Genomic DNA, 71,810 nt, shown 5'->3' on the forward strand with positions numbered 1-71,810 from the left:
GAGAGAGAGAGAGAGAGAGAGAGAGAGAGAGACAGAGACAGAGACAGAGACAGAGACACACAGAGAGAGAGAGAATGTACATTATGGTTGGTTTTAATGTCAACTTGCCACAAATTAGAATCATCTGAGTATGGAGGAGTCTCTCCTGAAAAATTGTCCTGATTGTCTTGTAGATGTTATCTCCTTGTTTAAATTACCTAGAGAACCTGTCGAAAATTGTTTGTGTGTGTGTATGTGTGTGTGCATGTGTGTGTTCATGATAAAGAAACTGTGACACTCTAAACTGCAATTTTATCTTTTTCTACAAAATTTGCATAATATTTTCAGGCTCCAGAGCCACCTCAAAATACATAGCATCAACAAGTACCACTTCATCCCTAAACCCACCTATCTCAGGCTACTTCAGCAGCTCCTCGAGACACAGACTACAACTGCATAGAACAAACCAAAAGGTGAGTGACCAGCCTTTCAGCTGGACAGCCCAGTATGTAGGCCCTAGGCAAAACCTGGGCCCTTTACCCCCGACACACCTCAGCTACAAGAGCAAGCGTCCTATAGGCAGTGTGCCCAAGCACCACCTATCAGGTACTGCAATCTACATGTCCCTACAAGCCTACTCATTCTCTGTGACCTCAGCAGCCCCCTGAGATACAGACTGTGACTGCACAGAACTGACCAGAGGTAAGTGAGCAGCAGCTCCCTGAGAAACAGACTGTGAGTACACAGAGTGAACCAAGAGCCACTCCCTAAAACAGGCAGTAACTGCACAGATTGTTCCAAGACACGAGACCCAGACACCTACTGCAAAAGTCAAACTAAGAGCAAAGACACTGCCTGCACCAACTGGACTAACAGATGGGTAGACACTAATGCAAGAATATATTAAACAATCTAAAGAGCAATGTGGCACCACCAGAGCCTTGTAGTCCTACAACAGAAAGACCTGAACCTCCCAACCCAGAAAAAGCAGAAGAAATAAATTTTGTGGGCAAAGAAAAAATTAAAGGCAAATAGGTCATAACACAAAATGTCCAAGAAATCTGGGGCACCATGAAAAGACCAAACCTAAAAACAATAGGGTTGGATAAAGGAGAAGAATAGCAGCTCAAAGGCAAAGAAAATATATTAAACAAAATCATAAAAGAAAACTTTACAATCTTAAGGAAGGAAACACTTATGAAAATACAAGAAACTTACAGAACACTAAATCAACTGTACCCAAAAGTTCCAGTTTAAAAAAATGGGGTACAGAGCTAAACAAAGAATTCTCAGCAGAAGAATCACAAATGACATAAAGACATTTAAGGAATTGCTCAACATCCTTAATCATCAGGGAAATGCAAATCAAATGGCTCTGAGATACCATCTTACACCTTCAGAATGACTAGGATCAAAAGTACTGAGAACAGCTTATGTTGGAGAAGATGTGGAGTCAGGGGATCACTCCTCCACTGCTTGTGGGAGTACAAACTTGTATAGTCACTTTAGAAACCAGTGTGACTTTTTCTCAGAAAACTGGAAATCAGTCTACTTTGAGGCCAATTGGTGTAGAAGGTACTTCTTTCTATGAGTTGCTTGTATTGGTTAATGAATAAAAAAAACTGTCTTGGCCTGATAGGCCAGAACTTAGGTAGGTGGAGAAGACAGAACTGAATTCTCGGAAGAAGAAAGCAGAGGGGAGAGACACCATGGAGCCACCAGAATCAGACGTGCTGAATATTTCCTGGTAAGCCACTGCCATGTGGCGACGCATAGATTAATAAAAATGGGCAAAATCAAGGTATAAGAGCTAGCCAATAAGATGTTAGAGCTAATAGGCCAAGCAGTGATTTAATGAACACAGATTTTGTGTGGTTATTTTGGGTGTAAGCTAGCCAGGTGGCCGGGAAAACAAATAGCATCTCTCCTACAACAGCCAATGATACCACTCCTGGTCATATATCTATAAGATACTCAATCATACCACAAGGACACTTGATCAACTATTTCATAGCAGTATTATTCATAATACTCAGAACCTGAAAATAATCTAGATGCCTACCAACCAAAGAATGGATAAAGAAAATGTTGAAGTATTACTCAGCTGTATAAAACAATGACATCTTGAAATTTACAGGAAAATTGATGGAACTAGAAAGAACTATCCCAAATGAGGTACCCCAGACTTAAAAAGATAAACACGGTTTATACTCAACAATAAATGGATATTAGATATAAAGCAAAGGATATTCAAACTACAATCCACGGATCCTGAGGAGGCAGGTAACAATGAAGACCCTAAGAGTGACACATGGATGGCTCAGGGAAGGAGAAGCAGATGAACTCTCCCTGGGTAAACAGGGGAAATGGGGTTGTAAAGAAGAGGTAATGGGAGATGACAACTTGAGGAAATAGACTGGCTGAGGAGGAAGAGGGACATTGTGGGAGTGAAATGGAGAGATCTAGATAGAGAGAGCCACTATGAGGTTGGGGAGAAACCTAGTGCCAGGAAATTCCCAAGAATCCGCAAGGATGACCACAGCTAAGACTCCTAGCAATAGTGGAGAGAGAACCCTAAGTGGTCTTCCCCTGTAATCAGATGGCTGAATACTCCAACTATCATCATTAAGCCTTCATCCTGTGATGTGGAATTCCCCTCTGTATGCTGTGATTAACATTAACTAATAAAGAAAGCTGGCTTGAGCCTATAACAGGACAGAACAAAGATAGACAGGGAACACTAAACTGAATGCTGGGAGAAAGAATGAGGCATCTCAGAGACACTATGTAGCCCCACCAGGAACAGACATGCCAGAACCACGCTGGTAGTCCACAACCATGTGGTGATACACAGATTAATAGAAATGGGTTAAATTAAGTTGTAAGAGTTAGCTAATAAGAATCTAGAGTTAATGGAACAAGCAGTGATTTAAATAATACAGTTTCTGTGTGATTATTTCAGTTGGGGTTGAGAATGTGGATGGAATATAAAATAAAATTTAAAAAAAATTAAAAAAGGAAAAAAATACATAATTTCTTAAAACTTGTTCAAACTGGGATGCAGTAACACACACCTTTAATCTCAACACACAGAAAGCAGAGGCAGGTAGATCTCTGTGAGTTTAAGACCAACCTGGTCTAAAGTAAGTTACAGGACAGCCAAGGCTACACTGAAAAACCCGTGTCAAAAAAAAAACTAAATAAATAAACAAATAAAACAACTGTGTAAGAAGAGGGTAATTATGCACACGAATGGAAACCTTGCCAGCTAGTTTGGGCTAGGAGATTCATGGATCATGGAGGAAAACCAACAACTGTCACTTTATTAAACCAGCGTTATCTCAAACTGCACTATAAATATTTGTCCTTATAAACAAAGAGAGGTGTCATCCTCACCCCTCATCAAGGAAGCTCCTCTTTGGAATGGATGTAGACCATTATTTAAACAAAACAACTCCCACACCTCAGGTTCAGGAGTAATTGTAGAAGAGGTCAGAAAGATTGTAAGAGTCAGAGGAAAGGGAGTTTGCTATGAGATTGTGACCTCTAGTTATGTCAGAAGTTGTAATCATAAAATTTCAGCATGATTGTCTAAACATGATGTGAACAAGGCAAACATCCATGGTAAAATGGGTGAGCAAAGCCCGAGAGGCTCATTGCTACACAGAGAACTACAGATAGCTCAGGAATGCTGATTTTGGGAGAAATAATCTTCCCCATGAAAGAGTACACTAATTGGCTATCCAATACAAACAGCCTGTCCTATAATATATATATATATATATATATACAAGTATTATGCAGGCTCTGTTTGTCATTGATTTTTTTGTAAATCTTTTTTTTTCTATTTTGTTCATTTCAGCTAGTGTTTGATTATCTCTTCCCATCTACTGTTTGGGTGAGTTGATTGTTGTCGATATTCAAAGGCCTTCAAGCACTTAATTGAGTTTTTCACTTGACATCTCTCCAAGTTTTGAGTAGGGACATAGTGCTCTAAAATTTGCCAGTTTTGACTACCTTATTTATGTTCCATAAATTTTTAGATACTGTGTTTTCATTTACATTCAATTATAGAATTTTTAAACTTCCTTCTCCATTTCTTCCTTGAGTCAATTATCATTCGGTAGTATGTTGATTGGTCTCTATGAGCTGGTATGCTTTTTGTAGAATCTACTGGTATTGATATTCAACCTTATCCCATTGGGGTAATATAAAAGACAAAACGTCATTTCAGTTTTTCTATTTTGAGTAAAGTTTTGCATCCTAATATACAATTGGGTTTATGGAAAGTTTCATGGACTGCTGAGAAGTAGATGTGTTGTTTATTACTGGTGTAAAATGTTCTGTAGATGTTTCTTTAGTCTATTTGTTTTATGTCATTTAACTTCAGGTTTTCTCTGTTCAGTTTTTGTCCCATAGACTTACTTATTGGGATATTTAAGTCATCCACTATCACTATTTGGTGGTTAATCTGTGGTTTTAAGAATAATAGTATTTCTTTTATGAAATCAGGTTTTCTTGTGTTCAATGTGTATATGTCTAGAATTGTATTAGCTTCTTGGATTTTTCCTTTAATGCATATGTATTGGTCCTTCTTATCTCTCTGACTGGTTTTGACTTGAAATCTTTTTCATCAGATGTTAGAATAGTCATGTCTGCATTTTTGTAGGAGGCATGTTGTCTTAGTTATTCATGTTCTGTCTTTGTGATATGACCAAAGAATCTAGACATAGGTCATTGACAGTGTTCCTTGGTGTGGATAGCTTGGTCCCTCCTTAGTTGAATAGGTGTTTGGAGATCTGTTGTTACTCAAATGTAAAAGGCTAAGCAGCAGGTCACTAGTGATTGGAATTCAGTCTTGAGGCAACTCCGTATAGATATGTAAATAAAATATAAGAAGTGATGTCTGTGGTAAGAGGAGCCATGGACATAAATTCAGACCCTGACTGCTGCAGGACCATGGCCCCAGACATGGCCTAGGCAGCAGCTCCACCCAAACTGTATGAAAACCTGGCATCTGGTCAGTCACCAGAGACCATGTTGATGTCCAAGGGTCATACTACTGCTGGGGACATACTGATCTGGATGACCATGTTGCCACTGTGGCCATGATGATGTTGGGGATAAAGCTGCTTCCATGTCTGGATCCCTGGTCCCATTACAGCTGGGATCTGTATTGATGATCATGTCTTAGGGACTTCAGGAAACTACTGCAGGGCTGAAAACAACTCGACACGCCGAGCTGACGGCTATTCAAGGAAAAAAAAGGACAAGAACTTGGGCCTTTACCCAGGCAGTTGTAAAATCTCTGTTTTTCGGTTATGGTGCTCTGCACGCCATCCAGAACAGTCGCCCTGGGAACCGCAGGAAGTAGCTCAACGGAGAAACAGGAAGTCCCGCCTCTTCCTCCCAGAGGGAAGACGGTGAGCCAGAGGAGTCAGTCAGAGGGCCGAGCAGGAGCGATTTCCCCGACAAACGACGTGGCGGGGGGTCTGGCGGCAGGGATGGTTTGGCGTCGGCGGGGGTGCGGGAGCAGCGGCCTGCGGGCCCGAGCGGGCGGCGCGGCGTCGGGTGTCCGCGGGCCGGCCGCGCCCCCGCCCCCTCCTCCGCCTCCGCCCCTCCCCGCCAGGGCCGACGCCGCCCCGCCGCACGCCGGGACCCAGGCCCTCGCCCGTCGGCGGCGCTCGTCCCGCTGCCCGGCGACCTCCGGCCGGTGCTGCAGCTGTCGGGGCCGCGGCGGCCTCGCGCCGTCTCGGGCTCCTTGGGCGCGGGTGTCCCCTCGGCTGGAGCGCTGACAGCCGTGCTCGGAGTCCGCCGCGCCGCCCTCGGCTCCGGGATTGGCCGTTCCCCGGTCCGTCCCGGAGGAACACGCTTCCCCGGCTGCCCAGCGTCTGCTCCGAGGGACGGGCTTCCCCGCAGAGGCTCCGCGCAGCCCGCTCCCGTGCACCCGGGTGCCTTGCCGAAGCCGCTGCCGCCTCTGCAGCCTCTGCCGCCGCTGCCACTCGCGCTTCTTCCGTTACGCCATGCCGGTGACCGGGAGCCCACGACGGAAAGGTAGGTTCCTGCTCTGCGCGACTGCCGGGGGACTCGGGCCCCTGCGGCGGTCGACCCCGGTCAGCTTGGCAGTGGGCAGTGCGCCTCGTCCCACTTAAACTCGGCACCCTCGGGACCACCGCCGGCTGTGCTTGCCTTCTGTCTTCAGTTCAGTCTGCTGGGCGATGGGAGCAGAGGCTGCTGACCCCTGTTGGTAGCGTTGGGTTTTGAGTGGAGCGTTTATATTGAAGAGTTCTGGAACAGGACCTCTTGGCGGAGTTGGCCTCTGTGAAGACACTGCTCCACACTCACACCCCCTCTCTTTCTCTGTATCCCTCTTCCTCTCCTCCTCCCCCCTCTCTCCGATTTTTTTTTTTTATGTAATGGGATGTAAAAGTCCAATGGTGACTTTTTAGCCTATGTTTGACAGGGCTGGTCACACACAGTATGTACCTAATTGGTGGGATCTTAGTCCATCTTGAAACAAAATACTGATTAGAAAGTATTCGAAGATCTCCTGTCTGTTGAACATACGCTATAACTCATAAAGCAGGACAACTTTGTATAGAAGTTACTCCAAATTCACTAACATCCATAAAATAACTTGAGCAAAATCAATGTTCACAGTCAAATGTTTGGTACTTGTTCCAGATAGGAGTATTCCTGTTGGCACAAGCCAGGCTCTGTGCTACAGCAGATGAGAACTGGTTACATTAAAAAACCCCACCAGGTAACTTCCACTACATTTGCAGGTCTGTTTTAGCACTTACAAGGTACATTTATTAAAATAGCCAAGTGTTAGCTTTCCAGAATCTAGAATAATGGCCGGCACAAACAGGAAGTGGAGACATTGCTTTGGGACCATACCCACTGGTTGTGCTCCACTACAACTTTTCTACAAACCTGAAAAACGCTTAAAAGGGTTTTTGTTTGTTTGTTTTTGTCTTTGGAGACAGGGTTTCTCTGTAGCTTTGGAGCCTGTCCTAGAACTAGCTCTTGTAGACCAGGCTGGCCTCAAACTCACAGAGATCCACCTATCTCTGTCTCCCGAGTGCTGGGATTAAAGGTGTGCGCCTCCACTGCACGGCCCAAATTAGGCTTTTCTTACTGGAAGAGAATGCTAGTAAAATAGAATGCTAATTTTTTTATTTCTCTCTTAAAAATAAACGCACCACACACATATACATACACATGGGGGGCGGGGGAGGTAGGTTTGCTAATTAGGTGGTGAAAAGAATCCTAGTTTGTAAATTCCCGAATGAGTTAAGCTGTGCAGATCCACCTGGCAATTGGACCCTCTTGGCAATAAGTGAGTGCTAGTGGGTGTTTCTGCACGGTGGCCTAACATTCTCCCTAGTTGTGGAGTTCATACAGGAAGCATTTCTTGTCTGCCTGCTTTGTCCCAGTCATTGTAGCAAGTAAACTGATGGTCGGGATAGCGGAGTACCAGGTAGTAACTGGCCGTGGCAGTACAGTCTCGTGTTGATCCTGTGTTCTCTGAGGGCGAGGCATTGCACTGCTGCTCATGGTTCTTGGGTGTCAGCTAGGAATGGGCTTTGACTGATGTAAGCAGAGGGGCATGTACTGGAAGAGTCATAGCAGGCTGGAGAAATGTGTTCCAGGAGAGAGACTGGGGGTCTGACTGAGGTCGTAGCTTGGCCACATCCTGTAAGTAGTCTGCTTAGAATTTTGCTACTGACTGGAGAAACTACCACCTTTGTGATGCACTCTTGAGTCCCCTCTGCGTCTCCATCATTGCGTCCTTTAAAGTTCTAAGTGGTAGGACATAAGATTGGCCAGACCACCTAGTTCCTAGGGAGTGGAGACAGTGTATTTTCTGTGTCACAGCATCTCATAAACAGCCCTGGATTCTTTTAAAATATGAAGGTAACTTCAAGAGCAAAAAGGTTTAATGTGACTATTACCAGTCAGCTTGTTGGACTCCTGTTAATTTACCCTCAAAAACTGGCTAAGCAAGGAGAAGTGGCATTTCAAGTGCTGGCTGGTGTTTACCACTTTGGTGTATACTTGAGCATCTGAACATTTTGAGTGAAGGCAATTGGAGGTGCTACTTGTTATTGTTGCAGGTCCCGTGTAGTCCTAGGTAGCAGGACCCTTAGCTCTCTCGACACAGTGTAGTCTTTGTGAGAGTGCAGGGAATCTAAATGCCTCTGCTCTTAGCAGCAACTGTCATTGCAATTTCTTTTCTTTCTCTCTTTTTTTTTTTTCTTTTTTCTTTTGATTTTCGAGACAGGGTTTCTCCATAGTTTATTTGGTTCCTGTCCTGGCAGTAGCTCTTGTAAACCAGGCTGGCCTTGAACTCACAGAGATCCACCTGCCTCTGCCTCCCGAGTGCTGGGATTAAAGGCGCGCGCCACCACCACCTGGCCTCTGTCATTGCAATTTTTGGGAGGGATAGTGTTTACCCCAGAAAATTGGAAGTGTCTGAAATACTAAGGACTTGGTACTAAGGAGTAATAAAGGTAATAAACAGAATTCCATGAAAATAACAATAATGTTTTGAGCTCTTAGTTGGTATAAACTTTTCATAATCTCATTTAGTCCCCAGCACATTCTCTGAAGCCGTGTCCTACATTTTATCCACTATGGTGCATTCAGTTTAGGGTAGGCACGCAGTTTGTGCAGCTCTGTGCAGTTCTTAAATGGTGGAGCTAGTTTCTAGCCAAGGCAGTGTGACTGTATAGCCACTCTTTGAGTCATAGGCCAGTCCACTGACTTCATGACACTTTAGCCAACACTTGTCCCATGGTTCAGTCCTTAGATGTCTGATTGTAGGCACTTTGCCCCCAGGCAGTGTATAGTCTTGTTATCAGACACTTCGTAATGTGCGGCAGAGCCCAGGAGGAGGGAGGAAGGCCATTGCAGGGCACAGGGTACCCTAAAAGAGGGCAGGGCATTCTGGGAGCTGTCAGGGTAGCTGAGCAGAGCCCTGGGAAGTACAGCAGTCAGAAGCAGGGCTCCAGGTGTCAAGCTCCTTCTCAGGTTCGCTTGTTCCACTTTCACACCTTAAAATTGCAGCTGTCTGTATGTGTGCGCATCAGCAAATAGGAGCTCGCTGTTCATGGGACGCAGTTCTAATTTATGTAGCTGGAAATAGTCATGTACAGCTTAATAAAAGATTTACATATTGAAGGTGAAACTATAAAACATTTAGAAGGTAATTCGGGGCAATAGTTATATGTATGATTTGAGATTTTTGAGTCAATCACAAAAGATACAAGTCATAAGAGAAAAAATGAGTTTTATTGTCATTATTAGTTTGGATAATGGTATATGAAAAAGACCCAGAAATGATCAGGCAGATTAACAAAATTGAACGTGTCAGTACATATTATTGGTAAAAGTTTAATGCTATTTGAAGAGCAAGCAGCAAAAGTCAGAATAATAGGAAACAGGTTAGGGAGAGAGCAGGTAAAGTGATAGCTGCTAAAGCCTGATGAACAAGTGAGAAGTCAGGGCAAGTAAGCACTCTCAGCTCTTGTGGAGGGACACAGCCAGCCTGGGATACACAGCACAGAAGCAGAAACTGGAGACTGCCTCGACAAGGTGGAAGGCGGAAACTGACTTCTGTATCGGCGAAAATGAATGCAGACAGAAATTGTAATAATACATACAGCTTTAATTGATAAATAGACTTATAGAACCAGAGGTTCCAGCGGAGAACAGGAAAGCAGAAGGGGCGGCCGGGAGTGCGCCCGCAATCTTTATAAGTAAAAAATATCCTCGGGGGGACCCCACCCTACAGACTTCCTCTACAAGTACGCACCCATTCTCTCCCCTTCTCTATTACACACACGCAAACACACACACACACACACACACACTTAGAAAAGAATCTTCAAGTATATATTTTATACACCCTCACCAAAGAGATAAGTATAAAGATGCTCCCGTTGATCAGTAGCTAGAAGAACTAATTGGTGTGTAATTTATGCACTGCTTATACCCGCTGTGTGGGTCTTGGACTGTGGTGGAGGGGTGGCGAATGTGCAGGTGGCCATAAGGGTCCGGCCTCTCAGCAAGCGGTGAGTCTGGCAGGGGCGGGGGGGGGGGGGGGCGCCTGAGGCGTCAAGTGAACTGAGAGGAGAGCGAGAAGGCGCCTTTCTCTAGGTGGACTGGCCTGGAGAAAAATCAGACTCACAGTGCCCTGAGGGCTCAGGGTCCAGAAGCCATGAAGGCCTGGAGGGACAGGGCTTCAAGTCGAGCTTTCCCGTCAAGCTAGTAGATAGCGGTTCCTGTGTGCCTCCCTCCAGAGGTCGCTGCCCTGTCTACACGTCCCTGGCATCTTGCCAACAAGAGTTTCTTGGGACCCTGGCTCCGGTCTTGGTGCACTTAGTAGGGCCTTTCTCGTGCATCATGACGTGAGGAGGTGCAAAGAGGTGGGCAGTCTCCACTCCTCATGGTGACCCAGGAGGACCCGAGAGGACTGAAAGGTGTGTTCATATACATATATACATGGGATTCCTCTGTGGGGACTTAGGAAAAAGGATTGTCGGGATATGGGAGGGAAATTGAGGCCCAGAGAGAGAATGTGATTTCAATCTGTGCTCAACAGCTGACGTGATTTAAGAACAGAACTGTGACATGGGAAGGGGAAGTTGCTCCTTAGTGCCAGTTCCTTGTGCCTGCGCCTCATTCCACACCTCTCAACCCTTGAGGCAACCATTGTGGAACTGAACATTTCATCCTCTCCCACTCGGGAAGTCAAAGAAGGCTTTGCACAAGGGTTGATGTCTGAACTGTTCTGAAAGATCTTTGAGTTTTCTGACAGGAGGGGAAAGTGCAGAGCTCTCTAAAGTAAGAGCAGGAAGAGAAAGTAAATTTAGGCTGTTAGGGTGTAGATGGGAGCCTTGGACACGTGCGTGGATAGACGCAGGGTGTGATGGGCGAGAAAATTGGCAGAGTGTGGTTCTATACCAGATGACATATCTTGAGATTTATTGTAGAAAAAAATCTTCAATGTCCAGTACACAGAGGTCAAGAAAGGCTTTGTCTCCTATGACAGAAATAGTATCATGGGGTGTTAGTTTTGTCCTTGTAGAGGTCATTTGCTTTGAAAAGTTTTGACAGAATGAGAACCATGAGATAGGAGGAAGACATAAGAAGATATACCCATGCCAGTGTTGTTGGCAAATGCCTTTAATTCCAGCACTCAGGAGGCAGAGGCAGGTGAACCACTCTGTGTTGAAGGCCAGCTCGGTCTATCAGCCTAAGTTCCAGGACAGCCAGGACAATTGGTTTTTAAACATCTGGGTTTGCATAACTACACGCGGTGACTTAGGGTTGGAGGCTTCCAGGGAGCAGCTATCCAGGAGGAGGTAACTGCTGGTAGATTTCATTCTTTCTAAACTAATTTTTAGGGTTCTTAGGATAGCAGTATTGACCACTCTTAACTTTTTAGTTCCTTGGAAACCAGGAGTTTCAAATAGCATGGATTAGATTAAGAAAAGGATGTTGAAACCCTTTGTTACTTGCAGTCGTTGCCGAGAATAACACATCTCATCCAACAAAAATGAAAAACAATCAGGGAACTTATTTACTTTCAGCTCCAGTGAAGAGGCTTGAGAGTAAGTGGTAGATTAGATCATCAAGCCTCCTGGTCTCCAGGTGTGAGCTGATTTTTAGCAGGCTGCAGATCCACAGTCACTGATTCAGGAGTAGTTTTGTAAACAATTAGTGTGATCTCAGCTAAGACGTTTAGACTAGACCATTCTCCAATTCCCACAGAATTCTGCAGAGATGGTGGTGGTACCCACTGCTTATTGACGCTGTTTTGCATACGGAGAGTCTGCTGACTGTGTCATCTGTCCCAACTTACAGGTAAGTTATCATGACTGACAACTGTGCTTGAGAAGGAACCATCTAGCCCAAGCTTACATTATTTTTCTCCAAATGAGAACATGGTCTTGCTTAAGTTCTAGAAGCAGGATTTGATTCACTAAACCAACCACACTGCTCCTTCCCAAGATGCTCAAAATTGTTCCTGTGTTCTATAGGACTTGAGAAAATGCTGGATGAAATAACACAGAAGTGATTTTGGAGTCCTCCCCTTGACCCATATGTTTCCCATAATCAGAAATTCTGTTTGTTGGTTAGAGATGCTGCCATTGCCTGTCCAGAGTCATTCGCCACTGGAGAAAACACCTGCCCCACTGAGCTCTGCCCCACTGCCCTCTACTTTCACTTGGTACCTTAATTTGTTTCACTTTTTGGTTTTTGTTTTTGATCTATAAAATAGACTAAAATGATAATCACGTCAATCTTCTTTTCTCTTTTTTTTCTGAGACAGGGTTTTTCTTTGTAGCCCTGGCTGTCCTGAAACTCCCTTTGTAGACCAGGCTGGTGGCAAACTCAAAAAGATCTGCCTACCTCTGCCCCCTGAGTGCTGCGGTTAAAAGTGTATCCCACACCACCTGTCTCCATGTCAATCTTTTTATAATACATTTTATTAGCATGTCTTAGTTGTACAAAATAATGGGCTTTATTATGACATTTGCACATATGTAGATAATGAACTTTGATCATATCACCTGTTACCATTTCATGTCTAATCAGGTGTTAATCATATTTTTAGTGATCGTTTTTGTTCTTCTGGCCTCTTCTCGTTTGTTCCTTTTTTGAGTTTTAAAAAAAAAATAAATACAAATGTGTAGCTTGGTTAAATTCCCCTCTAGAACAGTGGTTTTCAAATTACAGCACACATAAAATCCCTGCCCCCCAGAAGCTGGTTATCATCTGCTCTACTCCTCTAAACATTTGAATTAACTCAGCCTTCTTGTATTCTTCTTAATTCTGATGTAGGCAGCCTGTAGACTTACTTCTATTCAAAGTCTTTGATGCTAAAGATGGATTCTGCTGATGGGCTCTGGCAGCTAGTAATAGTGACTGCTTTGCCTTGCTTAGGGCTTTTCCTTAGTAGGACTGGTTTGAACCGTTTGAAGCCAGCTTCTTTTTGTTGTTGTTGTTGTTTTTGATTTTTGTTTGTTTTCTGAGACAGAGTTTCTCTGTGTAGCCCTGGCTGTCCTGGAACACTCTCTGGCTGGTCTTGAACTCAGGAATCTACCTGCCTCTGCCTCCTGAGTGCTAGGATTAAAGGTGTGTGCCACCCAGCTGAAGCCAGCTTCTTCCTTGAGATTGATGTCCTTTCTGCCCTCTTAAAATTTAATGCCAACATGTCTGTAGGTGAGCAGAGGAGGTAGGAAAATTTCACCTACTTGTGGACTGATGATCCTGGGAGTTGGGAATATCTCTGTACATGGGGGGTGTGTGACTGGGTGATAAAGCACTTGCCTAGATGTATAAGACAATGGGCTTGATCACCTCCACCAGAAAAGAATACCTCTCTCGTGTACTGTCTTCTGTATAGTGGACAAGAAAGTACAGTAAAGCCTTAAGGGGAAAGAAACAACAGAAATTTAAGTTCAACTAACAAAGATGCTACTTAGCTAGTTACTTTTCGTTTGTTTTGTCTTGTTTTTTGTTTTTTCAAGACAGGGTTTCTCTGTATTGCCCTGGCTGTCCTGGAACTACCTCTGTAGCCCAGGCTGGCCCTCAACTCACAGAGATCCACCTGCTTCTGCCTCTGAAGTGCCGGGATTAAAGCATGTGTCACCACTGCCCAGCTAGAGTTAAGTTTTATCTAGGACTTTATTCCAGATACACCAAGTGCCTTCAGTTGATGAGCCATCTTGTCCTAGCCAGAGGTTTTTGTTATGAAAAGAGTGGGCTTCAGATGCATGGATCACCATAATAAGCCATTAAAAAAGCCTATTAAAATGAGTAAGTTTAAATCCCCAGCACCGCAAGACGAAGTTTATAGTGAATGTAAAGGTGGGCTAGTTGCTAGCAGTGTTACCACGTACGGACAGTGTAGGAGGATTTCTTAGTACCTTGGCTTTCTCCAACTTCAGAAGTACGCCCAACATTTCAGCAGAGAGGACTGCAGTGTTCTCATCAGTACTTTGTACAGTGGTTCAGAGACGGTGAGAAATTGTGTCTTGCACTGGACCAAAGATATTTTCCAAGCCTTATTTTAAAGCTATAGTTAAGGATCAGACAGATCTGGACTTAAATCTCAGTTACTGGTCCTGGCTGGGTGGCCTTGGATGAGTTATGCAATTTCTCTAGGCTTTAAAATTCTGTCAGAATGAAGACATGCTATGAAGTGGTATCAGGAGAGTAGGGTGGGTAGGGAAATTACAGTGTCCATACACAATATGGTGCTTTATACATTATCACCGAAATAAATGGTGGTGACAGTTAGTGCTTCCGGAGTCAAAGTGTCTGATCAGGAAAGTGTGCCCTCAAGGGAGTCTTCACGTGCTTTTGGCTATTTATGGAGACAGGCATTGCACTTCCTGGAACAGGGACAGGAGTGAGAAAACTAATTTCTTTTTGTCTTTTCTGTTTTTGTTTCTGATGTGTGTGTGTGTGTGTGTGTGTGTGTGTGTGTGTGTGTGTTAAGTGGGCAGCAGATGTTTGTAATTCTAGCATTTAGGAAGAAGAGACAGGAGGATCAGAAGCTCAGTCATTTTTGGCTAGAGAGTAGATTTAAGCAGCCTGGGCTACCTAAGATTCTGTCTCAGAAAAGAAAACAAAAAGTATTTCTTCTCATTGGAATTCTGTTCTCATTTCTTAGCGAGGCCAAAGAAGGGGGAAGAATTATTGTGGAAGTTGAGGACAAAGTGGCAAAAATCAGGAATTTGAAGGTAAGTCTGAAATTGTGTTTGTTTTCTTAGGTACGAATCTATGATTAAAGGTGACTCTGGGGTGAATATGTTTAATATATTAGAGAGCAGGAGATGTAAGGATTGTGGGGAAAGCTTAGACCAATCATAAAGTAAATAAACAACAAAAGAATTATGCTTAGAGTCCAGAAAATGTGGCGTTGTAGTCCATGCTGTTAAATAGAATAGTGCAGCTGTTTTGGAAACTGATAAGAGCTGCTTTGAAACCAAATCCAGACTATGTAACTCATGCTGGGGGCAATTTGTATGCCTATGTAACTCACCTGGCCACCAATTAAACTTTATCCTGAGCCCCTCAACTGATAATACTTTATCCAGGTCATTATTGGGAATTTTAGTATTTGTCTGATAATGCAGGGTTTGTGTTGGCCATAATATGGTCCAGATGTCAGACATCAGCCTGCAGATCCCAGAAGGGAGTTGGTCACTAGCCCGAGTCTTGTTCAGATTTCTTTTTCCACAACCCTGCTTAAATTTGGAGCTCAACTGGGCAGACACGGGGAACGTCCTTCCCTGCTCCTCACCCTGCCCTCCAGAGTCAAATTCCTCCATCCTTCCTGATGCAGAAGATGAGCTGGTTCTTCTTTTGTGGTCCTTGAGCAGTGGAAAGAAACCAGGGAGGTGATCACGTGATCGATGCTGTAGTTAGCTTGTGATGCAATGCCAGCCTTTCCAAGAGCTGAGGAAGCTGAGGCAGAGTGAAGGTCATCTAAATCCCAGCCCTCAGAGCTCTGGTCACCCCCCCCTTACTTCCCTGCTGTGATTTGTTTCCTCTTGTCAGCAGCTCCTGTTAAAGGAGGGGTCCTGTGAAAGTTTAAGCAGGAGCTCCTGGAGAACAAAGGGCCTTCCATCCCTTGCCTTCCCTCTTACTGCCCTTGCTAGTTTGTTGTAAGATCTCACACTCTTGGGTCTAGAGAATAAAGTATGTCCAAGAGGAAAATTTAAAAGCAAATTAAAAAAATATTATTTTATGTGTATGGGTGTTGTGCCTGCATATATGTCTATGTACCACATAGGTACCTAGTGGCCTAAGGGGCCAGAAGAGGGTATCAGATCCCCCAGGCCTGGAGATACAGATGGTTAAGACCCACCATGTGGGTGCTGGGAATCAAGCCCAGATCCTCTGGATGGGCTGCCAGTGCTCTTAACCTCCGAGCCACCTCTCAAGCACCCAAGGACAGATTCCAGTTTGCCCTCTACACACTTCCTTAGCTGTTGGCTTCCCTAAGGTCAGTTGTTTATGAACAAGCTATTCATTATGACATCCATGTTCTTCTGTAGATTTTGAATGGCTAATGTCAGAGCTACCTTCCCCTTTTCTAACTTTCTTCTTGTCTAAAATGTGTTTTGGGTATATTTTCCCCTTACCCTTGATATGGGCACTCTTAGTGCTGCTTCCTCCTCAAGGAGCACCCTCTGTGGCCATGCTTTCCCACTTGGAGCTGACAGAAGACAATGGAGCAGCCAGCACGCAAAACTGTGCGTGCTTACCGACTGGTGATTTTGTAGCATCCTGGCCATTTTATACCAGCGAACTAGGAACTCAGGGTGTGCACCAGGTATCCATTCTTTAGTTTCTTGTCTCTGGAGAGGATGAAAATGCAAAAGGCATTTTATCATAGGAAGATCATTAACTCCTGAGTGCCACAGTTTAAATACCAAGACTAGGCATGTCTGTGAAGAATGCCAGCCATTCTACCCAGTACCCAGGGCTCAGCATAGTTCCACGTTTTGGCCCTACCCTGTGTTCAGCAGCTATATTATTCCTGGTTATTCCATTTAATACTATTTCCAAGTCACTGAAGGTAGATTCCTGAAGGATCCCAGCGAAAGCTCCAAGGTGATGAAATCTGCAGCACCCAGAGGCTGTGCTACTCATGCTGTCAGTCTCCTCTATAGAAATGCCTAGGGAAGAGCGAGTGATGAAGATGTCCTTTAAAAGAGCCTGTTTCTCCTGCACTGTCCTGTAGTTCATGTGTTTGTGCGCAGACACAGGCTTGTGTCATGGGCATATTTAGTTCCTGGGTCTTTCTTTGTTCCTAGTGAGATGGAGATAGATGTTACCTCTCTTCTTTTGTGGCTGTCGTAAACATTATAGTGATAGTCCAGGTCTCTGTAATCATCAGAGAGCATAATTAAGGGCCACTGTCCAGATTCCAATGATATGACAGGAAAGACACTGGATGCTGTGTTTAATTTTAGGTGAACAGTCGACCAGAGAGTTCTGGAGACACCCGGGAGAAGGTTGTAGCGTTTGGTTTTGATTACTGCTATTGGTCAGTCAACCCGGAGGACCCTCAATATGCATCTCAGGAAGTGGTAATGTCATTTTCCCTCCATTCTCCTTTTTACAAATGTTTGCTGTAAATTTACTTTTCAAGGTCATTGTGACAGTTGCAAACTTAAAGTACTCTAACTGCTACTTTTAACTTTGAAAACTCTCAAATGAAAACTGGTTTTCGAGAGGAAAACCCTCAAATACATTGTGGAATGTTTAAAGTTATTTTAATGATAGCATTAGTTTTTATAACTGGATACTTAGGTAAATTAGCATGGAATCTGGGTGATGAGTGTATTTTATGATATGCTGGTTAGAAACTAATGTTTTAATCTGAGAAATGGTAATACGTGGCATCAGTTTCTTTTCTTTCTTTCTTTCTTTCTTTCTTTCTTTCTTTCTTTCTTTCTTTCTTCTTTTTTAATGTGGCAAAGAGGTGGAAAAAGACTGCTTGGTGAAGGTGTGGGAACTTGACTAGTGTCCGTTTCAAATCTGGGCCTCAGAGTCTAGGAGTGGGGCTTAGTGCAGGTAGTCTTCTACTATTGGAATAGGTCAGTGTCTTAGGGGTTTTTATTGCTGTAAAGAGATACCATGACCATGACAACTCCTAAAATAAAGACACGTAATTGAGGTGGCTTGCTTACAGTTTCAAAGGTTCAGTTCATTACCAGGATGGAGAGCATGGTGACATGCAGGCAGATAGATGTGATCCTGGAGCTGAGAGTTCTACATCTAGACTTAGAGGCAACAGGAAGTTGACTGACTGTCACACTGAGTGAAGCTTGAGGAAAAGACTTCAAAGCTGGCCCACATAGTGACACACTTCTAATAGTGCTACTGCCTTTTGGGGCCATGTTCTTTCAAACCACCACAGTTAGTAAGGCTCACCTCAAACATGGCATACTTGTGTCTGTGTATATATGACTTAGATGTTAACAAAGTGTCACCATTCATAGATAGCTGTTAGCAAGATGTCACTATCTATAGACTGTAAAGTATCACTATTAATAGATAATGGTTAGTAAGATTTTAGCATTCAGAGATACCTGTGAACAAGGTGTCACCATTCATAGACAGATGTTAACAAGATGTCACTGTTTATTGGTGGATGTAAACAAGAATGTCACCTAGGACCTGAGCAGTGTTGGCGTACACTTTTAATCCCAAGTGCTGGCACTTGGGAGGCAGAGGTAGTCAGATCTCTGAATTGGAGCCCAGTATGGCTTATATAGCAAGTTCCAGGCCACTTACTCAGTTGAGACCCTGTCTCAAAAAACAAACAAACAAAACAGATGTTAATGTTAGTAATTCACAGGTAAATGTGTGATGATGACTAATTTCAGTTGTCAGATTGATGAGCTGTAGAATCACCTGGCAGACTGGCGTTGGCAGGCCTGTAGGGATTATCTTGGATAACGGTCAGGTAGGAAGAGCCTGTCCCTGAGAATGGTACCATTCTGTGGGCAGGAATCCTGGGCTCTATAGGAGAGAAGGTAAGGTGAGCACCAGTGTTCATAGTGTCCCACCTCCAGACTGGATGCTGTGTGACCAGCCACTTTCAGCATCTGCCATCTTTCATTCCCTGCCATGATAGATTGTACCCTGAACTGTGAGCCAAATAAACTTTCCCCCATTCTGTTGTTTTTATTAAGGTATTTAATCATAGCAACAAGAAAAGTAAGAGCGGGATCTGGGGATGGTAGTGCACACCTTTAATCCCAGCATTCAGGAGGCAAAGCCAAGGATCTATGAGTTTGAGGCCAGCATGGTCTGCATGGAGAGTTCCAGGGCAGCGAGGGCTATAAGTGACCCTGTCTCAAAGAAGAGAGAAAGAACACATCTGTCTTTATTCCATGATCCTTTATCCTATAACCCTGGTGTTACTAGCTTCCTATTATTTGTAATTTTTTAAAATTACACTTATTTGCCAGGCAGTGGTGGAGTACACCTTTAAGCCCAGTACTCAGGAGACAGAGACAGGAGAATCTCTTTGAGTTTGAGACCAGTCTAGTCTACAAAGCCAGCTCCAGGACAGGCTCCAAGGCTACAGAGAAACCCCATCTCTAAAAACTAAATAAGTAAATTATGCCACACACATATAAGGAGGCCAGAGAACAATTTTTAGGAGTCTTTACTCTCCTTTCACCTTGTGGCCCCAGGGATCAAACTCAGGTCTTTAGGCTTGGTGGCAAAAGACATTTCCTACTGAGCCAACTCCACAGCCCTAACTTTCCATTCTTAAGGAAGATCTTCGTTGATAAAAATTGTATTTATACCCTATTAAAAATATTTGGATGTTCAGCCAAAACTTTTCATCAAAATTGATCTGTTCTCCCTGGTGTGAATCTGCACTAATGCTAATCTGTTTATACTCTGAAATTAGACCCACATTTGAAATAGGCACAGATACTAATTTACTGTCTTACTTTGAACAAGCTACTTAAAATCTCTATGGCCTATTCTTATTAGTTATGTGTGTGTATTATTACCATTGTGGTAGTGAATATCTCAGAATTACCATATGATGAATTATTTGTTAAAGTACTTATGTTCATTGCCCACCTAGTAAGTTGATATGTGAGTTTTTATGTGCTTTCGCTCAGATCCTGGCACAGTGAGCAACCATTCTCTTACAGCACATGAGAAGCAAATACGCGCTTTTTCTTTTTCCTTTATTTTTATTGAGCTATACATTTTTCTCCCCTCTCTTCCTTTCCTCTCCCCTTCTACTCTCTCCTGTGAGCCCCAAACTCCCAGCTTACTCAGGAGATCTTGTTTTTTTCACCTTCCTATGTAGTAGATCCATGTATGTTCTCTATTTAGGGTTCTCTTTGTTGTCTAGTTTCTCTGGGTCTGTGTCCTGTAGGCTGGTTTTTCTTTGCTTTATGTCTAAAAGCCACTTATGAGTGAGTACATGCTATATTTGTCTTTCTGGGTCTGGGTTACCTCACTCAATATGGTGTTATCTAGATCCATCCATTAGTGCACACTTTTTCTAACCCTTCTTTGAAGCTGTGTATTTCTCCTGGGACCAGCATGTTCTGCTTGGGAAACTCACCTAACTTCCTCCTGGTGATGAGCAGCTGTTGGGGCAGGAGTTCTCTGCTCACACACATTTGAAGTCAGGAACGGTACTTATAATGCAGTGGTCTAACTGTTTTTCAGTTTATATACATTTAAATAATCTCAACTTTTAGTAAAAATTGCCTTTTTAGAATTGCAAGCATATCTACAGAGATGACAGGAGAAAGAATTTGTTTTCATCTTGGTTTTGTTTGCTCTTGCTTGATTGGTCCTCCTTTCTCAAACATTTCCCCTTAAGCATCACATTTGATGTGTCTATTTTAGAGGAGACAGATAATCACAGTGTGGTAAGTACTATGCTTTTTTACTTGTGCATTGTGTGTGATGTACATGTCTGTATGCATATATGTGTGCATGTTTGTGTGCACAGGAAGGTATGCTTATTTGCTGGCGTGTGTGTCTGTATGTGTGTTGGAAGTATATGTAGGCTTGAAGTTGACCTTCCTCAGCTGTTCTCCACTGTTTTATTGAGGTAAGGTCTCTCTGAACCCAGGATTCACCAAGTCTAGCTAATCTACCTACCTAGTTTATTGTAGGGACTCTCCCACTTCTGCTTCCCAGATGCTGGGATTACAAGGGGTAACTACACTCTCCCAGCCTTTCTTCTCTCTTTTTCTTCTTCCTTCTTTTTCCTCCTCCTCCTTCTTTCTTCTCCCTTCTTCTCTCTTCCTTCTTCTTTTTCATCATCTTCTTCTTCCTCCTCCTCCCCCTCCTCTTCTCTTTCTTTCTTTCTTTCTTTCTTTCTTTCTTTCTTTCTTTCTTTCTTTCTTTCTTTTTTTGAGTGTGTGTATGTGTGGTTTTTTTTGAGACAGGGTTTCTCTTTGTAGCCATGGCTGTATTGGTACTTGTTCGGTAGACCAGGCTGGCCTCAAACTCAGAGATCTGCCTGCCTTTGTCTCCTAAGTGGTGAAATTAAAGGTGTGCATTACCACCACTGGCTCCCACTTTTTTTTTTAGTTAGAGGTGCTGGGGGTACAGATTGTGGTCCTCACACTTGCATGGCCATCACTCTGTCCATTGAGCAGTTTTCCTCAGTCCAACAATGTGGAAAATAACACACATTTTACCCAAGCTTTTCATGGAATTTCAAGGGAGATATATACCAGGTGTGGTAGCGAATGTAATATTATGTACCCATATTAATCCCAGCATTTGGAAGGCAGAGGTGGATGGATCTCTTGTGAGTTTAAAGTCAGCCTGGTCTACATAGTCGTTTCCAGGACAGCTAGAGCCTATCTCAAAACAAAACAAAAAACAAAGAGAGGGGTGGGTAAATTGTTATTCTCAATGATGGGAAGAAAGTATAAAAATTTTTGTTCATATTATAGAAGATGGGGCAGAAGGAGTGTAGGAGCTGGAGAAAGGAGCTGAAGGGTGTGGGACACTGGCATCCAGGCGTGACAGGGCTGTTGTACTCTTAATCTCATAGCAGGTGTGATTACTTACACAAGAGCTGGACTACATTGAGCCTGCCAGAATTGTGTTGTGGGAGGGACTCACGGGGCCCCCATGCTTACTTGAGAATTTATAAGCAGTTATCAGTGGTCAGGGAGGGAGAGACATTGTCTTCAGTGGTATCGCCACTGATAAACTGCACGGTCCACTAAATCATTGAAAATAAGCAAAAAAGGGACAGACACATGAAATTAGAAGGGGAGCTAGTTAGGAAGAGGGAGTATAAGGGAGTTAGGGTGAGAGGAAAAAGGCAAGAAAGATAAACAGGGGAGAATGTAATTGAAATATATTATGTACCCATATGAAAATTTCATAATGAAACAAATTATATATAGGTAATATATGCTAATGAAAACATTTTAAAATCTGATTAACAATATGATTGCTTAGTTTGTAATAAGATAGAACCTAAGTCTGTAGATTCTCTTCCAAAAAATGAGAGAGACATTCTTTCCTAAGATTTGAAAGTAACACACACACACACACACATACACACATTTAACCTCAGCTCTTTGGATTTCAAGAGGATCAGATTTCTCAGAGCATCATGTGAGTCACTAATTTAACTTGGGAGTTCCCTCTTGGGTTTCATTCTGTCCTTCAGCCAGGAGTCTGTAGGCCATGTAGATGCCTGTAATAGCTATGAGTGCAGTCCGATGCAAACTTGTCAACTTAATTCAAATGTGTGAGGTGTGTGTGTGTGTGTGTGTGTGTGTGAGTGTGCGACTGTTTGACTGTTTTTTTTTGTAAGTCAATTGCACAGTTTAGTATGTAAACTTTGTAGATGTCAGTATTGTGCCAACAATGTCAAGAAGTATTCAATGTATTCCATCTAGTCCAAGGTGTATGAATCATCTGGCTAAGGCTGGCCTCAGTATATCATGTACGAGATTCATGGGGGACCCTTGGTTCAGTTGTCTAAATGTCAATAGAAACCTCTCTTGTTTCTGCAGAAAGACATAGAAGACAGATAGTATTTTTCAACTATGAAGCAGAGAGTATGGGGTATTTATATTCCCTCTCCCTCAAAGACTGAATGCAATAAAAGCCTGAATTCCAATAGTGACAGTTTGTCCAGGCATCACTCATAGTCTGGACTTTTATTTTATTTCATTTTTGAGCAGGGTCTCACTATATAGCCCTTGCTAGTCTGGAACTCTGGATATGTTAGACTAGCCTGCTCTTGAACTCACTGATATACACTTGCCTCTGCTTCCCCAGAGCTGGGATTAAAGACATGGGCCACTGCACCCATGGATTTTCAAGCTGTAAAAGGCAGAACCCTGGGGTGATGTGAGATTCCCCTCTGTATGTTGTGAATATCATTGGTTAATAAAGAAGCTTCTTTAGATCTATTGCAGTGCAGAATAGGGCAAGGTGGGAATTCTAAGCAGATAGTGGAGGAGAGCAGACAAATCAGGAAGATGCCATGTAGCCACCCAAGGAGAAAGATGCCTGTGGGAACCCGCCAGAACCTTGCCACTAGGCCATGACCTCGTGGTAATGCATGGATTAATAAAAATGGGTTAATTTAAGATGTAAGAGCTTGCTAGAAATACGCTTGAGCTATTGGCCAAGCAGTGTTGTAATAATACAATTTCTGTGTGATCATTTCATGCCTGGCTGACCGGGAAATGAACAAGATGCCTCAGGCTACACTGGGGAGTTCAGGCAGATGTAGAATTGAGCCCTAAAATTATCTTAGTTTATACACGGTCTCCTAAGTAACTGTCCCTCAGGGATGGAAGAAGCAAGCAGAAAAATGTGCTCATTTGCCTTACACATTTCTTAGAAATAGTAGATTATTCCTTTGTCTCTCATTTCATTGTTCAGCTCTTATTTCTGAAGCTCAGCATTTAGGTATAAGACAGGTGCTTCTTAGGGATACTCACTGAGTTTACACAGGAGGAAGATTAATACAGCTTCTATGTAGCTGGGAGAAGCAGCGACTCTGTTGAGATGGAATTTGACAAGAATAGAAACCCTTAATTACTCTCTATTATTCCTCTCATGTTAAATTGGTCATCTTGTTTGTGGTGATGTTAAACACAGACATGTCATGGTTTCAGGCTGGTATGATTTTTCCTTCTGTCCACATCCATTTTAAGAAAGTAAACAACTTCTTCCTTCTCTTCAAGGATCTGGAAACATTCCATGAAGTTTAGTGATTCGGTTTCAGGGTTTGGAAAAGTCAGAGTTAATTCTGGAAATGTTTTCATAACCAACTTTCTTCTATAGGGAGAAAATAGGACTTTTGTTTTGTAGAGACAGAGTCCCATGTAGCTCACACTGGCCTTAAACTTGCTGTGTGGACAAGCCTTCTGCCCCTACCTTTCAAGTGCTAGGATTATAGGCTTGTACCATCTTGCCTGGGTTCTTAAAATGCTGTTGTTGTTTTGAGATAGTCTCTCACTGTGTAGACCAGGCTGGCCTCAAACTTGTTCCTGCCCCTGCCACCCTCATGCTAGGATTACAAACCTATTGAGGGCCACCCTGTTCTAGGTAGACTGGGTATTTTAAGTTCTGTTATATCATTTCTTCTCCATGGCAGTCCTGGAAAGTGTGGAACCTAGATTTAAACCCAGGTCTGCTGCCTCAAAGTCTTGACTTTTATACTAGATTCTCCTAAGTGCTGTATGAACTTGCCCCATCTCCTCACTCTATGATGCCCTCTGATATTTGAAGTGTGAAATGAAGTATCTGACATTTAGAAGATACTGGACTGTTAAGTCTTACAGTAGTGTAGAAAGAACCAACGGTCATGAATGAAGGACATGTTATTTTCAGGCCTGCTTAGTGACTCCTCTCTTTCTGAGAAGTGGAGAACACCACCTGATTTTAGTTCTGTAACCAGAGCAAGTGTTTGTCTATGGATGCAATCAGGATGTTTTATCCTAAATTACCTGAGTACTTCAGTGGACTTGAGTATTCTGTGATATAGAGACAATAGTTTGTACTTTATAACAGTGAATGAGAATGCTACTTACTCCTTTGTGACCCAGGGGCTAGGTGTTGAAGTGTAGCTGGAATGCTCCCACAGGCGACTAGGATCTGTGTCACAATGTAGTCATTGTGCTACTTTCTTTTCTTTCTTTGAGTTTTGCAACAGGGTCTGAGTGTGTGGCCAAGGCTGGTCTGGAACTCATTATATAACCCTGATAAACCTTCAGCTTGCTATCTTCCTGTCTCAGCCTCCCGGGTGCTGAGATTCCAGGCCTGCACTAGCTCATTGTGCTTTCTTCCTAGTATAACCCAGCACTCCTGGCTCTTGTCTTTCCAAGTAGGTTCTCTTTCATCTGTCTTGTACCCTAGGGTGTCCAGTTTCAAATCAGAGGGGGAACGAACGCAAGTCCTCCAGAATGAATCCAGAAGACTTTTAATATATATGATGCTTTTGTTTTGGTTTGGAGACAGAATTCTCCTGTGTGGCCTAGGCTGGCCTCTTACTGAGATCTCCCCACCTCAGCCTCCATTTGTTCCAGAAATAGGTGTTAAACTAGAGTTAGTTTTGTATAGTTTGGGATGGACTTGAAGTCTGAGAGCTGAAGCGGAAGAAGTGACTTGAGGCCAGCGTGTTGAGGAATTGTGACTAGCGTGCAGCCGCTCCTTCTGCAAAGGCTTTAAGGCTGGGGGAGGGGACTATGGCTTTAGTCAGGAAGTTGTACTGTAAGTGGGATATCTGAGGCAGATACCCCACAGGTCATCACAACAATTAATCTCTTAAACCAAACCTAAAAATGAGATGAGCTTCAACTGGCCTTGCTAAAGTACAAAACCAGTTCGCTTGTGTCTCCAGTGTTAACATTGGCCTCGTGAGACCCTTTAGACTAAACAAGATTAAAAACAGTAAAATATGCTCCGAGCAGCATAATTGGCGGAAAACTTTTTCCACATAGACGCAATCATCTAGGCTTGTTTTCCTTCCCCGGTGTATGTGTATGTGTGGTGTGCAGACATGTATGGAGGTTCACGGTCATGTGTGTGTGGTTGTGGTGTCTCTTTCTGTGTGTGCACACTGGCCCAGGGTTGATTTCCAGTGTTTTCCTTAGTCACTCTCTGCCTTACATACTGAGGCAGTCTCTCCCACTGAACTTGGATTCAACTTTTTGCCTAGTCTAGCTGAGGATTCCCTTTCTTCCCTTTCTACGTGCTAGCATTACAGGTGGTCTACCACACCCCCCCAGCTTTTTTTGTTCTGAGAACCCAAACTCTAGTTTTCACATTGGCCTTGTCTGGTGAATACCACTCAGCCATATTTCCAGCTTCCTTCTATACAAGTATTTGCAGCTCAAACGATATGAAACAGCTTGGTCCTACTTGACTATGTCTTGGTGCTGCTGGACCAAACCCATTGAAAACAATGCTGAGGAGCTCTTTTGAGTACACTGGAAACAGTGCTGTATGCAAGACTAACGAGCATCAAACATGTGGAAAGGAATTCAGGATTTAAAGGAAAACTACTGAACAACCATAATGTAATTTTATTCTGCATATATTTTGTGAGCATACCGGATTCAGTCCATTGTTATACATTCATTTATGTGCACTGTGTTGCTTGTAGATGCCATGTCGGAGCCTCAGCCTTAAATGAGCATCCTCTGTCTAGTACTTCAGGGGCTTGCCTAGGGTTTTCTCGTGATGGTGAACCCAGAGAATCTCTATAGCCATGGATCCAACTCCCAGGACCACTGTTTTACATGCTATTCTCATGAGAGCAGTGGTGGAGGGACAGTTCCATTTGAGAACAAAGGAAAGAAGGGACAAAGAGTCTAAAGGCTAGGAAGGCAATGCTTATTTGGCTTGGTTTTGTTTTTCCTTTCTCCCCAGCTGTGATGTTATTATGCCTAAATAAATACTGTGTTGGGGAAAGTTTTGGAAGCACTAAGACTATGTATGACTCAGACTCTCTCTGTCACCCTGGCCTTTGCTCACAACTCTCATCTGGCTCAACTCAATATTATGAACATGTTTCTTCAGAAGATAACTGTGTGGTCAAAAGGAACATTATCACCTTGTGTGCTGTAACTCCATTTAATATATATATGTATATATATGTGCACGCACACACACGTACACATGTTACTTTAGCATTTTAAGATGCACTCGCAAAATAATATGTGGCCTTTTCAGACATTCTTAGCATTACCTATCTCTCCTTTCTCCCTCTTCCTCTATGTTACCAACATACTTTTAATATTGTCTGGGTGGTTGAGATACGTGCTGAGAAATGGTGTTTTATAAAGTTTGATCTGTGCAACAACATAGATGAACCTTGAATAGTAAGTGGAGAAAAATACCTTTTTTCTTTTTTCATCCATGTTGTTACACATAACAAAATTTTCTTTGTTTCTAAAGTTTCCTTGTGTAAAAAAAAAATTTCCTTGTGTGGAGTTAATGGTTTGTCTATTAATTATGTTCTACTCACCTCCCACCCCATTTCCCCTAATTTGTAGGAAGACTATAGGTTAAAATACATTTAGACCTTTCTCTGTAATTAGATGAAGCCATAATTTACTGTGGTCCATGTTTGCTGTATTTTACCAATAGGTTATTATCTTTATTGCATTTTGGGTCATCCACAATTTCAGTTTTTATTTTTTTGTGATTGAAGGGTTATCGGTGATTTCTTCATTTCTGTACTGTCTAATTGTCTTATATTATTGATAGTTTTCTGGCTGAACGTGATTGCCTTGTCATCTAAAGAATGCAGCGCGCTTAGTGGAAGAAAATAAGCGTGTTTACCTTGCACTAACATTTGAGTCCTTTTTCTTCATGTATTTGATTTTCCAAATTCCATTAAGTTAATCCCTCACAGTGTAACACAGTTGTTTATACAGTTTAGACATATTTCTGTTACACAACCTACTTGATTTTCAAGGCTCCATTCTGTTTTTTCCTGAGTCATTTTCTGCAGCATGAATAATAAATACCAAGAGACAGATATTGGGGTTCCACCTGAAGACTAGAAAAGCAAAAGCAGCCAAGCCACTAGAGAGCTCTTACCTCTTTGAAATCTTCAGACTGAAAGAGAACCAGTCCTCGTCTGCCTTATATTCCTCTCTAGTGCTGGGATTAAAGACGTGCACCACCACTATGCAGCCTCTATGGCTGACTAGTGTAACTGCTGGATTAAAGATGTGTGCCACCACTGCCTGGTCTGTATGGCTGACTAGTGTGGCTGCTGGATTAAAGGTGTGTGCCACCACTGCCTGGTCTGTATGGCTGACTAGTGTGGCTGCTGGATTAAAGGTGTGTGCCACCACTGCCTGGTCTGTATGGCTGACTAGTGTGGCTGCTGGATTAAAGGTGTGTGCCACCACTGCCTGGTCTGTATGGCTGACTAGTGTGGCTGCTTTTCACTGACCTTCGGGCAAGCTTTATTTATTAAAATACAAATAACAGTTCATCACTGAGAGAAGTCAGGGCAGGAACTCAAGCAAGGCAGAAACCTGGAGTCAGGAGCTGATGCAGGTCATGGAGGAGTGCTGGCTGCTTGCTGGCTGCTTACTGGATTGCTCCTCATGGCTTGCCCAGTTTGCATTCTTGTAGCACCCAAGATCACCAGCCCAAGGATGCCACCACCCATGCCAATTAATAGTTTAGAAAATACACTATAGACTTGCCTGCAGGCAGCTCTTATGGAGGCATTGTTTTCAGTTGAGAGTCCCTCTTTTCAAATGACTCCAGCTTGTGTTAAGATGACACAAAGCTATCCAGGAACTATATGGTTTTGTTGTTGTTGTTTTTGTTTTTAGGATAGGCTTTCTCTGTGTAACAGCCTTTGCTGTCCAGACTGGCCTCAACCTCGCCGAGATCTGCCTGAGTGCTGGGATTAAAGACGTGCACTAACACTGCTGGGTCCATATGCACTTTTTACAATTACTTTTGCTATGAGTCCACTTGGTTAGAGAACATAATAGCTAACAGAATAAAAACCCATACAAACCAAAGCAACTTATCAGTGACAAATCCCTCTAGGAATATGTAGGCCGCCCCTATGCTTGGATGAACCATTGTTAGGAAATTGTCAGCAGTGTTGTTGATTCTGGTTGGATTTGAGAAAGGGATGTCTGAGCCGGGCCTGGTGACACACACCTTTAGTCCCAGCACTCTGAAGGCAGAGGCAGGCAGGTTCTCTGAGTTTGAGACCAGCCTGATCTACAGAGTGAGTTCCAGGACAGCCAGGACTGTTACACAGAGAAACCCTATTTAGAACAACAAAATAAAAAGGAAAAAGAGAAAGGAAGAAAGAAAGGAAGAAAGGAAGAAAGGAAGAAAGGAAGAAAGAAAGAAAGAAAGAGGGGGGAGCGGGGGAGGGAGGAAGGGAGAGAGAGAGGGAGGGAGAGAGAGGGAGAGGAAAAAAGAACAAGGTCTATAGTGCTGTGCATTATATATGTTCCATTACTTGAATTCTTAAAAAATAAAGGAAGTCACCTATCTATTCTTAATTGGTGTCTGCGGCAGACTGTAGTTCAGTGATTTATCTTAACTCTTAGACTATGATGTCATATTGTGAGGCACAATTAATAAAAACTCAGAGAAATTGGGGTTCAACCTGAAGACCCAAAAAGCAAAACAGCCAGCTACTGGCTCTTACTTTGACCTCCATCCAAAAATGGCGATCCTGCCTCCAGGAATCTCAGAATGAGACTGTGTCTGAGAGCTGTCTCCTCCCACTTTATAATCCTCCCTAGGGCCGGGATTAAGAGCATGCACCACTGGGATTAAAGACATGCACCACCCAGTTTCTATTGCAACTAGTGTGGCTACTGAGATTAAAGGTGTGTGTAAGGCTGAACAGTGAGGCTGTTTTACTCTCTAATCTTCTGGCAAACATTTATTTATTAAAATACAAATGAAATGCCACTATAGTATTGCTGCCTGGGGGACCAGCCTCCAAGCAGCACAGGGTTCAAAGGGCAATTCACAACATTAGACTTTTCTGTCTGAGGGTGTTAAGGAAAAAGACACTCACTCAATCTCTTGATGCTTTCCTTCTTTATTCTTCTGTATTTTTTAAGGCCCATGTAGCAGCAGAAAGGTCCAGCCTCTTCTGATAGACTGAACTGGAATGGACTGGGCTTGGACTGGACCCCAAACAGCCATACAAAGACGTATTTATTGATTGTTATACAGTATTTCCTCATACCAAGGTCCCTAATCTAAATTTGCACATCTTACTGAAGACCATCACATGCCTCCATGATTCTAGTCATTCACTATGCATTGTGTGCAATACACAATAATACAAGAGCCTCAAGTGTACCTGAGGTGTCTTGTGACCAAAGTCATAGGATGGCCACAGGACCCTTTGGCAAAACATTCACTGTTTTCTACAAGGATTCTTCAAGATGAAGGTACTTCTGAAATACGGCTGTTCAATCCAATATATCTACCCCATACAGTGACTGTGTTAAATTTCTTACAGAGTACAGGTAAAAACGCTTTGTTTCAGCTAATGATGCACACCGAGACCCGTGACTATGTCTTTTGGCATTAGAGTCTTTCAGCTCTAAGATTAAAGGATTTTGAGCCAGCCTGGTTCCTGGGACTCAACTGTTTCTCTTAATCATTAACTTGAGCTATGATCTAGGCAGCTCCTTAAGTGACCCCTTACATAGACCCCTGTTGTGTGACGTTTCCTTGTAGTTACTTTTATTTATCACAACTCTGTATTTTTAATATTATTATATAATATATTGTATAATGTAACATTATTATTATCAATTAAACAGTATCTGTTAGAGAGAAGTCATTTTTTATTATAGTCTACAGGTAAAAAATGTCCAGTGAGCAGGATGTTTCCATGAGATAAACACATTACATTACAGGCAGTAGGGCATCTCCCCATACCCGATTCACACCAGAGAAAGATAGCAACAGCAACATGTAAAGGCACAAGAGAATCAAAAGACATCCTGGAGTCTGTAGTCTCAGGGCCTTGCCTCACCCACCAGAGAGTCTCCTACTGATGGGCTGACACCTCGAACCCCAATTGTCACCCGCTGCTCCCCTGACATGGCTTATGTCTCATTGTGTTAACATGGGTGGAGTGGAACATGTCTTATCTCGCTGTTTTCCTCTTTCTAAGGTTGTGGCTTTTCCAGGATCTTCTGATGAGCTAAGCCTACCAGCTCTTGAGGAGTGGGTACTGTATCTTTTTGTTGGTTTTTCTAGATAGGGTTTCTCTGTAGCTTTGGAGCCTGTCCTGGAACTAGCGCTTGTAGACCAGGCTGGCTTTGAACTCACAGGGATCTGCCTACCTCTCTCTCCCAAGTGCTGGGATTAAAGGTGTGTGCCAACACCGCCCAGCTGTGGTACTGTGTCTTAGTCTCCATCATTCTTGACTGGAGCCCTGATCCTGTTGATATTCTTCTATCATCAGCTATAGTGCTTTCTTCAGTGGTACTTTCAGAGAACACATAGGCATTTGGATAAGGACATGAACGAAGTAACAATCTTTGGTTTTTTTCTCTCTCTTTATTCTGCTCAGCTGAGCATAAACTGTGGGTAGTAACGATTACCTAAATTATTCTATTATTAATAAAAACTCCCGAGTCAGATATGGGGTTAGAACCAGATTGATCAGGGGCAGAGAAGTAACTAGTGACCTCCTTTCTGTCTCCTTCCTTAATCCAAAGAACACACATCTTTCTAAGCATCTCTCTACTACTTCCCATGTCTCTCTATATATCCTCAGTCCTCCAAAACCTCTATGGCTAATTTTGGTCAGCTATTAGCTAGCTCTGGCCTCGAATACAAGGTAAACCTTATTGCCACAGCAGAGTGGTAGTATGAACAATTCTGCAACAGGGCAGAAATAAAGTTTAGATTTAGATGTGGCCCTTCGCTGTTTCCACCTCTGTTCTCACCTCCTGCCCCAGGAAGCTGGAGTGTGTGGAGGATATTTCAAATAGTGAATGAATGGTAGTCAATTCATCTAATCTAATGCAGCAAAATATATTGCTTCTTCAGACTCAAGGAATGTCACCTGGCCAGACTTTAGGAGGCAAGCAAGACCTCTCCCAATTTTTAACTTTGTTAACATAGTTTGTGTGACTAGAGAGAGCTACAAGAGAGACCATGGGAAGGATCTCTCTTGAACAGAGCTCAAGTCTTCACAGCACCCTGGGTTCTTTTGGCCTTTTGCCTAGACCATGGACACATTAAAAAGCAAACAGAAGTAATAACGGCCAAGAAGCCTAAGTGGAGCTGCTGGAATACGAGACGATGTAGTCTTGACTTAGCTCCTGTCTTTACCTGGTTGCCCCCAGTTTCGCCTGTGACAGCAGTCTGTGTGATAGACATCTTACAGCTGGAGAAACTGGAGTTTACAAAATGCAAGGAACTTGCCTAGGATCACCAACTTTGAAGCACAAGACTAGGTGCACACCACAATCTGGAACCATACTAGATGTTTCACAGAATTGAAAGGGAAGTCGATAAAATAATCAGGAAAGCACTGGGGCCCCCGCGGCAGCAGGAATCGCAGGCAGTGCCACACAGAGTAGGCTGGCACGAGCGCCATAGTTGACACTTCCGCCGCTGTGCTGGGCACTCCTGGAGAACTTGTCATCTGCTGTTCTGCTTTTGTGTCTTTCTTCGGGAAGTCAAATGGGACTGTCTACCTGCTTGGCAGCCTCCTTGTGTGTGTCATTGTTCCAGCTGCCAGCAAGTGAAAGGGCTCCGAGGTGGAAAACTGGGTTCTGCTTCCCACCACGACCAGCATCGGTGGTCAAGAGTGTTAGGATGCTGCCTGGCAGAGTTCAGTTGAAATTTCAGGAAACCTAGAAACTTAAAGTGCAGTTGCCACATGAGGATTACTGGTGGTTTCTGAATTAGTCACAAAATCTGACCACAGATGAAGCGATTGTCCAGCAGAACCTACCAGCTATCAGGAGCAGTCAGAGGAGCGACTGTCAGGGACAGCTCTCTCTAACTTCTAGCTGGTCCTGTGGGGTCTTCAGACCATGAGTCACCTTCTTGAGCAGTGTTTCACTGTAACCACCTCATTAGCCTTAGTGAACATTTCTCTGTGTATCAGGAGGAGCAGGTTTTTGCCTTTTTATCTTTGTCCTGCCTTAGGCTCTTTTGTGTTAGACTACAGAACACTGGGGCTGAGATACTGCTCAGCCATTTGAGATACTTACTGCTCTTTTAGATGACCTAAGTTTGGTTTCTAGTGCCTGTACCAAGTAGTCATAACTGCCTGTAGCTTATGTTCCATGGACTCTGATGCTCTCTTCTGGTTTCACCAGGCACTCACACACGTGTGCACATACTCCACATACTACATGCACCTACATGCAGGTAATGAAAATAAATCCTTTTTAAAAGGACTAGCCCTGGGCAGTGGTCTACAAATCAAGTTCCAAGACAGCCAGAGCTACACAGTGAAACCCTGTCTTGGGGAAAAAAAGAAAACAAAAAGGACTAGGAAACGTATTTTAAAACAAACAAAAAATGAGGCTAGTACTCAGTAGGTACCTAAAAATATTTGAGCAATTTGAATTTTCCCTTAAAATCTTTTCTTGTGAAGCTGAAGTGATTCTTACGAATGACCAGTTCAGGTGTGAGCTGCCATGTGGGTACTGGAAATTGAACCTGAGGTCCAGTGCTCTTAACTGCTGAACTATCTCTCTAGCCCCAATATTTTAATTTTATTTTTTTTTTTTAGGTTTAATGTATTTTTTCAATGTGCTGTGGGAAGATGGATCAATAAGCTTTCTACTTTTGTTGTTACAGGTGTTCCAGGACTTGGGTACTGAAGTACTGTCTGGAGCTGCCCAAGGTTACAACATATGCCTCTTTGCCTATGGGCAGACGGGCTCTGGGAAGACATATACCATGCTGGGGACTCCAGTAAGTGTTAGCACTGGAGTGAACTATCTTCCTAATGTCACAACAAACCTGTATCTTACATTGTCCTTACCACTGTGATATGGAGCATGACCTCCATAATCAATATTAAAGGGATTAAAGGCATGCGTGTGACCCTCTCCTATACTTAACAATGGCATTTTACTAGTTTACCTGAACAGTAAAGTTTGTATAATTAGTCTCTCTTTGTGAAACTTTGAAAAACTAGACTTTCATGATTCCCTTTGACAATGAGTCCTTGTTGATCCCACTGGATATATGTATTCCAGGTTCATCACATAAAGCTTCACAATTTGACTGGGGTTAAACCTGGACTGCATTTTAGTGCTATACAGGGATAAGAATGCCGTGTTCAGCTTTCAAAGCTATGTGTATTAGAAGAAAGCAAGAGATGTAGCTTTGCTGGGGGCTTTTTAAAAATGTAGAGTATAATGCAAGTTGTTTTTAATCACAGAAAATTGAGGGGATAATGCCAGGTATGGTGGCACATGCCTTTAATCCCTTTAATCTTTGAAGGTAGTAGAGGCAAGGCAAATCTTTGATTCCAGGCCATCCAGGGATACACACTGAGACTCTGTCTCAAAACAGACAACAGCAATAAAAATAAAATTAAGGGGATAGCATTCCTTAAGAATACCCTTAGTCAGGACCACGGGGGGTGCACCCACCCACTGTGACAGTGGAACTGATCTATTGGGAGCTCACCAAGGCCAGCTAGACTGGGACTGAATAAGCATGGGATGAAACCGGATTTTCTGAACGTGGCGGACAATGAAGGCTGATGAGAAGCCAAGGACGAGGGCACTAGGTTTCGATCCTAATATGTGAACTGGCTTTGTGGGAGCCTAGCCTGTTTGGATGCTCACCTTCCTGGTCCTGGATAGAAGTGGGAGGACCTTGAACTTCCAGCAGGGCAGGGAATCTAGACTGCTCTTCATTCTCAAGAGGGAGGGGGAAATGGAGTGTTGGGAGGGAAAGAGGAGTGGGGAGAGGGGGAGGGGAGTGAGGGAAGGGGTAATGTGTGCAAGGAGGGGGAGGGAAATGGGATTTTTTTTTTTTGCAACAACTAAAAAAAAAAAAAAGAATACCCTTTCTAGCCAGGCAGTGGTGGTGCAAGCCTTTAATCCCAGCACTCTGAAGGTGGAGACAAGTGGATCTCTGTGAATTTGAGGCTAGCCTGGTTTACAAGAGCTAGTTCCAGGACAGGCTCCAGAAACCCTGTCTCGAAAAAACAAAACAAAACAAACAAACAAACCTAGAAGATATAGAAGTATGCTAGTGAGATGACCTGAGCACTGGTTGACAAATAACATTGTATAGAAACAATCTGAAAAAATAGCCCACTTCTCTGGGTACAGCTCACTGTTCCCTTTGTCTGTGGTTAGTGTGGTTTCAGACATTTGAAATTAATAAAAAAAAATCCTACTAGGTCAAAAGGGATAAAACCTTAAGCCTCTGGTTATGAGATAGAGGAAATACCTACTTCTTTCGATTTTTGCAGTTTTGCAGAGGGTGTTTGTGTGTGCTTCTGTATCTAGGGATCTAGACACAGTAGGGATCTAGAAGAGACCACATTAGTGGTGGAAAATGATAAAGTTCATTGCAGGAAAGCACATGTCTAAGTTTGCCAGCTTCTCCTATCTATTTATGGTAATAATCTGCCTCTCATCTGTGTCTCTTGATAGTGCCAGCCTCAAGTTTTATACGTCCTTCTATCGTGGCTAGCTAGCACTAAGCCCACACACCCCTCCTCTGTGTTTGGGGGGGTCCAGGATCCCGGGTGTTTGGGGGTAAGAGGAGGGCAGGGGCATTGCCCAGAGTTAACAGTAATGTTTTTCTTTTTCTGTCATCCAGGCTTCTGTTGGGCTGACCCCACGGATATGTGAGGTATAGACTCTCTCTGATGATGTACTTTCAGAGTAAGTTTCCTATGTCAGCTCCCTTCAGGGAAATCTGACCCTCTGATTTTGTGCAGGCTCTCTTCATCAGGGAAGATGGCTGTGCCTCACTGCCTTCTTCCTGCAGCATAAAAGTAAGGTAAGAACTCAAGCTCCAGACCCCTAAATGTCCTAGTTCCTTGGTCTGTTTGTAAAGCTCCTAGCAGTGAGACCAGGACCTGTCCTTGATGCTTAGATGGCTTTTGGGAATCTGTTTCCCATGCTGGATTTCTTCAACCAGCCATGATGCAGATGGAGGAGCTCAGTCCTGCCTCAACTTGATGTGCCCTGCTTTGTTCAAGCCCATGGGGGCCTGCACTTTTCTGAATGGAGGCAGATGAGGAGTGGATGGGGAAGGGGGGATGGGAGGAGGAAGGGACTTGATGCACAGGACAGAAGGAGAGGAGGGAGGGAAAACTGTAATTGATATGTAAAATAAATGGAAAAAATGTTAATTAAGTTTTAAAAAATTAACTAAAAAAATGCTATCTTAGTTCCTTTCTTGTTGCTATGATAAAACACCAAGACCAAAGCGACTGATAGAAGAAAGAGTTTATTTGGACTTAGGGTTCCACAAGGTTAGGATATATAATGGTGGGTACAGCAAGGTGACAAAAAGCAGGAACAGGAAGCTGAGAGCTCAAATCTTAAACCATAATCATGAAGCTGAGAGAACTAGTGGGGACTGTCAGGAGGATTTTAATCTCGAAGCCTGCCCCAGTGACACACTTCTTCCAGTAAGGCTGTTCTGCTCACTGTCTCAGTTACTTTTCAATTGCTGCAAGAGGACACTAGGACCGAGGCAACTGGAGGGTCCCTATTGCGAACAGCACTGAAATCTGTGGAGTCCTAAAGGTAAGGAAGATGTCTGTTCCAGCAGAGGATTCTGATTTTGTGTCGACCCCTAAATAAATAACCGTCTATTTGTTAGTTCTGAGCTAGTGTGGGATTTCTTTTAAGTGTCCTTCCACATAACTGAGACCCTTTTCACATAAATTTTTGATTTTATACTCAGTTTATGTGGTAAAAGATTCATTCTGAGATAATATCTTCTCTCTACATTAAAATTCCTGTAGTGGAATGTTAGGGGGATAACATGACCAAAATGCAGGCAAGACTCAGATCTACATGATCCACATGTGCCTTCTGTAATTTCTCTTCAATCAAAGCCAATTCTCTCTTCCAGTTGACAATACCCTGGGTCTGTTTAAGTCATTGTCACCAGCTAAGGTTTTGTTTAAATTAATCAGGTCGTCAGGTTTTATTCCAATAGTGTGCCATAGAAGGAAAATGTCCCCTAGCAATCTTTGGAAGTCATTAAGAGTCTGCCAACAGTCTTTCCTAATTTGCACCTTCGGGGTTTTATTTTTTATAAACCTATTTTATAAGCTAAATAATTTAAGTTTATTATATTGCATTTAAATTAAAGATATTACACATAATACTGCTTCAAGGGACGTGGACATACAACTGAGATCAAAAGAGACTTCTTATAATAAAGTGTGATAAGGCAATAAGATAGTTACGTTAGGTGGCAAAATAGATATAGTAAATACACAACTTTAAATAAGCAGCTGAGAGATGCCTCACTGAGCTACTATTTGAGCGTCGGGATTGTGTGGTCACTAGGATGAGACTGCAAATACAGTGGGCTAGCTGAGTGCTTGGTGTACAACGAGATTCCATAAATTCATAGTAACATTCTTACGAAGAATGTCTGAAATCATTAGGAGTTGGCTAGATTTCTGCACCCTCTGCCGGCCGGCCTTTTGGGGGGAAGGAGCACTTGATGAGTGCTCTCTGTCTCTTGTTGGAGCTCCTCACTGACTCTTCCCAGAGCCTGAGCCCTTTGATCTCTGTCTGCTTATCCCAGCTGAAGCACCACTTTCCAACTCTTGACTGTCTCTTAGATCACATCCTGAGCGATCCCAACAAAGGATGCCTTGTGAGGTCAGGTTGTAGTCCGACCCTTGCTAAATTGCTGTTGTCTTTTACTAGCCTCGTCTCTGGTTCTCCTTTTTTCATCGCAAAGTTAAAAAGCCATACTAAACCAAGTTTCAGGCTCTACTCCGGGTGGGTTCTCACACAGAACCCAATACTAGCAGCTGGTGCCCCTAGTCCAAAATCTCCTCAAAAGCCTGGCCCATAGTCTCTAGCACAAACAGCAGTAGGTAAGAAATTAGGGTAAACCTGAACTCCCAAACTATGCAGCAAACACCTGATGTTTTCAGAATACCCATCCTCTCTCCATAGCCCCGCCTTCTTGGATCTTCTCCTGGGTCACACCCCAACACATAATCATCTGCCATGCCTCTCCCCCTTAGAACCCCTTGGTTGTGTCTTTGTGGAAGTGGAAGGTTGTAGGGCATCAATTGGTGTCTGTCATTGTGATGCGATAGGTAACAAACAAGGCCTGCCTGGTCGCCAGGGTAATGGCGCTTTCACAGTTCCAAAGGCAGAAGCCTCAGTCTCGTCTTCCGACCCAGGGAGAGTGGTCGTGTTTCAGGGACGTGGAGGCGGAGGCGCTGAGTTTGGGATTCCAGAGTTGACGTGGCTTAGGTCGAGCGGTATTCCTGAGTTGACTTGGCTTAGGTCGAGCGGGGGGGAGCCCGGCTTTGCCGGTGCCACCCACCTGCAGGTGAGTCTGGTGGGCAGGCCTCGCTGGGAGCCCCGCATAGGCCCACAGTGCACCGCTGGCCAGGGGACACTGGAGCTCAGCCGGCCGCCCCGCCCCTCGCAGCTCCGCCTCTGTCACCTGCCCATCCTAGGTGGCAGCCCAGTTGCTGCAGCCCTATGAGGCCCAGGAGCATTTAGACACCCTGGTGGCCAGCAGGGTCCTTTCTCCTTGGGAGAGGCTCAGAGGTGGGCGAGCCGGCCAGTCCTGCGTGTTTCTAGGTGGGGTGTGTGACAAAGCCTGGCTTTAAGTCTAGAGACTCCTTTATAAATATGCTAATCACCCTCAGTGGAAAACCACACACTATATGCCTGAATCTCAACATCATATACCTTATGGAATGTACAGATATGTGTCAATAAAAATAAGAACTTAAGTTTCCTATGGGTGTCTCTAAACATAATTATTTAACAGTTTCTGTTCATTTTTCTTTAGAAAACCACTTCTCATTGATAAAACACAGATATAGAAAGGCACACTATAAAACATATAGTTACTGTAACAGATATAACTTGGTTGTCCATTCTAGAAGCCCTTCTTTATGCTTTCCTTTTAGTTTTATTATCCTTTTGGGAATCTTGCCCTTTTCACTTGCTACGTCTTCCATCTTTTGCTTACAACGGTGTGTAGAGAGACATGGGTCCTGCGGCTGTGGAGTTGGACACTCCGCAGGAGTGCACATGGCTTATGTGGTTCAGTGTGTTCCTCTGTCCTCTGCGTTTCCTGCAGATGTAGCAGGATGGGTGGCCTGAGTTTCCATGCTTTGACAAGACTCTAGAAGGTGGTTATCTTCTTTCTTTGGGAAGTTCATAATGTCTGGACTTTACTTTATCAGCTATTGACTGATCGGTATCTAGATACCTTGATCAGGGCCTGAAAATGTTAGAATAGTTGTTTTTTTTTTTCTGAATAATTTTATGGGAAGGTAGTGCACACTTGTGTGTGCGTTCATGTTTGTGTGTGTGTGTGTATGTGCGTGCGTGTGTGCGTGCAGGCTAGAGGTCACCCCTGGGTGCCCTTAGGAATCCTCCACCCTTGCCCTTTTGAGACAGGGTCTCCCTGGGACCTGTGCTGGTCAGATAAGTGAGGATGGCTGTCCAGGGAGTCTCGAGGTCTTGCCTTCACATTTTTGGTTCTAGGATTCCAAGTGTGCTGCCAGACCTGGCAGTCTGTGAGCCATTCCCTCATCAGTGTGCTCGACACACTGATTAGTTAACAAACGCCAATTGGCTCTGCCCTTTGCTTGGTTTGTTGCACACCCGTGGCTACCATCTGTTTCCTCTTGAACGGACACTGCTGAAGCCAGATTTGGTGGTGGTCGTTGATTTTGACTGTTGCTACGTTAACCTGGGGGTTGACAGGAAACTTGATTGTGCAGGGACTTTTCTGTTGTTGGGGGGCGCTGTTTGTTCTGCTCAGGTTGCCCACAGGTCTTTGCTGTTCCTCTACTTGCTTTGCTCTTATCTGGGGATCTAAGAAGCACACACATGTTCCTTCTTCCCTGCCTATTGCCATCTTCTGAGTCCATCAGTTGGTTGTTTGCTTATTCCCAAGAGCGGCATGTAAAATTTAAAGACAGAATAATCATCTGATAAGTTATATTCTAGTATGAATTTCTTTAGAAGATTTATACAGATCTCTATGAAAGATTACTGATGGTGTTCATTTCCTTTATTAAAATTAATCTTCAATGGTTGGGGTGTGGATTAGCGGTTGAGTGTCTACACAGCATGCGCAGGCCCTGAATCCTCAGCATAGGGGCTTTGGGGGTGTAGCTTTTCTGAGCACAGCCTTTTCTTTATGGGTTTAATTTTCTGTTCACTGATTTCTGCTCTGGACTTTGTCTCCTGCTCTCTGCTTGTGTTGCCTTTTGTTTTCTAATTCTGCTCAGAACAAGCGGATACTGATTTCAGTCATTTACTACTGTAAATGTCTATACTCCACATTGAATAGTGACTCTCCACTGACACCACATGGTTTGTCAGGGAAACTACATGAAAGAACGGGCTTCGGGAACACATGAGAAGGGAAATTTTGATGAGTCTTGGGGTTTTATCGAAAATCAGAAAAGGATCAATGTGGGAGAAGGAAAACTTAAGATTTTTGTTTATCAATGAAAAAACATAGGGTATTAAAAGGCAGCCCTTAAGACATCCTTGACAATGATGTCCTTGCATTTAAAGATTGTGTTCTTGCATTTTATTATTCAAACTGATCCTAGTGATGGTGCGTGCAATAAGGCACCTGAGCAGGACAGGGTGTGGCACACAGCTGGCTGCACCCAGAATCCAGTGACAGTCCCTTCTCTCACACAGATGATATGGGTACTAATGTCTAGCTGCACCCATCTGCTTTACTTACTCCCCAGCAGCCTGTATCTGTTTTTACTGATTGTTGCGCTTTCTTTCTATTTCTCTTGCAGAGATGCTGAGGCTATTTTATGACATAGGGAATGCAGTTTTACATGAATTGTCGGGCTTTAATGCCGAGCAAGAGATGAAAGATCGTTTGGAAGCTGTGAGTAACTTTGTCCAGATCCAGATTAACAAGACCTCCGTTGTGTGTTCTTCTGAGGAGAATAACTTAAGCTAGAGGGATGTGAGCAGCCTCCCTCGTGCAGTAGAAGTGATGTTTAAGAAAACCACTGCCACTCTGTAAATGATCCTGTTAGTCCGAGAGCTGTGGGGAAAGAAACCAAGTGTAGATGAGCCGGGAAAGATGGGTCTCTGCTATCTACTTAGACAGTTTAGTATCAAACTGTCTTAAGAAGTTATTGTTAACCAGCGGTTGTGGCGCACGCCTTTAAACCCAGCACTCGAAAGGCAGAGGCAAGTGGATCTCTGTGAGTTCGAGGCCGGCCTGGTCTACTAGAGCTAGTTCCAGGACAGGAGCCAAAAGCTATGGAGGAAACCTTGTCTCGAAAATCCAAAAAAAAAAAGAAAAAAAAAGAGAGAGGGGGGGGAGATACAAAAAAGTTATTGTTAACATCTTCCTTCTCCCCTTCCTCCTCCCTATCCTCCCCTTCCTCCTCCCTATCCTCCCTTTCCTCCTCCTTAGGGACATAACTCTTGTTCCACAGGAAAAGTGTAAAGAGTAAATTGGACTGGAGCACTATATTTGTTTATAAACCTCTGTTTATTTCTGTAAATTTGTCTGCCTTTCTTATAGTTTGCATTGTATTTTCCAACCCTTGAGGATTCAAAAGATGTCCATGAACTTTTTCAAAGACAAGTGGCAAGCCAAAGAGTTGAGGGCTTTTGTTTTGTTTAAGTAATTTTTGATAAATTATTTTAATTTAATTTAATTTGTTTGAGACAGGGTCTCGTGTATTCCAGGCTGGTCTCCAACTTGCTCTGTAGCTAGCCAAAGAATGACCTTGGACTCCTGATCTCTCAGCCTCTGCCTTCTGAGTGTTGGGTATCGCTGTAGAGAACGAACAGGAACCGTCAGGTATTGGGGGCGTGTGCAGTTTACCCTGATGTTGCTGTGCCCCTGTGGCTCACAGTGGTTGTAAGTCAGCCTCGACTCCCCCTGCCCCCTGTATTATATTGTCAGAAGTGTTCCTTCTGAGAGGAGTTTTTCAAGTTCTGAGCCACAGCCCTTGAGGGCACTTGTTACCTCCCAGTGCCCTGCTTAGCCTTGCCTTTCAGGGACATTGCTGTCCCTTGACTGCACTGGGGATGTGGCTCAGGAGAAGAGCACCTATGCAGTGTGGATAAGGCCCTAGGTTTAGCCCCTCCTACAGCAGGGCCACGAAAAGGAGGGGAATCTAATAGGGTTGTTTAACATCTCAAAGTTGGTTTTAAAGGCAAGTAATTTCTTTGTTTGAATTCTTTTCATCCTCTATGGTTCCTATGGCAACTCTCTTCCCCTGGCTATGGTGGCAGGCACTAACCTTTTCCTTTTCATGTTGAAGCTTTCAGACTTTCCATGAGTCATATTGTTAGATTTTTTTATTTTTTCCATTTTATACTCATCATTTCACTCAGGCTTGCTACTTTGCCCTCAGGCCTTAAACATGCCAGCATCTTATATCATCATTTCCTTTCCGTGTTCAATAAATGGTGTCCAGCCGTCCCAGTCCGCTCCAGCTGTCAGTCACAGCAGCCCTGTAACCACGGTGTGCCATGGTGTGCTTAGTGCAGCGTGCATGTGTGCATGTGTGTGCCTGGGGACATGGAGGACAGCAACAGAAAAGAGTATCAGAGACAAGATGAGGGTGTGTCAGATCTTTTGAAGATGGAATAACAGGTATTTGTGGCTTCTAGGATACAAACCCTAGTCACCATTGTTGTAGGACAAGCTTTCTTAAACTCAGCTATCTTCCCAGCCCAAAATTTATCCCTTTGTGTTAATTTTTTTTCTTGATTCTGTCGTTGCTGTTTGATTTTGTTGTGGTGGTTGGTTGGTTGGTTTTATTGGTTTTTGTTTGTTTGTTTGATACAGGGTCTTTCTGACTGTTCTGGGACTCTAAACCAGGATGGCTTCTAAGAGAGATCTTCCTGCTTCTCGCTCCTGAGTGCTTCTATCACTTTAATGAAGCTGTAATTCAATGTCTCTAAAAGGCAAACAGTGTAAAAAAGATAAAATATATATTGATTGTAACTCTTAAGTAAGTGACTTCAATCTGTTGCAATTTTCAGCATTATAAGAACTCAAAGGAGCTGAAAGAACTAAAACAAGTCAAGGAGAAGGAGGAATTGATTACACATTTGCAAGCCCAGCTTCACCAGGCACAGTCAGAACAAGCCGTGAAGGTAGGAGTGAGTCACCTCGGTATTATTATCTTAACAAATCATTACCAGCCAACGGATATCCACAACAAATGCCTCTTGTAAGACAATCAGTAGCAATCTTGTATCAGATGGTAGCTTCCTGCCTGACCTCAATCTCTCGCTTACTTCCACATCTACTCATTTATTAGAGTGTGCAAACGTGTATGGCATTCTCGGTTGGTATTTGCACATATTCAGTGTATTCTTCATATATGGATCGTGTGTTCTGAGAAACTCGTGAATTACATGATTCATAGCATTCGGTCAGCTCCGATGCTTTCATTTTCTCCTTGCAGGTTTCTGTTAACCTTTATTTTTGGTTGAGTATTTTTTTTAACCAATTTTGATTAATATTTTTTAGATTTCTCCTTTCTCTCATTTAACTCAAGGCATTCTGTTTTGTGTTTGGCTTTCTCTTCTGAAACGAGCTTTCTTTTATATCAACTTCATGAATTTTATTAATTTTTCAAATTTTCTAACTCTAATTTTCCTTTCATGTCCTCTTCTTACAGTGTCTTTCAGCATATTGTTCTGCTCCTTATTCTTTGTGATTTTTGTTGTTGATTTTGAAGGAAGGTCTCACAATGTAGCCCAGTTTTACCTTGAACTTGTGGCAGTCCTCCTGTCTCAGCATTTTGAGTGCTGGAATTATAGGCATGAGCCACCATGCCTGACTTTTGAATGATATTATGTAATTGTTCATGCATCTTTTGTGTGAAGATTTTTGCTTACATGTATGTATATGCACTACATACCCCCAGAGGTCAGACGAAGACATCAGATCCCCTGGAATTGGAGTTACAGATAGCGTGGGTGCTGGTACGGAACCTGGATCTTTTCATGTGAGCAGCAAGTGCTAGTAGCGACTGAAACATTGCTAAGCCTCTATCTATACAGATCGCATATGGGATTTTTTTCCTGTGGATGGCCTGCATTTACCCTTGATCAAAGAACAGGAAGGGTTGCATCTCTTCTAATACTAGCTGCCACCTATTCCTGCAAATACCTCTTGGTTACCTTGGATTTTTTCCCTATTCCAAAGGAACATCAGATGTAGCTCTATTGCTCTCTTTTTTATCATTACTTTACAGTCTCTAATGCCAAGAAAATCCCAATTTTCATGGTTTGCCCTTAGCTTCTTTAGTCCACGGTTTGTAGAATAAATTCCTACATATTGTTACTGTTGTCCATGTTTTTCTGCTCAGTATCTGAATGGTCTGCCTCTTTGCTGCGTTAGCTTTCAAAGAAATTGAAAAGCGTATTGCTATTGCTTCTGTCTTCTTCTGAAAAGTTTTGGCAATTGAATGATATTTTATAAATTAGCAAATAAAATTCGTTGTCCATTAAAGTTGAAATTACAAAAAAATAGGGTAGGTATTCAAGGCAAATGAGAAAGTCAAAAGAACTAAAAGTTGCCAATCCCATTGCTTAAGTAAATATTTTCTCCTTCAGTTGGATGAGGAATCGGCTGCGATGGAGGAGTTTGTATTGATGAAGCAGCAGCTTCAAGAAAATAAAGGACTCATTTGCACTTTGCGGACTGAGCTCAGGCAGAAAGAGGAAGAGCAAGCTGCACAGGTAGGATGATGGCGCCTCCATTAGGATAGAATCCATGAGGCCCTCAATGGTGCAAGGGGCAAGTCAATCCCGGCAGTCACTTGAAAAGCATGGTAGATGAAAGTATGGTACCTAGGATATTAAAGCCAAGCTTAGGCGGGTGTGGCAGAAGAAGCTACAAGTATGGTAAGTGGTTCATATTTCAGTAGGAAACACCAGAACCCCTCAAAAATGCCATTAAGGTTGGTGAACTTGCCATAGCTTTATGGTGGCTGTTTTTATTCCTTAGGTCAAGATACTCCATTTTAATAGCACAGAGATTCTGTATCTCAGGAAAGGGCTCATGGTGGAACTCAAAGGAAATGGATAGATACAACAAAAGAAATCAAATCATTACCTCCATTCTTTTCTGATTAAAATCTTGTTAGGAAGATATATCTTAGGCTTAAAGCTACTTACTGAACATAGACTAAAGAAGTGGAGGGTATGAGGCTCATTGCTAATGACTCTAGTATGCAGCATTCTTCTTCATGGTCATTCTGAAGCCAGAGCCAGAGCAGTAGTGCTCTCCTGTCAGTCTGTCCTTCCCTGCCTGCCCCTCCCGCTCTCCTTTGCTTCCTGGTCTACTCATTTATTAGAGTTTGCATGTGTGTTTGTGACAGTCTTGATATTTGCACATATTCAGTGTATTTTTCGTGTATGGATCGTGTGTTTTCAGAAACTCTTGAATTACATGATGCATAGCATTCGGTCAGCTCCGATGCTTTCATTTTTTTCCTTGCAGGTTTCTGTTAACCTTTATTTTTCGTTGTGTAATTTTTTTTCCCAATTTTGATTAATATTTTTTTGAATTATCCGTTTTCTTATTTAACTCAAGGCATTCTGTTTTGTGTTTGGCTTCCTCTTCTGAAACGAGTTTTCTTTTATATCAACCTCATTAAATTTTATTACTTTTTAAAACTATTCTAATGCTTATGTTCCTTTCATGTCCTCTTCATTTTTGTTAATCATGGTTAACTATGAAATAAGTTACAGTGTCTTTCAGCATATTGTTCTGCTTTTTATTCTTCGTGATTTTTGTTGTTGTTTTTGAAGGAAGGTCTCACAATGTAGCCCAGTTTTACCTTGAACTTGTGGCAGTCCTCCTGTCTCAGCCTCTTTAGTGCTGGAATTATAGGCATGAGCCACCATGCCTGACTTTTGAATGGTATTATGTAATTGTTTATGCATCTTTTGTGTGAATGTTTTTGCTTACATGTATGTATATGCACTACATAACCCCAAGAGGTCAGACGAGGACATCAGATCCCCTGGAACTGGAGGTACAGATAGCGTGGGTGCTGTGATGGAACCTGGATCTTTTCACAAGAGCAGCAAATGCTAGTTGCCACTGAACCATTGCTAAACCTCTATACAGATCGCATTTGGGTTTTTTTTTCCTGTGGATGGCCTGCATTTAGCCATGATCAAAGACCGGGAAGTGTTGCATCTCTTCTAATACTAGTTGCCACCTATTCCTGCAAATACTTCTTGGTTACCTTGGATTTTTCCCTATTCCAAAGGAACATCAGATGTAGCTCTGTTGCTGTCTTTTTTTCATCATTATTATTTTATAGTCTCTAATGCCAAGAAAATCCCAATTTTTATTGTTTGCCCTTTACTTGTTTAGTTAAGGTTTTTAGGATAGTTTTTACATATTGTTACTGTTTTCCATGTTTTTCTGCTCACTGTCTATTTGGTCTGTCTCTTTGCTATGTTAGCTTTCAAAGAAATTGAAAAGCGTATTGCTATTGCTTCTGTCTTCTTCTGAAAAGTTTTGGCGATTCAATGATACTTTATAAATTAGCAAGTAAAATTCTTGTTGCATTATTAAAGTGGAAATTAGAAAAAAATAGGGTAGATATTCAAGGTAAATGAGAAAGTCAAAACAACTAAAAGTTGCCAATCCCATTGCTTAAGTAAATATTTTCTCCTTCAGTTGGATGAGAAATCAGCTGTAATGGAGGAGTTAGTCTTGATGAAGCAGCAGCTTCAAGAAAATAAAGAACTCATTTGCACTTTGCGGACTGAGCTCAGGCAGAAAGAGGAAGAGCAAGCTGCACAGGTAGGATGATGGCGCCTCCATTAGGATAGAATCCATGAGGCCCACAATGTTCAGGTGGCAAGTCATTCCCGGCAGTCACTTGAAAAGCATGGTAGATGAAAGTATGGTACCTAGGATATTAAAGCCAAGCTTAGGAGGGTGTGGCAGAAGAAGCTACAAGTATGGTAAGTGGTTCATATGTCAGTAGGAAACACCAGAACCCCTCAAAAATGCCATTAAGGTTGGTGAACTTGCCATAGCTTTATGGTGGCTGTTTTTATTCCTTAGGTCAAGATACTCCATTTTAATAGCACACAGAGATTCTGTATCTCAGGAACGGGCTCGTGGCGGAACTCAAAGGAAACGGATAGATACAACAAAAGAAATCAAATCATTACCTCCATTCTTTTCTGATTAAAATCTTGTTAGGAAGATATATCTTAGCCTTAAAGCTACTTACTGAACATAGACTAAAGAAGTGGAGGGTATGAGGCTCATTGCTAATGACTCTAGTATGCAGCTTTCTTCTTCATGGTCATTCTGAAGCCAGAGCCAGATCAGTAGTGCTCTTTTCAGTCTGTCACTCCCTGCCTGCCCATCCCGCTCTCCCTTGCTTCCTGGTCTACTCATTTATTAGAGTTTGCATGTGTGTGTGTGACGGTCTTGATATTTGCAAATATTCAGTGTATTTTTCGTGTATGGGTCGTGTGTTTTCAGAAACTCTTGAATTACATGATGCATAGCATTCTGTCAGCTCCGATGCTTTCATTTTTTTCCTTGCAGGTTTCTGTTAACCTTTATGTTTCGTTGTGTATTTTTTTTCCCAATTTTGATTAATATTTTTTTGATTTATCCGTTTTCTTATTTAACTCAAGGCATTCTGTTTTGTGTTTGGCTTCCTCTTCTGAAAGGAGTTTTCTTTTCTATCAACCTCATGAATTTTATTACTTTTTAAAACTATTCTAATGCTTATGTTCCTTTCATGTCCTCTTCATTTTTGTTAATCATGGTTAACTATGAAATAAGTTACAGTGTCTTTCAGCATATTGTTCTGCTTTGTATTCTTCGTGATTTTTGTTGTTGTTTTTGAAGGAAGGTCTCACAATGTAGCCCAGTTTTACCTTGAACTTGTGGCAGTCCTCCTGTCTCAGCCTCTTGAGTGCTGGAATTATAGGCATGAGCCACCATGCCTGACTTTTGAATGGTATTATGTAATTGTTCATGCATCTTTTGTGTGAATGTTTTTGCTTACATGTATGTATATGCACTACATACCCCAAGAGGTGAGACGAGGACATCAGATCCCCTGGAACTGGAGTAACAGATAGCATGGGTGCTGTGATGGAACCTGGATCTTTTCACAAGAGCAGCAAGTGCTAGTTGCCACTGAACCATTGCTAAACCTCTATACAAATCGCATTTGGGTTTTTTTTTTCCTGTGGATGGCCTGCATTTAGCCATGATCAAAGAACGGGAAGTGTTGCATCTCTTCTAATACTAGCTGCCACCTATTCCTGCAAATACTTCTTGGTTACCTTGGATTTTTCCCTATTCCACAGGAACATCAGATGTAGCTCTATTGCTGTCTTTTTTTCATCATTATTATTTTATAGTCTCTAATGCCAAGAAAATCCCAATTTTTATTGTTTGCCCTTAACTTGTTTAGTGCAAGGTTTTTAGGATAGTTTTTACATATTGTTACTGTTTTCCATGTTTTTCTGCTCACTGTCTATTTGGTCTGTCTCTTTGCTATGTTAGCTTTCAAAGAAATTGAACAGCGTATTGCTATTGCTTCTGTCTTCTTCTGAAAAGTTCTGGTAATTCAATGATACTTTATAAATTAGCAAGTAAAATTCTTTTTGCATTATTAAAGTGGAAATTAGAAAAAAATAGGGTAGATATTCAAGGCAAATGAGAAAGTCAAAAGAACTAAAAGTTGCCAATCACATTGCTTAACTAAATATTTTTCCCCTTCAGTTGCATGAGAAATCGGCTACGATGGATGAGTTTGTCTTGATGAAGCAGCAGCTTCAAGAAAATAAAGAACTCATTAGTATTTTGCTGACTGAGCTCAGGAGGAAACAGGAAGAGCAAGCTGCGCAGGTAGGATGATGGCGCCTCCATTAGGATAGTATACATGGGGTCAAGAATGGTGCAGGTGGCAAGTCAATCCCGGCAGTCACTTGAAAAGCTTGGGAGATGAAAGTATGGTAGCTAGGATATTAAAGCCAAGCCTAGGAGGGTGTGGCAGAAGAAGCCACAAGTATGGTAAGTGGTTCATATCTTAATATGAAACATCAGAACCCCTCAAAAATGCCATTAAGGTTGGTGAACTTGCCATAGCTTTATGGTGGCTGTTTTAATTCCTTAGGTCAAGATACTCCATTTTAATAGCACACAGAGATTCTGTAGCTAAGGAAAGGGCTCATGGCGGAACTCAAAGGAAACGGATAGATACAACAAAAGAAATCAAATCATTGCCTCCATTCTTTTCTGATTAAAATCTTGTTAGGAAGATATATCTTAGCCTTAAAGCTACTTACTGAACATAGGCTAAAGAATTGGAGGGTATGAGGCTCATTGCTAATGACTCTAGTATGCAGCGTTCTTCATGGTCATTCTGAAGCCAGAGCCAGATCAGTAGTGCTCTTTTCAGTCTGTCCCACCCTGCCTGCCCCTCCCGCTCTCCCTTGCTTCCTGGTTACTCATTTATTAGAGTTTGTATGTGTGTGTGTGACGGTCTTGATATTTGCACATATTCAGTGTATTTTTCGTGTATGGATCGTGTGTTTTCAGAAACTCTTGAATTACATGATGCATAGCATTCGGTCAGCTCCGATGCTTTCATATTTTTCCTTGCAAGTTTCTCTTGACCTTTATTTTTGGTTGTGTATTTTTTTTCCCAATTTTGATTAATATTTTTTTGATTTATCCGTTTTCTTATTTAACTCAAGGCATTCTGTTTTGTGTTTGGCTTCCTCTTCTGAAACGAGTTTTCTTTTCTATCAACCTCATGAATTTTATTACTTTTTAAAACTATTCTAATGCTTATGTTCCTTTCATGTCCTCGTCATTTTTGTTAATCATGGTTAACTATGAAATAAGTTACAGTGTCTATCAGCATATTGTTCTGCTTTGTATTCTTCGTGATTTTTGTTGTTGTTTTTGAAGGAAGGTCTCACAATGTAGCCCAGTTTTACCTTGAACTTGTGGCAGTCCTCCTGTCTCAGCCTCTTTGTGCTGGAATTATAGGCATGAGCCACCATGCCTGACTTTTGAATGATATTATGTAATTGTTCATGCATCTTTTGTGTGAATGTTTTTGCTTACATGTATGTATATGCACTACATACCCCAAGAGGTGAGACGAGGACATCAGATCCCCTGGAACTGGAGTTACAGATAGCGTGGGTGCTGTGATGGAACCTGGATCTTTTCACAAGAGCAGCAAATGCTAGTTGCCACTGAACCATTGCTAAGCCTCTATACAGATTGCACTTGGGGTTTTTTCCTGTGGATGGCCTGCATTTACCCATGATCAAAGACCGGGAAGTGTTGCATCTCTTCTAATACTAGTTGCCACCTATTCCTACAAATTCTTCTTGGTTACCTTGGATTTTTCCCTATTTCACAGGAACATCATATGTAGCTCTATTGCTGTCTTTTTTTTTTATCATTATTATTTTATAGTCTCTAATGCCAAGAAAATCCCAATTTTTATTGTTTGCCCTTAACTTGTTTAGTGCAAGGTTTTTAGGATAGTTTTTACATATTGTTACTGTTTTCCATGTTTTTCTGCTCACTGTCTATTTGGTCTGTCTCTTTGCTATGTTAGCTTTCAAAGAAATTGAAAAGCGTATTGCTATTGCTTCTGTCTTCTTCTGAAAAGTTTTGGCGAGTCAATGATACTTTATAAATTAGCAAATAAAATTCTTTTTGCATTATTAAAGTGGAAATTAGAAATAATAGGGTAGGTATTCAAGGCAAATGAGAAAGTCAAAAGAACTAAAAGTTGCCAATCACATTGCTTAAGTAAATATTTTTCCCCTTCAGTTGCAGGAGAAATCGGCTGCGATGGAGGAGTGTGTCTTGATGAAGCAGCAGCTTCAAGAAAATAAAGAACTCATTAGTATTTTGCTGACTGAGCTCAGGAGGAAACAGGAAGAGCAAGCTGCGCAGGTAGGATGATGGCGCCTCCATTAGGACAGTATCCATGGGGTCCAGAATGTTGCAGGTGGCAAGTCAATCCCGGCAGACACTTGAAAAGCTTGGTAGATGATAGTATGGTAGCTAGGATATTAAAGCCAAGCCTAGGAGGGTGTGGCAGAAGAAGCCACAAGTATGGTAAGTGGTTCATATCTTAGTAGGAAACATCAGAACCCCTCAAAAATGCCTTAGTTTGGTGAACTTGCCATAGCTTTATGATGACTGTTTTTATTCCTTGAGTCAAGATACTCCAATTTAAACGCACAGAGATTCTGTATCTCAGGAACGGGCTCATGGCGGAACTCAAAGGAATAGGATATATACAACAAAAGAAATCAAATCATTGCCTCCATTCTTTTCTGATTAAAATCTTGTTAGGAAGATATATCTTAGCCTTAAAGCCACTTACTGAACATAGACTAAAGAAGTGGAGAGGGTATGAGGCTCATTGCTAATGACTCTAGTATGCAACGTTCTTCTTCATGGTCATTCTGAAGCCAGAGCCAGACCATTAGTGCTCTCCTGTCAGTCTGTCCCTCCCTGCCTGCCCCCCCACTCCCTTGCTTCCTGGTCTACTCATTTATTGGAGTTTGCATGTGTGTGTGTGACGGTCTTGATATTTGCACATATTCAGTGTATTTTTCCTGTATGGATCGTGTGTTTTCAGAAACTCTTGAATTACATGATGCATAGCATTCGGTCAGCTCCGATGCTTTCATTTTTTTCCTTGCAAGTTTCTCTTGACCTTTATTTTTGGTTGTGTATTTTTTTTCCCAATTTTGATTAATATTTTTTTGATTTATTATTTTTCTTATTTAACTCAAGGCATTCTGTTTTGTGTTGCGCTTTTTCTTCTGAAACGAGTTTTCTTTTTCATCAACTTCATGAATTTTATTAATTTTCCAAACTTTTCTAACTCTATCGTTCCTTCATGTCCTCTTCATTTTTCTTAAACATGTTTAACGATGAAATAAGTTACAGTGTTTTTCAGTATATTTTTCTGCTCCTTATTCCTCGTGATTTTTGTTGTTGTTTTTGAAGGAAGGTCTCACAATGTAGCCCAGTTTTACCTTGAACTTGTGGCAGTCCTCCTGTCTCAGCCTCTTGAGTGCTGGAATTATAGGCATGAGCCACCATGCCTGACTTTTGAATGGTATTATGTAATTGTTCATGCATCTTTTGTGTGAATGTTTTTGCTTACATGTATGTATATGCACTACATAACCCCAGAGGTCAGACGAGGACATCAGATCCCCTGCAACTGGAGTTACAGATAGCGTGGGTGCTGTGATGGAACCTGGATCTTTTCACAAGAGTAGCAAGTGCTAGTTGCCACTGAACCATTGCTAAACCTCTATACAGATCGCATTTGGGTTTTTTTTTTCCTGTGGATGGCCTGCATTTAGCCATGATCAAAGACCGGGAAGTGTTGCATCTCTTCTAATACTAGCTGCCACCTATTCCTACAAATTCTTCTTGGTTACCTTGGATTTTTCCCTATTCCACAGGAACATCAGATGTAGCTCTATTGCTGTCTTTTTTTTATCATTATTATTTTATAGTCTCTAATGCCAAGAAAATCCCAATTTTTATTGTTTGCCCTTAACTTGTTTAGTGCAAGGTTTTTAGGATAGATTTTACATATTGTTACTGTTTTCCATGTTTTTCTGCTCACTGTCTATTTGGTCTGTCTCTTTGCTATGTTAGCTTTCAAAGAAATTGAAAAGCGTATTGCTATTGCTTCTGTCTTCTTCTGAAAAGTTTTGGCAATTCAATGATACTTTATAAATTAGCAAGTAAAATTCTTTTTGCATTATTAAAGTGGAAATTAGAAAAGAATAGGGTAGGTATTCAAGGCAAATGAGAAAGTCAAAAGAACTAAAAGTTGCCAATCCCATTGCTTAACTAAATATTTTCCCCTTCCGTTGAATAAGAAATCGACTGCGATGGAGGAGATTGTCTTGATGAAGCAGCAGCTTCAAGAAAAGGAAGAAGTCGTTAGTACTTTGCAGACTGAGCTCAGGCAGAAACAGGAAGAGCAAGCTGCACAGGTAGGATGATGGCGCCTCCATTAGGATAGAATCCATGGGGTCCAGAATGGTGCAGGTGGCAAGTCAATCCCGGCAGTCACTTGAAAAGCTTCGTAGATGAAAGTATAGTAGCTAGGATATTAAAGCCAAGCCTAGGAGGGTGTGGCAGAAGAAGCCACAAGAATGGTAAGTGGTTCATATCTTAGCAGGAAACATCAGAACCCCTCAAAAATGCCTTAGGTTGGTGAACTTGCCATAGCTTTATGATGACTGTTTTTATTCCTTGAGTCAAGATACTCCAATTTAATCGCACACAGAGATTCTGTATGTCAGGAACGGGCTCATGGCGGAACTCAAAGGAAAAAGATAGATACAACAAAGGAAATCAAATCATTGCCTCCATTCTTTTCTGATTAAAATCTTGTTAGGAAGATATATCTTAGCCTTAAAGCCACTTACTGAACATAGACTAAAGAAGTGGAGAGGGTATGAGGCTCATTGCTAATGACTCTAGTATGCAGCGTTCTTCTTCATGGTCATTCTGAAGCCAGAGCCAGACCATTAGTGCTCTCCTGTCAGTCTGTCCCTCCCTGCCTGCCCCCCCACTCCCTTGCTTCCTGGTCTACTCATTTATTGGAGTTTGCATGTGTGTGTGTGACGGTCTTGATATTTGCACATATTCAGTGTATTTTTCCTGTATGGATCGTGTGTTTTCAGAAACTCTTGAATTACATGATGCATAGCATTCGGTCAGCTCCGATGGTTTCATTTTTTTCCTTGCAAGTTTCTCTTGACCTTTATTTTTGGTTGTGTATTTTTTTTCCCAATTTTGATTAATATTTTTTTTATTTATTATTTTTCTTATTTAACTCAAGGCATTCTGTTTTGTGTTGGGCTTTTTCTTCTGAAACGAGTTTTCTTTTTCATCAACTTCATGAATTTTATTAATTTTCCAAACTTTTCTAACTCTATCGTTCCTTTCATGTCCTCTTCATTTTTCTTAAACATGTTTAAGGTTGAAATAAGTTACAGTGTTTTTCAGCATATTTTTCTGCTCCTTATTCCTCGTGATTTTTGTTGTTGTTTTTGAAGGAAGGTCTCACAATGTAGCCCAGTTTTACCTTGAACTTGTGGCAGTCCTCCTGTCTCAGCCTCTTGAGTGCTGGAATTATAGGCATGAGCCACCATGCCTGACTTTTGAATGGTATTATGTAATTGTTCATGCATCTTTTGTGTGAATGTTTTTGCTTACATGTATGTATATGCACTACATAACCCCAGAGGTCAGACGAGGACATCAGATCCCCTGCAACTGGAGTTACAGATAGCGTGGGTGCTGTGATGGAACCTGGATCTTTTCACAAGAGTAGCAAGTGCTAGTTGCCACTGAACCATTGCTAAACCTCTATACAGATCGCATTTGGGTTTTTTTTTCCTGTGGATGGCCTGCATTTAGCCATGATCAAAGACCGGGAAGTGTTGCATCTCTTCTAATACTAGCTGCCACCTATTCCTACAAATTCTTCTTGGTTACCTTGGATTTTTCCCTATTCCACAGGAACATCAGATGTAGCTCTATTGCTGTCTTTTTTTTTATCATTATTATTTTATAGTCTCTAATGCCAAGAAAATCCCAATTTTTATTGTTTGCCCTTAACTTGTTTAGTGCAAGGTTTTTAGGATAGATTTTACATATTGTTACTGTTTTCTAATTTTTTCTGCTCACTGTCTATTTGGTCTGTCTCTTTGCTATGTTAGCTTTCAAAGAAATTGAAAAGCGTATTGCTATTGCTTCTGTCTTCTTCTGAAAAGTTTTGGCAATTCAATGATACTTTATAAATTAGCAAGTAAAATTCTTTTTGCATTATTAAAGTGGAAATTAGAAAAAAATAGGGTAGGTATTCAAGGCAAATGAGAAAGTCAAAAGAACTAAAAGTTGCCAATCCCATTGCTTAACTAAATATGTTCCCCTTCCGTTGAATAAGAAATCGACTGCGATGGAGGAGATTGTCTTGATGAAGCAGCAGCTTCAAGAAAAGGAAGAAGTCGTTAGTACTTTGCAGACTGAGCTCAGGCAGAAACAGGAAGAGCAAGCTGCACAGGTAGGATGATGGCGCCTCCATTAGGATAGAATCCATGGGGTCCAGAATGGTGCAGGTGGCAAGTCAATCCCGGCAGTCACTTGAAAAGCTTGGTAGATGAAAGTATAGTAGCTAGGATATTAAAGCCAAGCCTAGGAGGGTGTGGCAGAAGAAGCCACAAGTATGGTAAGTGGTTCATATCTTAGTAGGAAACATCAGAACCCCTCAAAAATGCCTTTTAGGTTGGTGAACTTGCCATAGCTTTATGATGACTGTTTTTATTCCTTGAGTCAAGATACTCCAATTTAAACGCACACAGAGATTCTGTATCTCAGGAACGGGCTCATGGCGGAACTCCAAGGAAAAAGATAGATACAACAAAGGAAATCAAATCATTGCCTCCATTCTTTTCTGATTAAAATCTTGTTAGGAAGATATATCTCAGCCTTAAAGCCACTTACTGAACATAGACTAAAGAAGTGGAGAGGGTATGAGGCTCATTGCTAATGACTCTAGTATGCAGCGTTCTTCTTCATGGTCATTCTGAAGCCAGAGCCAGACCATTAGTGCTCTCCTGTCAGTCTGTCCCTCCCTGCCTGCCCCCCCACTCCCTTGCTTCCTGGTCTACTCATTTATTAGAGTTTGCATGTGTGTGTGTGACGGTCTTGATATTTGCACATATTCAGTGTATTTTTCCTGTATGGATCGTGTGTTTTCAGAAACTCTTGAATTACATGATGCATAGCATTCGGTCAGCTCCGATGGTTTCATTTTTTTCCTTGCAAGTTTCTCTTGACCTTTATTTTTGGTTGTGTATCTTTTTTCCCAATTTTGATTAATATTTTTTTTATTTATTATTTTTCTTATTTAACTCAAGGCATTCTGTTTTGTGTTGGGCTTTTTCTTCTGAAACGAGTTTTCTTTTTCATCAACTTCATGAATTTTATTAATTTTCCAAACTTTTCTAACTCTATCGTTCCTTTCATGTCCTCTTCATTTTTCTTAAACATGTTTAAGGTTGAAATAAGTTACAGTGTTTTTCAGCATATTTTTCTGCTCCTTATTCCTCGTGATTTTTGTTGTTGTTTTTGAAGGAAGGTCTCACAATGTAGCCTAGTTTTACCTTGAACTTGTGGCAGTCCTCCTGTCTCAGCCTCTTGAGTGCTGGAATTATAGGCATGAGCCACCATGCCTGACTTTTGAATGGTATTATGTAATTGTTCATGCATCTTTTGTGTGAATGTTTTTGCTTACATGTATGTATATGCACTACATAACCCCAGAGGTCAGACGAGGACATCAGATCCCCTGCAACTGGAGTTACAGATAGCGTGGGTGCTGTGATGGAACCTGGATCTTTTCACAAGAGTAGCAAGTGCTAGTTGCCACTGAACCATTGCTAAACCTCTATACAGATCTCATTTGGGTTTTTTTTTCCTGTGGATGGCCTGCATTTAGCCATGATCAAAGACCGGGAAGTGTTGCATCTCTTCTAATACTAGCTGCCACCTATTCCTGCAAATACTTCTTGGTTACCTTGGATTTTTCCCTATTCCACAGGAACATCAGATGTAGCTCTATTGCTGTCTTTTTTTTTATCATTATTATTTTATAGTCTCTAATGCCAAGAAAATCCCAATTTTTATTGTTTGCCCTTAACTTGTTTAGTGCAAGGTTTTTAGGATAGTTTTTACATATTGTTACTGTTTTCCATGTTTTTCTGCTCACTGTCTATTTGGTCTGTCTCTTTGCTATGTTAGCTTTCAAAGAAATTGAAAAGCGTATTGCTATTGCTTCTGTCTTCTTCTGAAAAGTTTTGGCAATTCAATGATACTTTATAAATTAGCAAGTAAAATTCTTTTTGCATTATTAAAGTGGAAATTAGAAAAAAATAGGGTATGTATTCAAGGCAAATGAGAAAGTCAAAAGAACTAAAAGTTGCCAATCCCATTGCTTAACTAAATATGTTCCCCTTCCGTTGAATAAGAAATCGACTGCGATGGAGGAGATTGTCTTGATGAAGCAGCAGCTTCAAGAAAAGGAAGAAGTCGTTAGTACTTTGCAGACTGAGCTCAGGCAGAAACAGGAAGAGCAAGCTGCACAGGTAGGATGATGGCGCCTCCATTAGGATAGAATCCATGGGGTCCAGAATGGTGCAGGTGGCAAGTCAATCCCGGCAGTCACTTGAGAAGCTTGGTAGATGAAAGTATGGTAGCTAGGATATTAAAGCCAAGCCTAGGAGGGTGTGGCAGAAGAAGCCACAAGTATGGTAAGTGGTTCATATCTTAGTAGGAAACATCAGAACCCCTCAAAAATGCCTTAGGTTGGTGAACTTGCCATAGCTTTATGATGACTGTTTTTATTCCTTGAGTCAAGATACTCCAATTTAAACGCACACAGAGATTCTGTATCTCAGGAACGGGCTCATGGCGGAACTCAAAGGAAACGGATAGATACAACAAAAGAAATCAAATCATTGCCTCCATTCTTTTCTGATTAAAATCTTGTTAGGAAGCTATATCTTAGCCTTAAAGCCACTTACTGAACATAGACTAAAGAAGTGGAGAGGGTATGAGGCTCATTGCTAATGACTCTAGTATGCAGCGTTCTTCTTCATGGTCATTCTGAAGCCAGAGCCAGACCATTAGTGCTCTCCTGTCAGTCTGTCCCTCCCTGCCTGCCCCCCCACTCCCTTGCTTCCTGGTCTACTCATTTATTGGAGTTTGCATGTGTGTGTGTGACGGTCTTGATATTTGCACATATTCAGTGTATTTTTCCTGTATGGATCGTGTGTTTTCAGAAACTCTTGAATTACATGATGCATAGCATTCGGTCAGCTCCGATGGTTTCATTTTTTTCCTTGCAAGTTTCTCTTGACCTTTATTTTTGGTTGTGTATTTTTTTTCCCAATTTTGATTAATATTTTTTTGATTTATTATTTTTCTTATTTAACTCAAGGCATTCTGTTTTGTGTTGGGCTTTTTCTTCTGAAACGAGTTTTCTTTTTCATCAACTTCATGAATTTTATTAATTTTCCAAACTTTTCTAACTCTATCGTTCCTTTCATGTCCTCTTCATTTTTCTTAAACATGTTTAAGGTTGAAATAAGTTACAGTGTTTTTCAGCATATTTTTCTGCTCCTTATTCCTCGTGATTTTTGTTGTTGTTTTTGAAGGAAGGTCTCACAATGTAGCCCAGTTTTACCTTGAACTTGTGGCAGTCCTCCTGTCTCAGCCTCTTGAGTGCTGGAATTATAGGCATGAGCCACCATGCCTGACTTTTGAATGGTATTATGTAATTGTTCATGCATCTTTTGTGTGAATGTTTTTGCTTACATGTATGTATATGCACTACATAACCCCAGAGGTCAGACGAGGACATCAGATCCCCTGCAACTGGAGTTACAGATAGCGTGGGTGCTGTGATGGAACCTGGATCTTTTCACAAGAGTAGCAAGTGCTAGTTGCCACTGAACCATTGCTAAACCTCTATACAGATCGCATTTGGGTTTTTTTTTCCTGTGGATGGCCTGCATTTAGCCATGATCAAAGACCGGGAAGTGTTGCATCTCTTCTAATACTAGCTGCCACCTATTCCTACAAATTCTTCTTGGTTACCTTGGATTTTTCCCTATTCCACAGGAACATCAGATGTAGCTCTATTGCTGTCTTTTTTTTTTATCATTATTATTTTATAGTCTCTAATGCCAAGAAAATCCCAATTTTTATTGTTTGCCCTTAACTTGTTTAGTGCAAGGTTTTTAGGATAGATTTTACATATTGTTACTGTTTTCCAATTTTTTCTGCTCACTGTCTATTTGGTCTGTCTCTTTGCTATGTTAGCTTTCAAAGAAATTGAAAAGCGTATTGCTATTGCTTCTGTCTTCTTCTGAAAAGTTTTGGCAATTCAATGATACTTTATAAATTAGCAAGTAAAATTCTTTTTGCATTATTAAAGTGGAAATTAGAAAAAAATAGGGTAGGTATTCAAGGCAAATGAGAAAGTCAAAAGAACTAAAAGTTGCCAATCCCATTGCTTAACTAAATATGTTCCCCTTCCGTTGAATAAGAAATCGACTGCGATGGAGGAGATTGTCTTGATGAAGCAGCAGCTTCAAGAAAAGGAAGAAGTCGTTAGTACTTTGCAGACTGAGCTCAGGCAGAAACAGGAAGAGCAAGCTGCACAGGTAGGATGATGGCGCCTCCATTAGGATAGAATCCATGGGGTCCAGAATGGTGCAGGTGGCAAGTCAATCCCGGCAGTCACTTGAAAAGCTTGGTAGATGAAAGTATAGTAGCTAGGATATTAAAGCCAAGCCTAGGAGGGTGTGGCAGAAGAAGCCACAAGTATGGTAAGTGGTTCATATCTTAGTAGGAAACATCAGAACCCCTCAAAAATGCCTTTTAGGTTGGTGAACTTGCCATAGCTTTATGATGACTGTTTTTATTCCTTGAGTCAAGATACTCCAATTTAAACGCACACAGAGATTCTGTATCTCAGGAACGGGCTCATGGCGGAACTCCAAAAAGATAGATACAACAAAGGAAATCAAATCATTGCCTCCATTCTTTTCTGATTAAAATCTTGTTAGGAAGATATATCTCAGCCTTAAAGCCACTTACTGAACATAGACTAAAGAAGTGGAGAGGGTATGAGGCTCATTGCTAATGACTCTAGTATGCAGCGTTCTTCTTCATGGTCATTCTGAAGCCAGAGCCAGACCATTAGTGCTCTCCTGTCAGTCTGTCCCTCCCTGCCTGCCCCCCCACTCCCTTGCTTCCTGGTCTACTCATTTATTAGAGTTTGCATGTGTGTGTGTGACGGTCTTGATATTTGCACATATTCAGTGTATTTTTCCTGTATGGATCGTGTGTTTTCAGAAACTCTTGAATTACATGATGCATAGCATTCGGTCAGCTCCAATGGTTTCATTTTTTTCCTTGCAAGTTTCTCTTGACCTTTATTTTTGGTTGTGTATTTTTTTTCCCAATTTTGATTAATATTTTTTTGATTTATTATTTTTCTTATTTAACTCAAGGCATTCTGTTTTGTGTTGGGCTTTTTCTTCTGAAACGAGTTTTCTTTTTCATCAACTTCATGAATTTTATTAATTTTCCAAACTTTTCTAACTCTATCGTTCCTTTCATGTCCTCTTCATTTTTCTTAAACATGTTTAAGGTTGAAATAAGTTACAGTGTTTTTCAGCATATTTTTCTGCTCCTTATTCCTCGTGATTTTTGTTGTTGTTTTTGAAGGAAGGTCTCACAATGTAGCCTAGTTTTACCTTGAACTTGTGGCAGTCCTCCTGTCTCAGCCTCTTGAGTGCTGGAATTATAGGCATGAGCCACCATGCCTGACTTTTGAATGGTATTATGTAATTGTTCATGCATCTTTTGTGTGAATGTTTTTGCTTACATGTATGTATATGCACTACATAACCCCAGAGGTCAGACGAGGACATCAGATCCCCTGCAACTGGAGTTACAGATAGCGTGGGTGCTGTGATGGAACCTGGATCTTTTCACAAGAGCAGCAAGTGCTAGTTGCCACTGAACCATTGCTAAACCTCTATACAGATCGCATTTGGGTTTTTTTTTCCTGTGGATGGCCTGCATTTAGCCATGATCAAAGACCGGGAAGTGTTGCATCTCTTCTAATACTAGCTGCCACCTATTCCTGCAAATACTTCTTGGTTACCTTGGATTTTTCCCTATTCCACAGGAACATCAGATGTAGCTCTATTGCTGTCTTTTTTTTTATCATTATTATTTTATAGTCTCTAATGCCAAGAAAATCCCAATTTTTATTGTTTGCCCTTAACTTGTTTAGTGCAAGGTTTTTAGGATAGTTTTTACATATTGTTACTGTTTTCCATGTTTTTCTGCTCACTGTCTATTTGGTCTGTCTCTTTGCTATGTTAGCTTTCAAAGAAATTGAAAAGCGTATTGCTATTGCTTCTGTCTTCTTCTGAAAAGTTTTGGCAATTCAATGATACTTTATAAATTAGCAAGTAAAATTCTTTTTGCATTATTAAAGTGGAAATTAGAAAAAAATAGGGTAGGTATTCAAGGCAAATGAGAAAGTCAAAAGAACTAAAAGTTGCCAATCCCATTGCTTAACTAAATATGTTCCCCTTCCGTTGAATAAGAAATCGACTGCGATGGAGGAGATTGTCTTGATGAAGCAGCAGCTTCAAGAAAAGGAAGAAGTCGTTAGTACTTTGCAGACTGAGCTCAGGCAGAAACAGGAAGAGCAAGCTGCACAGGTAGGATGATGGCGCCTCCATTAGGATAGAATCCATGGGGTCCAGAATGGTGCAGGTGGCAAGTCAATCCCGGCAGTCACTTGAGAAGCTTGGTAGATGAAAGTATGGTAGCTAGGATATTAAAGCCAAGCCTAGGAGGGTGTGGCAGAAGAAGCCACAAGTATGGTAAGTGGTTCATATCTTAGTAGAAAACATCAGAACCCCTCAAAAATGCCTTAGGTTGGTGAACTTGCCATAGCTTTATGATGACTGTTTTTATTCCTTGAGTCAAGATACTCCAATTTAAACGCACACAGAGATTCTGTATCTCAGGAACGGGCTCATGGCAGAACTCAAAGGAAACGGATAGATACAACAAAAGAAATCAAATCATTGCCTCCATTCTTTTCTGATTAAAATCTTGTTAGGAAGCTATATCTTAGCCTTAAAGCCACTTACTGAACATAGACTAAAGAAGTGGAGAGGGTATGAGGCTCATTGCTAATGACTCTAGTATGCAGCGTTCTTCTTCATGGTCATTCTGAAGCCAGAGCCAGACCATTAGTGCTCTCCTGTCAGTCTGTCCCTCCCTGCCTGCCCCCCCACTTGCTTCCTGGTCTACTCATTTATTAGAGTTTGCATGTGTGTGTGTGACGGTCTTGATATTTGCACATATTCAGTGTATTTTTCCTGTATGGACCGTGTGTTTTCAGAAACTCTTGAATTACATGATGCATAGCATTCGGTCAGCTCCGATGCTTTCATTTTTTTCCTTGCAAGTTTCTCTTGACCTTTATTTTTGGTTGTGTATTTTTTTTCCCAACTTTGATTAATATTTTTTGATTTATTATTTTTCTTATTTAACTCAAGGCATTCTGTTTTGTGTTGGGCTTTTTCTTCTGAAACGAGTTTTCTTTTTCATCAACTTCATGAATTTTATTAATTTTCCAAACTTTTCTAACTCTATCGTTCCTTCATGTCCTCTTCATTTTTCTTAAACATGTTTAACGATGAAATAAGTTACAGTGTTTTTCAGCATATTTTTCTGCTCCTTATTCCTCGTGATTTTTGTTGTTGTTTTTGAAGGAAGGTCTCACAATGTAGCCCAGTTTTACCTTGAACTTGTGGCAGTCCTCCTGTCTCAGCCTCTTGAGTGCTGGAATTATAGGCATGAGCCACCATGCCTGACTTTTGAATGGTATTATGTAATTGTTCATGCATCTTTTGTGTGAATGTTTTTGCTTACATGTATGTATATGCACTACATAACCCCAGAGTTCAGACGAGGACATCAGATCCCCTGCAACTGGAGTTACAGATAGCGTGGGTGCTGTGATGGAACCTGGATCTTTTCACAAGAGTAGCAAGTGCTAGTTGCCACTGAACCATTGCTAAACCTCTATACAGATCGCATTTGGGTTTTTTTTTCCTGTGGATGGCCTGCATTTAGCCATGATCAAAGACCGGGAAGTGTTGCATCTCTTCTAATACTAGCTGCCACCTATTCCTACAAATTCTTCTTGGTTACCTTGGATTTTTCCCTATTCCACAGGAACATCAGATGTAGCTCTATTGCTGTCTTTTTTTTTATCATTATTATTTTATAGTCTCTAATGCCAAGAAAATCCCAATTTTTATTGTTTGCCCTTAACTTGTTTAGTGCAAGGTTTTTAGGATAGATTTTACATATTGTTACTGTTTTCCATGTTTTTCTGCTCACTGTCTATTTGGTCTGTCTCTTTGCTATGTTAGCTTTCAAAGAAATTGAAAAGCGTATTGCTATTGCTTCTGTCTTCTTCTGAAAAGTTTTGGCAATTCAATGATACTTTATAAATTAGCAAGTAAAATTCTTTTTGCATTATTAAAGTGGAAATTAGAAAAAAATAGGGTAGGTATTCAAGGCAAATGAGAAAGTCAAAAGAACTAAAAGTTGCCAATCCCATTGCTTAACTAAATATGTTCCCCTTCCGTTGAATAAGAAATCGACTGCGATGGAGGAGATTGTCTTGATGAAGCAGCAGCTTCAAGAAAAGGAAGAAGTCGTTAGTACTTTGCAGACTGAGCTCAGGCAGAAACAGGAAGAGCAAGCTGCACAGGTAGGATGATGGCGCCTCCATTAGGATAGAATCCATGGGGTCCAGAATGGTGCAGGTGGCAAGTCAATCCCGGCAGTCACTTGAGAAGCTTGGTAGATGAAAGTATGGTAGCTAGGATATTAAAGCCAAGCCTAGGAGGGTGTGGCAGAAGAAGCCACAAGTATGGTAAGTGGTTCATATCTTAGTAGAAAACATCAGAACCCCTCAAAAATGCCTTAGGTTGGTGAACTTGCCATAGCTTTATGATGACTGTTTTTATTCCTTGAGTCAAGATACTCCAATTTAAACGCACACAGAGATTCTGTATCTCAGGAACGGGCTCATGGCGGAACTCAAAGGAAACGGATAGATACAACAAAAGAAATCAAATCATTGCCTCCATTCTTTTCTGATTAAAATCTTGTTAGGAAGCTATATCTTAGCCTTAAAGCCACTTACTGAACATAGACTAAAGAAGTGGAGAGGGTATGAGGCTCATTGCTAATGACTCTAGTATGCAGCGTTCTTCTTCATGGTCATTCTGAAGCCAGAGCCAGACCATTAGTGCTCTCCTGTCAGTCTGTCCCTCCCTGCCTGCCCCCCCACTTGCTTCCTGGTCTACTCATTTATTAGAGTTTGCATGTGTGTGTGTGACGGTCTTGATATTTGCACATATTCAGTGTATTTTTCCTGTATGGACCGTGTGTTTTCAGAAACTCTTGAATTACATGATGCATAGCATTCGGTCAGCTCCGATGCTTTCATTTTTTTCCTTGCAAGTTTCTCTTGACCTTTATTTTTGGTTGTGTATTTTTTTTCCCAACTTTGATTAATATTTTTTGATTTATTATTTTTCTTATTTAACTCAAGGCATTCTGTTTTGTGTTGGGCTTTTTCTTCTGAAACGAGTTTTCTTTTTCATCAACTTCATGAATTTTATTAATTTTCCAAACTTTTCTAACTCTATCGTTCCTTCATGTCCTCTTCATTTTTCTTAAACATGTTTAACGATGAAATAAGTTACAGTGTTTTTCAGCATATTTTTCTGCTCCTTATTCCTCGTGATTTTTGTTGTTGTTTTTGAAGGAAGGTCTCACAATGTAGCCCAGTTTTACCTTGAACTTGTGGCAGTCCTCCTGTCTCAGCCTCTTGAGTGCTGGAATTATAGGCATGAGCCACCATGCCTGACTTTTGAATGGTATTATGTAATTGTTCATGCATCTTTTGTGTGAATGTTTTTGCTTACATGTATGTATATGCACTACATAACCCCAGAGTTCAGACGAGGACATCAGATCCCCTGCAACTGGAGTTACAGATAGCGTGGGTGCTGTGATGGAACCTGGATCTTTTCACAAGAGTAGCAAGTGCTAGTTGCCACTGAACCATTGCTAAACCTCTATACAGATCGCATTTGGGTTTTTTTTTCCTGTGGATGGCCTGCATTTAGCCATGATCAAAGACCGGGAAGTGTTGCATCTCTTCTAATACTAGCTGCCACCTATTCCTACAAATTCTTCTTGGTTACCTTGGATTTTTCCCTATTCCACAGGAACATCAGATGTAGCTCTATTGCTGTCTTTTTTTTTATCATTATTATTTTATAGTCTCTAATGCCAAGAAAATCCCAATTTTTATTGTTTGCCCTTAACTTGTTTAGTGCAAGGTTTTTAGGATAGATTTTACATATTGTTACTGTTTTCCAATTTTTTCTGCTCACTGTCTATTTGGTCTGTCTCTTTGCTATGTTAGCTTTCAAAGAAATTGAAAAGCGTATTGCTATTGCTTCTGTCTTCTTCTGAAGAGTTTTGGCAATTCAATGATACTTTATAAATTAGCAAGTAAAATTCTTTTTGCATTATTAAAGTGGAAATTAGAAAAAAATAGGGTAGGTATTCAAGGCAAATGAGAAAGTCAAAAGAACTAAAAGTTGCCAATCCCATTGCTTAACTAAATATTTTCCCCTTCCGTTGAATAAGAAATCGACTGCGATGGAGGAGATTGTCTTGATGAAGCAGCAGCTTCAAGAAAAGGAAGAAGTCGTTAGTACTTTGCAGACTGAGCTCAGGCAGAAACAGGAAGAGCAAGCTGCACAGGTAGGATGATGGCGCCTCCATTAGGATAGAATCCATGGGGTCCAGAATGGTGCAGGTGGCAAGTCAATCCCGGCAGTCACTTGAAAAGCTTGGTAGATGAAAGTATAGTAGCTAGGATATTAAAGCCAAGCCTAGGAGGGTGTGGCAGAAGAAGCCACAAGTATGGTAAGTGGTTCATATCTTAGTAGGAAACATCAGAACCCCTCAAAAATGCCTTAGGTTGGTGAACATGCCATAGCTTTATGATGACTGTTTTTATTCCTTGAGTCAAGATACTCCAATTTAAACGCACACAGAGATTCTGTATCTCAGGAACGGGCTCATGGCGGAACTCAAAGGAAACGGATAGATACAACAAAAGAAATCAAATCATTGCCTCCATTCTTTTCTGATTAAAATCTTGTTAGGAAGCTATATCTTAGCCTTAAAGCCACTTACTGAACATAGACTAAAGAAGTGGAGAGGGTATGAGGCTCATTGCTAATGACTCTAGTATGCAGCGTTCTTCTTCATGGTCATTCTGAAGCCAGAGCCAGACCATTAGTGCTCTCCTGTCAGTCTGTCCCTCCCTGCCTGCCCCCCCACTTGCTTCCTGGTCTACTCATTTATTAGAGTTTGCATGTGTGTGTGTGACGGTCTTGATATTTGCACATATTCAGTGTATTTTTCCTGTATGGACCGTGTGTTTTCAGAAACTCTTGAATTACATGATGCATAGCATTCGGTCAGCTCCGATGCTTTCATTTTTTTCCTTGCAAGTTTCTCTTGACCTTTATTTTTGGTTGTGTATTTTTTTTCCCAACTTTGATTAATATTTTTTGATTTATTATTTTTCTTATTTAACTCAAGGCATTCTGTTTTGTGTTGGGCTTTTTCTTCTGAAACGAGTTTTCTTTTTCATCAACTTCATGAATTTTATTAATTTTCCAAACTTTTCTAACTCTATCGTTCCTTCATGTCCTCTTCATTTTTCTTAAACATGTTTAACGATGAAATAAGTTACAGTGTTTTTCAGCATATTTTTCTGCTCCTTATTCCTCGTGATTTTTGTTGTTGTTTTTGAAGGAAGGTCTCACAATGTAGCCCAGTTTTACCTTGAACTTGTGGCAGTCCTCCTGTCTCAGCCTCTTGAGTGCTGGAATTATAGGCATGAGCCACCATGCCTGACTTTTGAATGGTATTATGTAATTGTTCATGCATCTTTTGTGTGAATGTTTTTGCTTACATGTATGTATATGCACTACATAACCCCAGAGTTCAGACGAGGACATCAGATCCCCTGCAACTGGAGTTACAGATAGCGTGGGTGCTGTGATGGAACCTGGATCTTTTCACAAGAGTAGCAAGTGCTAGTTGCCACTGAACCATTGCTAAACCTCTATACAGATCGCATTTGGGTTTTTTTTTCCTGTGGATGGCCTGCATTTAGCCATGATCAAAGACCGGGAAGTGTTGCATCTCTTCTAATACTAGCTGCCACCTATTCCTACAAATTCTTCTTGGTTACCTTGGATTTTTCCCTATTCCACAGGAACATCAGATGTAGCTCTATTGCTGTCTTTTTTTTTATCATTATTATTTTATAGTCTCTAATGCCAAGAAAATCCCAATTTTTATTGTTTGCCCTTAACTTGTTTAGTGCAAGGTTTTTAGGATAGATTTTACATATTGTTACTGTTTTCCATGTTTTTCTGCTCACTGTCTATTTGGTCTGTCTCTTTGCTATGTTAGCTTTCAAAGAAATTGAAAAGCGTATTGCTATTGCTTCTGTCTTCTTCTGAAGAGTTTTGGCAATTCAATGATACTTTATAAATTAGCAAGTAAAATTCTTTTTGCATTATTAAAGTGGAAATTAGAAAAGAATAGGGTAGGTATTCAAGGCAAATGAGAAAGTCAAAAGAACTAAAAGTTGCCAATCCCATTGCTTAACTAAATATTTTCCCCTTCCGTTGAATAAGAAATCGACTGCGATGGAGGAGATTGTCTTGATGAAGCAGCAGCTTCAAGAAAAGGAAGAAGTCGTTAGTACTTTGCAGACTGAGCTCAGGCAGAAACAGGAAGAGCAAGCTGCACAGGTAGGATGATGGCGCCTCCATTAGGATAGAATCCATGGGGTCCAGAATGGTGCAGGTGGCAAGTCAATCCCGGCAGTCACTTGAAAAGCTTGGTAGATGAAAGTATAGTAGCTAGGATATTAAAGCCAAGCCTAGGAGGGTGTGGCAGAAGAAGCCACAAGTATGGTAAGTGGTTCATATCTTAGTAGGAAACATCAGAACCCCTCAAAAATGCCTTAGGTTGGTGAACATGCCATAGCTTTATGATGACTGTTTTTATTCCTTGAGTCAAGATACTCCAATTTAAACGCACACAGAGATTCTGTATCTCAGGAACGGGCTCATGGCGGAACTCAAAGGAAACGGATAGATACAACAAAAGAAATCAAATCATTGCCTCCATTCTTTTCTGATTAAAATCTTGTTAGGAAGCTATATCTTAGCCTTAAAGCCACTTACTGAACATAGACTAAAGAAGTGGAGAGGGTATGAGGCTCATTGCTAATGACTCTAGTATGCAGCGTTCTTCTTCATGGTCATTCTGAAGCCAGAGCCAGACCATTAGTGCTCTCCTGTCAGTCTGTCCCTCCCTGCCTGCCCCCCCACTTGCTTCCTGGTCTACTCATTTATTAGAGTTTGCATGTGTGTGTGTGACGGTCTTGATATTTGCACATATTCAGTGTATTTTTCCTGTATGGACCGTGTGTTTTCAGAAACTCTTGAATTACATGATGCATAGCATTCGGTCAGCTCCGATGCTTTCATTTTTTTCCTTGCAAGTTTCTCTTGACCTTTATTTTTGGTTGTGTATTTTTTTCCCAATTTTGATTAATATTTTTTTGATTTATTATTTTTCTTATTTAACTCAAGGCATTCTGTTTTGTGTTGGGCTTTTTCTTCTGAAACGAGTTTTCTTTTTCATCAACTTCATGAATTTTATTAATTTTCCAAACTTTTCTAACTCTATCGTTCCTTCATGTCCTCTTCATTTTTCTTAAACATGTTTAACGATGAAATAAGTTACAGTGTTTTTCAGCATATTTTTCTGCTCCTTATTCCTCGTGATTTTTGTTGTTGTTTTTGAAGGAAGGTCTCACAATGTAGCCCAGTTTTACCTTGAACTTGTGGCAGTCCTCCTGTCTCAGCCTCTTGAGTGCTGGAATTATAGGCATGAGCCACCATGCCTGACTTTTGAATGGTATTATGTAATTGTTCATGCATCTTTTGTGTGAATGTTTTTGCTTACATGTATGTATATGCACTACATAACCCCAGAGGTCAGACGAGGACATCAGATCCCCTGCAACTGGAGTTACAGATAGCGTGGGTGCTGTGATGGAACCTGGATCTTTTCACAAGAGTAGCAAGTGCTTGTTGCCACTGAACCATTGCTAAACCTCTATACAGATCGCATTTGGGTTTTTTTTTCCTGTGGATGGCCTGCATTTAGCCATGATCAAAGACCGGGAAGTGTTGCATCTCTTCTAATACTAGCTGCCACCTATTCCTACAAATTCTTCTTTGTTACCTTGGATTTTTCCCTATTCCACAGGAACATCAGATGTAGCTCTATTGCTGTCTTATTTTTATCATTATTATTTTATAGTCTCTAATGCCAAGAAAATCCCAATTTTTATTGTTTGCCCTTAACTTGTTTAGTGCAAGGTTTTTAGGATAGATTTTACATATTGTTACTGTTTTCCATGTTTTTCTGCTCACTGTCTATTTGGTCTGTCTCTTTGCTATGTTAGCTTTCAAAGAAATTGAAAAGCGTATTGCTATTGCTTCTGTCTTCTTCTGAAAAGTTTTGGCAATTCAATGATACTTTATAAATTAGCAAGTAAAATTCTTTTTGCATTATTAAAGTGGAAATTAGAAAAGAATAGGGTAGGTATTCAAGGCAAATGAGAAAGTCAAAAGAACTAAAAGTTGCCAATCCCATTGCTTAACTAAATATTTTCCCCTTCCGTTGAATAAGAAATCGACTGCGATGGAGGAGATTGTCTTGATGAAGCAGCAGCTTCAAGAAAAGGAAGAAGTCGTTAGTACTTTGCAGACTGAGCTCAGGCAGAAACAGGAAGAGCAAGCTGCACAGGTAGGATGATGGCGCCTCCATTAGGATAGAATCCATGGGGTCCAGAATGGTGCAGGTGGCAAGTCAATCCCGGCAGTCACTTGAAAAGCTTGGTAGATGAAAGTATAGTAGCTAGGATATTAAAGCCAAGCCTAGGAGGGTGTGGCAGAAGAAGCCACAAGTATGGTAAGTGGTTCATATCTTAGTAGGAAACATCAGAACCCCTCAAAAATGCCTGAGGTTGGTGAACATGCCATAGCTTTATGATGACTGTTTTTATTCCTTGAGTCAAGATACTCCAATTTAAACGCACACAGAGATTCTGTATCTCAGGAACGGGCTCATGGCGGAACTCAAAGGAAACGGATAGATACAACAAAAGAAATCAAATCATTGCCTCCATTCTTTTCTGATTAAAATCTTGTTAGGAAGATATATCTTAGCCTTAAAGCCACTTACTGAACATAGACTAAAGAAGTGGAGAGGGTATGAGGCTCATTGCTAATGACTCTAGTATGCAGCGTTCTTCTTCATGGTCATTCTGAAGCCAGAGCCAGACCATTAGTGCTCTCCTGTCAGTCTGTCCCTCCCTGCCTGCCCCCCCACTTGCTTCCTGGTCTACTCATTTATTAGAGTTTGCATGTGTGTGTGTGACGGTCTTGATATTTGCACATATTCAGTGTATTTTTCCTGTATGGACCGTGTGTTTTCAGAAACTCTTGAATTACATGATGCATAGCATTCGGTCAGCTCCGATGCTTTCATTTTTTTCCCTGCAAGTTTCTCTTGACCTTTATTTTTGGTTGTGTATTTTTTTTCCCAATTTTGATTAATATTTTTTTGATTTATTATTTTTCTTATTTAACTCAAGGCATTCTGTTTTGTGTTGGGCTTTTTCTTCTGAAACGAGTTTTCTTTTTCATCAACTTCATGAATTTTATTAATTTTCCAAACTTTTCTAACTCTATCGTTCCTTCATGTCCTCTTCATTTTTCTTAAACATGTTTAACGATGAAATAAGTTACAGTGTTTTTCAGCATATTTTTCTGCTCCTTATTCCTCGTGATTTTTGTTGTTGTTTTTGAAGGAAGGTCTCACAATGTAGCCCAGTTTTACCTTGAACTTGTGGCAGTCCTCCTGTCTCAGCCTCTTGAGTGCTGGAATTATAGGCATGAGCCACCATGCCTGACTTTTGAATGGTATTATGTAATTGTTCATGCATCTTTTGTGTGAATGTTTTTGCTTACATGTATGTATATGCACTACATAACCCCAGAGGTCAGACGAGGACATCAGATCCCCTGCAACTGGAGTTACAGATAGCGTGGGTGCTGTGATGGAACCTGGATCTTTTCACAAGAGTAGCAAGTGCTAGTTGCCACTGAACCATTGCTAAACCTCTATACAGATCGCATTTGGGTTTTTTTTTCCTGTGGATGGCCTGCATTTAGCCATGATCAAAGACCGGGAAGTGTTGCATCTCTTCTAATACTAGCTGCCACCTATTCCTACAAATTCTTCTTGGTTACCTTGGATTTTTCCCTATTCCACAGGAACATCAGATGTAGCTCTATTGCTGTCTTTTTTTTTTATCATTATTATTTTATAGTCTCTAATGCCAAGAAAATCCCAATTTTTATTGTTTGCCCTTAACTTGTTTAGTGCAAGGTTTTTAGGATAGATTTTACATATTGTTACTGTTTTCCAATTTTTTCTGCTCACTGTCTATTTGGTCTGTCTCTTTGCTATGTTAGCTTTCAAAGAAATTGAAAAGCGTATTGCTATTGCTTCTGTCTTCTTCTGAAGAGTTTTGGCAATTCAATGATACTTTATAAATTAGCAAGTAAAATTCTTTTTGCATTATTAAAGTGGAAATTAGAAAAAAATAGGGTAGGTATTCAAGGCAAATGAGAAAGTCAAAAGAACTAAAAGTTGCCAATCCCATTGCTTAACTAAATATTTTCCCCTTCCGTTGAATAAGAAATCGACTGCGATGGAGGAGATTGTCTTGATGAAGCAGCAGCTTCAAGAAAAGGAAGAAGTCGTTAGTACTTTGCAGACTGAGCTCAGGCAGAAACAGGAAGAGCAAGCTGCACAGGTAGGATGATGGCGCCTCCATTAGGATAGAATCCATGGGGTCCAGAATGGTGCAGGTGGCAAGTCAATCCCGGCAGTCACTTGAAAAGCTTGGTAGATGAAAGTATAGTAGCTAGGATATTAAAGCCAAGCCTAGGAGGGTGTGGCAGAAGAAGCCACAAGTATGGTAAGTGGTTCATATCTTAGTAGGAAACATCAGAACCCCTCAAAAATGCCTTAGGTTGGTGAACATGCCATAGCTTTATGATGACTGTTTTTATTCCTTGAGTCAAGATACTCCAATTTAAACGCACACAGAGATTCTGTATCTCAGGAACGGGCTCATGGCGGAACTCAAAGGAAACGGATAG

At 41.4% G+C, this 71,810-nt stretch overlaps 1 protein-coding gene and 1 long non-coding RNA gene across 2 annotated transcripts; one reads left to right on the forward strand and one right to left on the reverse strand.

Moving 5' to 3' along the window:
- Window positions 1-2,268: 2,268 nt before the first annotated feature.
- On the forward strand, window positions 2,269-42,811 carry LOC142844261 (uncharacterized). Its single transcript, XM_075962597.1, has 13 exons — window positions 2,269-2,364; window positions 3,842-3,877; window positions 5,393-6,033; window positions 11,761-11,853; window positions 14,672-14,741; window positions 16,983-17,099; window positions 33,343-33,459; window positions 35,332-35,364; window positions 35,453-35,514; window positions 36,179-36,269; window positions 40,511-40,605; window positions 42,098-42,339; window positions 42,732-42,811. The coding sequence occupies exons 1-10, from the start codon at window positions 2,269-2,271 to the stop codon at window positions 36,207-36,209; spliced, it is 1,296 nt and encodes a 431-aa protein (XP_075818712.1). The 3' UTR covers window positions 36,210-36,269; window positions 40,511-40,605; window positions 42,098-42,339; window positions 42,732-42,811.
- Window positions 14,786-16,349, reverse strand: LOC142843722 (uncharacterized). The gene is made up of 2 exons (XR_012909683.1): window positions 16,272-16,349; window positions 14,786-15,468 (listed from the first exon to the last, which is right to left on the reverse strand). It is a non-coding gene; the product is annotated as an uncharacterized LOC142843722 (long non-coding RNA).
- Window positions 42,812-71,810: the final 28,999 nt, after the last annotated feature.

The sequence above is a fragment of the Microtus pennsylvanicus genome, chromosome 2 (genome assembly GCF_037038515.1).
Source record: "Microtus pennsylvanicus isolate mMicPen1 chromosome 2, mMicPen1.hap1, whole genome shotgun sequence".
NCBI classification, from domain to species: domain Eukaryota; kingdom Metazoa; phylum Chordata; class Mammalia; order Rodentia; family Cricetidae; genus Microtus; species Microtus pennsylvanicus.

Excerpts from the sequence above, each read along its gene's own strand:
- LOC142844261 (XM_075962597.1), top strand. The coding sequence starts at position 2,269 with ATGAAGACCCTAAGAGTGACACATGGATGGCTCAGGGAAGGAGAAGCA. Across the intron at positions 2,365-3,841 it reads AATGGGGTTGTAAAGAAGAG|CTAGTGTTTGATTATCTCTT; the intron begins GTAATGGGAGAT and ends TGTTCATTTCAG. Across the intron at positions 35,515-36,178 it reads TCCTGCAGCATAAAAGTAAG|TTACTTTTCAATTGCTGCAA; the intron begins GTAAGAACTCAA and ends TCACTGTCTCAG.